The sequence below is a fragment of the Haliotis rufescens genome, unplaced genomic scaffold (genome assembly GCF_023055435.1).
Source record: "Haliotis rufescens isolate VD_foot unplaced genomic scaffold, xgHalRufe1.0.p SCAF_17, whole genome shotgun sequence".
NCBI lineage: Eukaryota > Metazoa > Mollusca > Gastropoda > Lepetellida > Haliotidae > Haliotis > Haliotis rufescens.
Genome location: NW_025963857.1, coordinates 7,059,084 through 7,113,990, shown reverse-complemented (window position 1 = coordinate 7,113,990; position 54,907 = coordinate 7,059,084). Strand labels below are relative to the sequence as shown.

The 54,907-nt window shown below is 41.3% G+C and overlaps 1 protein-coding gene and 1 long non-coding RNA gene across 2 annotated transcripts; both read left to right on the top strand.

The window, feature by feature from the left end:
* Positions 1-1,015: 1,015 nt before the first annotated feature.
* LOC124138868 (ankyrin repeat and SAM domain-containing protein 6-like) lies at positions 1,016-34,434 on the top strand. Its single transcript, XM_048397467.1, has 17 exons — positions 1,016-1,868; positions 6,847-6,900; positions 7,884-8,091; positions 10,073-10,170; positions 10,888-11,017; positions 19,822-19,852; positions 20,206-20,349; positions 21,700-21,828; positions 22,201-22,371; positions 23,207-23,456; positions 26,256-26,334; positions 27,981-28,161; positions 29,230-29,284; positions 29,481-29,548; positions 30,472-30,588; positions 32,386-32,461; positions 32,710-34,434. Exons 1-17 carry the CDS (start codon positions 1,175-1,177, stop codon positions 32,793-32,795), a joined length of 2,571 nt encoding a protein of 856 aa, XP_048253424.1. The 5' UTR covers positions 1,016-1,174; the 3' UTR covers positions 32,796-34,434.
* A 7,981-nt stretch (positions 34,435-42,415) lies between these two features.
* On the top strand, positions 42,416-43,998 carry LOC125381153. The gene is made up of 2 exons (XR_007221714.1): positions 42,416-43,535; positions 43,860-43,998. It is a non-coding gene; the product is annotated as an uncharacterized LOC125381153 (long non-coding RNA).
* The last annotated feature ends 10,909 nt before the right edge of the window (positions 43,999-54,907 follow it).

Genomic DNA, 54,907 nt, shown 5'->3' with positions numbered 1-54,907 from the left:
TTTGTTGTTTAAAGCCGCAATATTTAAGCCATATGACGGCTATTAAATATTCCACTCGGAATGATGGGTTTTCATCCATACAATTGGGACACGGCGACATTCTGTCAGACATGTATTGCTTGGGGCCCATACCCTTACCCCGAGGCCCCGCGAACGTGTTGTGTTCTCTCTCTCTCTCTCTCTCTCTCTCTCTCTCTCTCTCTCTCTCTCTCTCTCTCAATCCAGTGATTGATATCTTGAGCATCGATCCACACCTTAGGGATACGATTTCATGCATCAACCAAGTCAGTGAGCCTGACCACCCGATCGCGTTAGTCGCCTCTTACGACAAACATAGTCACCACTTACAGAAGAGAAATCTTACAGATGTGGAAGCAAATTTCAAAATGACGAATTGTTGAATCTAATCGAGGTCTCTGGCACCTATGGTTTAACGCCTGTTTTATAGTGCTAGCCCACTGTGATACCATACATAGTTTAACATGCATACCCCTCTCAGACACAGCGTACTGACTCCGAGCCGACCAGTCCAGTGTTATCCCATTAATGTGGAGCGCCAGGCAGGGTAACAACAAGAACCATCTTTTAACGTCTTTTGGTATGACGCAACCGGGGTTCGAACCGCTGATCTGCCTTTCCCGGGCAGCCGCTCTATCAACTACACCACGGAGACGCTCCCATGCGCACTAGACGTTATCATCTCGAAACCGGTACCTAATTAACAGAATACGAATTGTCAGGAAAAGTTCAGAATTACTTTAAATTAACCTGGTACGACTGTCAGTTTTGGTTAGGAGTGCCCTGTGTTTGAACAACATACATCACACTTGCTATGAATGCACAGTTTGCCGTTATTAAAGATTTATTAGGGTAGATACATTTTGAATTTAAAATGTACTTATTTGAAAGGTAACGTAACGAAATAGAGAACCGCCGTCTCATTCACCACGCATCGCCGGTTAGAAGCATGTTGCAGTTCCGTGTTTGGTCGTACACTGGTTTAGTTGGAATTCCATCCAAGATGGCGACGTAGAGACGGGTGATGCTGCTAAGTGTCCAAATAATGACAGTTCTCCGTCAGTAACAACAGTTGGATAATTAAAATGAAATCGAACGGTACATGTTTCGCTGTGTATTTAACCATCCGATGGTAAATATGATTTGACATTCTGAAATGGAGCGCACCCGTCAGCTGTTCATTGCTTGTGAACAGGGGGATGTTGTTTCTGTGCGAACGCTTCTTGACGATGTTGAGGTCGACAGTGTCGATGATGACGGTAACACACCGTTACAGGTTGCAGCAGCTAATGGCCACGAGAGCGTTGTCAGGGAGCTGATAATGAAGGGGGCAGCCTTGGACAAGCCTAACGTCTTTGGCTGGACGCCTTTAATGCAAGCCTGTCGGTATGGACACTCGAATGTAGTCGGGACGCTACTTCAGAATCAAGCGGATATTAACGCCAATAACAGATACGGTGCCTCAGCGTTGACTCTGGCAGGTAGAGGTGGACATGTGGCGACAGTCGGGATGTTGGTGGATTACGGAATCGATCTGAATGGTTCGGGGGGAGTATGTGAATTTACCCCCTTACTGGCGGCAGCTCAACATGGTCATGACACTGTGGTGAGGTTTGTCATAGACAGAGGGTGTGATGTGAATTACAGGACTCCGTCCACGGGGCTGACGCCTCTTATGCTTGCGGCTTTGAACGGTCACATGACTACCTCACAGATCTTGATAGAGCAAGGCGGGGACCCCAATCTTGTGAATGTAAACAATAAAACCGCGTTAGCTATTGCCACGATACGGAGGAAGAGAGAGGTTCGAGGATACCTGGACAGGAAAACCACAAATAAACCAGAAGTTGGTAAGTTAAAGAAGATTTTATTAATATAGAGATTAATTATTAAATGATGGAGTGTGGAAGCGAACTCGGGTCTGTGGTATGGAAAGCAAACAACGCTTTCACCCCTCTCTTTTATGAGGGAAAGGGTTCACTGGTGGCCCTGTTGTTTAAGGGGATGCAATTTGCTGTGAAGAGTTGTGTCCCCTTAGCTATGCCAGGATTTTGATTATCATGGGTTTTAATCCCCAAATTTCCCTGGTTATGATTCTTGGACTTTAAGCACCAGGCAAGAGTTTTCTCAAAGCAGTAAACATCTAAGACGTGTCAGTTTTTGCTTTTCTCCAACATTAAGCTGACACTAAGTGATATATATACATGTATGTTCAAATAAAAATGGAACGAAACCCAACTCACTGCCTCAGGAAATTTTATGATTTCAGTGTGTTTAATAATATTGTAAGAGGCGACTAACGGGATCGGGTGGTCAGGCTCGCCTACTTGATTGATTCATGTCATCGTATCCGAATTACCTGGATCAATGCTCATGATGGCAATCACTGGATTGTCTGGTCCAGACTTGATTATTTACAGACCGCCATCATATAGCTGGAATATTGCTGAGTGAGTTAAACAACAAATAAACAAACAAACAGTATAATAATAGATCTTAATGCCTACTTGCCCTCTTCAGCATGTTCAATTGAAATTAGGGGCGGTCGGGTAGCCTAGTGGTTAAAGCGTTCGCTCGTCAAGCTGAAGACCCGGGTTCGATTCCCAACATGGGTACAATGTGTGAAGCCAATTTCTGGTGTCCCCCGCCGTGATATTGCTGGAATATTGCTAAAAGCGGCGTTAAACCATACACACTCACTCACTCAATTGAAATTGTATGACATTGTTTATTTTAGGGCATATTAACATTGATTGATTAAATTGGAAAAAGAACCTGATAGATTTTTTATAAACAAAAAATCTGTTCTGTTTGTACAGTTACAATGCATTTGTAAACAATGTATTTATGTGTTGAAATAGATCCAGTGATGTAGGAATATGTAGGGAACAATGTTTCATCTTATGATACATTGACTATATAAATTTATTACATGGCATCACAAACAACAACAAATGTGCCACATTGTTGCCCATGCAGTGTTGTATAACATTTATATCATGAATGTACACAGTTTGTCTGGCCAGTTTCCAGATGCCATTGTGTGTTTGCTGTTTAATGTTTTTCTAATGTTACTCAGCAATATTCCAGCTATGTGGTCTGTTAATCAAGTCTGGCCAGATAATCCAGTAATTGACATCATTAGCATCAATCCACGTCATTGGGATACGATGACATGCAATCAACCATTTCATCGAGCCTGACCATACAATCCACCTATTCACCGTTTTTAACAAACATAGGGGCAGTTGGGTAGCCTAGTGGTTAAAGCGTTCACTCGTCTTTGATTCCTGACATGGGTACAATGTGTGAAGCCCATTTCTGGTGTCCACCGCCGTGATATTGTTGGAATATTGCTAAAAGCGTAAAACCACACTCACTCACTATAACAAACATAGGTTTTTCGGGACCTGTATTCCTCACGGGAATCCCCAGGGGGAGACAAGCTGGAGACCTATATTCTTACCCGGAATCCTCATGGATATAGGTCAAATTGGTGTTAAAATTCCCAAATAAATATAGTAAGATAACTTGTATTTCACGGATAAAAGATTTACAAAGAAACAGGCTTTGAAACTTCACTTTAGATACCATAATTCAATGTATTGCATTCTTAGATAATGAGTCCTTTAAACACAATTCCAATTTGAACAAAGTATTTTTGTCCAGTTTGACTGCAAAGGGTTGAACTATTGCAGTATGTAACAAACATATGCAAATGTACACCTTTTCACAAGAAAAATGTCCCAAGCTCAAATCTAAAGCAGGATTTTACCTTGACTTACAAAAGTGGGCGTCCAGGGGACCCCAATAATTAATTTGAAGGGTCCTTTCAGGCAATATGAGAGTCCTGTAAAGTAATGTAATAGTGCAGTGTACTATACATTTTGTTAGTTATTTTAGAGCCTGGAATGAATCAATGATCATGTGGACAGTGGTCATGATCGATGGATGAAATGACAGACACCCATGTGGGGAATTAAACCTGAGCCTTTGGCGTGATGGGCAAACACTTTAACCACTAGGCTACCTCACCGCCCCTTGGCTGGAATATTGCTAAAATGGGGTAAGACAATACTCACTCACGCACATGATTTCCACGAACTGTATACTGATGTCATACCAATCTTCAGGCCTAGGATCCACACGTAGAGTGCTATTTCTGCGGTGACAAGAGTTATTGCGTATTGGAAGTTTTCTTGTGTAGGCCCGTTGACTGAACTCATTGAAGGACTTGTTTCTGTGGATTTCTATGAAATGAATATTGCATTTCCCATCCCTAATCTCAGCATATTCAAGTGGAATGACAGGACCAAAATCTACTCAGCTACTTTGCTGAAGTTCATATAGATAGTGCATATTTCCAAAATTTGGTTTCAATCTCAACTTGATGTATTGTATCACTCATAATTGATGCTTTGTCAGTTGGGTAGTCTTGTGGTTAAAGTGTTCACTCATCACACTGAAGGCCAGGGTTCAATTCCCCACATGGGTACAATGTGGGAAGCCCATTTCTGGTGTCCCCACCGTCATGTTGCTGGAACGAGTATATTGCCAAAAGCGGCATAAAACCTCGCTCGCTCACTCACTCACTCACTCACTCATGGGAAGCCCATTTCTGGTGTCCCCACCGTCATGCTGCTGGTACGAGTATATTGCCAAAAGCGGCATAAAACCTCGCTCACTCACGAACGAACGAACGAACGAACGATAATGTAAATTCAAAAGCTAAAAAGGAGTTAAAAAAATTTAATTGTATGTTTTAGCATGTATTCGGTTTCCAAATATTTCCCGCATATTAGTAGATATGACTATCGGTAATATAGCCCCTACATGGTAAAAAAATAAATATATTATCTGGGCCTTTTTACATCAGGGATTTGTAAATGGCATATGCATTATTATTCAAAGAAGAAAATAAAAAGAAAAAAGACATAGAGCTGTATTTGTGATAGAATGAGGAAGGTTTTCCATGACCTATCAGCTTTCATCTACAGCCATGACCTCTATGATGTTGTCATGAAAATATCATTTCATTGTGTCCTAAACGTTTTCATACACTGATTAAATCTATGAAAGCAACGATTAATCTCAACATGACAAAAAGCCTCTTCCCTCATAACAATGGTGGCAATTTGGCCAGGGGTTTGGTGTTTAGACGACAGCTTCTCGACTCTCTGGAAGTTAAGCCCCCTTATTGTCGTCTTGGCTGTCTTACAGTGTGATAATTACAGTATCCATCTGTCATAGACCAATATAACAATAGGCTGGTGTTATTCAGCGTTATACACTGGTTGTTCTTCCCTCGGCTCGGAGATAATGGGAAGAGGTAATGATTTTACTTGGCAGGAAGGCTTGTATTGAACATATTTCAAGTCAACATTTATCATGTTCATGACATACTTTTATTAGTTTGTTTACTGAGGGATAAACGTGATGTTTGTTTCCTGTTTTGCTTCTGGCATTATGGTTGTGGTAAACATGGCTAAAGTTTATGACTGTTTGTTTATTGTTTAACGCCGCACTCAGCATTATTCCAGTTGTATGATGGGGGTCTGTAAATAATTGAGTCTGGACCAGACATTCCAGTGATTGACATCATGAGCAGCGATCTACACAGTTGGGATACGATGACATGTGTCAACCAAGTCAGTGAGCCTGACCACCCGATCCCAATCGTCACCTCTTATGACAAGCATTGGTTGCTGAAGAACTATTCCTTCCCGTTAAACAACAAACAAACAAATCATGGGTTTCACCAAAGGTGTTAATGTCTGAGTCCTGCATCACTTCGATCCTTCATCACACATAAAGCTGACACATCATGATATAACTGGAATACTGTTCAAACTGGCATTATATCTCACTCACTCACTCACTCACTCATTAACTGCCCAGAGACCGGAAGGTCGTGAGTTCGATCCTCATCCGTGTCATACCAAAAGATAGTAAAAGATGGTACTTGTTGTTACCCTGCCTGGCGCTCGGCATTAAGCAAGGACTGGTCAGTTCGGAGTCAGTATACTGTCCGAGTGGGATGTTCTTGTTAAACTGCAGCATGGAATCTCAGTGAGCTAGAACTATCAAATCTGCATATATTCCCACTTTTCATTTTTTGGGATCGGTGGATCTGCAAATCAATAAACGATATTGTCTCATAATAACCATGATTACTAGAAATGTATTAAGAATATGAAAATCTGGTTGACTTTCTGATAAACACAAACTCATCTTGTGTTGGCCTCCCCTTTGTTAAGTCCCTTTAGATCTGATCATCATTGTTGTATAGATGGTATATATTGTTGTCCTGGATGGTATAGAAGATAATGCTGGCATGACGAACGCATTGTCTTTGTATTCCTGATTGTGTGGAGACCTACAAGGGTCAGGGGGTTTGTTGCAAGGGGTTAATTCTCATGCTGACAATGTGCTGTGTCACACCGCATACAGCAATATTCCAGCTTTTTGATGGCGATCTGTAAATAATCGAGTCTGGAGCAGACAATCCAGTGACTGATATCAAGAGTATCCATCTACACAATTGGGATACAATGACATGCATCAACCAAGTCAGCAAACCTGACCACCCGATCATGTTAGTCGCCTCTTATGACAAGCATAGTTGCCTCTAACGGCAAGCTAGGTTGCTGAAGGCCTATTCTAACCCGGATCTTCACGGGTGTACTCTTAAACGATGCCAAAGGCGGAAAAGACTTAGGCTAACTGGCACACCCAGCTTATACATGTTAAGTGATTCATGTCATTCAAAACTCACTTGTTAGTTATTGTTTTATATAAAGACTCAATTTTATCAATTTATCAAAATAGAAGTTTGCGATTACCATGAGGTTAAGCCGGACATCATTGATGCATCCAAACATGGTACGTAGTAGTCATAAAGGTGCATGATCAGCAAGTTTTCCAAGCTTGAAGTTATTTCTTTTTGTGTTCTATTTAATGAGTTAACTCTTGGTAATGATTGATGGTTACCAAAATGTCCTAAACCTTTTCAAAGTTGATAATGATATTCTGTTTTAGAAAACTTTCCCATCTGATAGGGTCATATAAATGTTTTGAAATGTCCTAATGTCTTTTGTCTCGTGAAAGAGAATGGAAAGGGATATCAATAGCGTAAAAAATCAAAATGGACTCCCAAAAACATTTTAAAAAAAGTAAACCTCAATTTACCATCTATGCAGTAAATTATTTATAGACACTGTCAAATATGATATTTATTGTCTAACTTGAAAATCGGAATCTTTACACATTTTGGATTTTTGTTCTAGATGGTTTATCAAGTTGTGAGAGTTATGTCTCTATTTACAAGATACACGTTGTTAATGTAGACCGTCAATGAAGATTGAAAGGTTATTTTAGATCACCATGATATCCCCCTGCAGATTTGTGACAAACTAATAACCTGTTCGTAGTCGATTAGAGACTTTTGTCAGTTTAATATGATACAAAAAACGTTTGTTGTATTTTTAGTTCATCTTGCATTGAGATATCAGTAATGAAGTAACAAACTTTTTAGGAAATAATTTGAAGAAATACTAGTAAGTATAGACATATAACTATAGTTACTAGTATTTCACTAATGCTAGCAGACAGCCCTATAAAGTAAGTTTTTCACAATATAAATGTATTTGGTGACGTAAGCAAATCACGCTCTCACAATTATTTTAATTTTAATGATAGGTCCCTTACCACTGTAATAAATGACTGGTCCCTTATCACTGTAATAAGTGACTGGTCCTTTACCACTATAATAAATGACTGGTCACGTTCTGCTGTACTAAATGACTGGTCCCTTACTGCTGGAATCAATGACTGGTCCCTTACTTCTCAATGCTATTGCCATGCAGGTGATATGACCCGTATCCGAGAGATCCTGGACATTGACTTGAGCCAGAGAGATGCTTCAGCACCACAAGATGGCGCCACCCCTTTGATGTTTGCAGCAATGACAGGGCGGCTGGACATTGCAGAGTTGTTGGTGGTTCGGGGGTGTGACATCAACAAGCAGGACACCATCAGCGGTTGGACAGCTCTCATGCAGGCCACATACCATGGGTAGGTCATCCTTACACAAGGGCAGATCCAGCATTTTTTAAAGGGAGGGGTCCAAAATATCAAAATTATCTCTCAGATAATTTTACTGCCTACAACATACTACATTTGGTTTTCAAGGGGGGGGGGGGCACCCTGGACCCCCCCTCTGGACCCCCCCTCTGGACCCCCCTCTGGATCCACGTATGTTACACACACCTAGTCTTTAACCCACGACTTGGGGCAGTCGGGTAGCCTAGTGGTTAAAGCGTTAGCTTGTCACGCCGAAGACCCGGGTTCGATTCCCGACATGGGTACAATGCGTGAAACCCATTTCTTGTGTCCCTCGCTGTGATATTGCTTGAATATTGCAGGGTATGAAACTCCCAAACACCTGAAATACTTGCCAGCCCTGACCAAAACCTGCCTGCCCACTATAATCATATGTGTCTCAGGATAAGCTAACAGGGTTTCTTTTTGGTTACATTTTATCATTCATCTTTACATGTGAATTAATGCTTATCATCGGGAAATATTTAGAATATTTTCACATATGAAATATAACCCGACCGTCGGGCAGGGGGATTTGAAAATCTGGCAGCCCGAGTTGAAATTAACCCGTCTCGGACGGTCGGGCAGGCAGGTACTTCAAACACTGAATATTGCTAAAAGTGGCGTAAAACCATACTCACTCACTCACTCACTTTCACACACTGACTGTACAACCAGGGTCACTATTGGCTACATTATTCTGACAAGCAATGGTACAACCAAATTATAAATGGATAGTGTTGTTGATGCAATAGACCAATCCGATAAACTTGATCCAATAAATATGCAAATGAGGTAACCAAGCAGGAATTACTTTTAAGTCTATACATCGATTCAATGTCTGCTTGATCAATAAATTGTGGTCATTTATTTCTTACATAAATTTGGTCTTTCCCGCATATTCTCACAATTTCCACTTCGATTCCCTGTACCATTTCTCCCAATACCGATTTTCATATCTCTCTCACTTTTGGATGCGATTGTACGGCCACTGCGATTATCTACGTTGCCCAGCTACATCTATGGGGAGCAACTCACTAGACGTTTCCCTCTAAAAAATAACGTCATTCAATTTACGACGTCATCAAGGTGCAAGCGCATGTTCGAATCTCCAGATGTGACATCATGATAAAATATTGTTTTTTCGTGACATAAACCATGCTTCATTCTTCATTATTCTTTGCGATTTGTCGCGTAGCTATCTTAATTTATATGATAAGTAGTTCTGTTAACTCTCAGCCTGGTATTCATGCACAGTCATACTGAGTTGTACTAGGGGCATGGGTGGCCCAGTCGTCTAAGGTGCCGCAATTCTCTGTGCAAAGTTGCGTCACTTGGGCACGCCAGATACCTATGATTGTGGGTTCGAATCCCGGTTTGCCCCAATATCTAGGTTTGTCAGCACCCTACCCATGCTCGTGGGTTTCCCTGAAGGAGTTAACGTCTTAGACCTGTATCACTTCGGGCTTTCCTCCCACATCAAACTGACACGCCGTGATATCACTGGAAAACTGTTAAAAGTGGCGTTAAACCCAACACACTCACTCACTTAGTTGTACTCATCTCACTCACTCACTCACGCACTCACTCACTCACTCACTCACTCACTCACTTTGTCACTTTGAACCACTTACACAAATGACATCACTGTATGTGAAACCTGTGAAAATCCTGGGTAGAATAGATCTTCAGCAACCCATGCTTGCCGTAAAAGGCGACTATGCTTTTCGTAAGAGGCGACTAAGGGGATCGGGTGGTCAGGCTCGCTGACTTGGTTGATGCATGTCATCGATCCCAATTGCGTGGATCGATGCTCATGATGTAAATTGTCTGGTCCAGACTCGATTATTTACAGTCTGCCGTCATATAGCTGAAACAACAACAAACATACACTGTATGTGAACTAGGCAAGACATTATTATGATTATAAGTTTCATGTTTGTGTTGTTGACAGGAAGAAGAACGTGGCCATGTATCTGCTGAACTGTGGTGCTGATGTAACTATTCAAGCCAAGAATGGATGTACCGCCTTTGACATGGCCTCCCTCATAGGTAAAGTAGGGGTCAGCTGAGGCACTTTGGTCTGAGTCCTTTCGACTTTCAGGTTTCATGATGTACTTACAAGTCTGAATTTGTTCTCTTGTTCATTGCCACACTGTGCAATATTCCTGTTATATTATTATTAAGGCGGTCTGTAAATCTCGAATATCGAGCATCAATCTTCACAATTGGGATACGATGACAAGTACCAATGTAGTCAGCGAGCCTGACCAACCGAGCCCATTAGTCAACTCTTAGTAATGGTATGCATGGGTTGTTGGAGACCAATTCTAAACCTGTTCTTCATGGGGTGCATGTCTTCATTACATATAGAGATTGTATTGTAAGATTTGTAAAATGTCCATTAAGTATCAGCTACTAGTAAACAATGGTGACAGACAGCACAGGGATGGTCCACTTGTCTAAGGCGACACAATTCTCCGTGTAGAGTTGCCTCCCTTAAATGTGCCAGGATCACATGTTTATGGTTTGAATCCCAGTTTATGATTCTGTCTGTCAGCACCATACCTGTGCTTGAGGGTTGCATCATCGTGGTGAACATCTACAACCTGCATCCTTTCAAGCTTTGTTTTCATGTTGAGCTGTTATATAACTAAAATACCCCTGAAATGGGTGTCAACACAACAAAACACCATTTGCTGACTTTAACACCAACCCCATACACTCGCCCACTCACACAACATCATCCGTCGAACATCGATGTTGCAGATGACGTGGACACGGAGTTACTGCGGCAGCTGGCAGCGAAGGCCATGCAGGTGTGTAAGGCCGACAGGGGCAAGAAGAACTGGGCCAAGCACAACGGCAATGTTGCAGCGACACTTCCACCGGACTTCAGGTAACATACTGTGCAGACAGGCAGCAGACATTTCTCGTAGGATTTGTTAGTATTGATGATGTCAGTATGTGTAGTTGATGGTTAGTGAGATTAGATGGTGATTGAGTGAGTGGATGGATGGATGGATGGATGGATGATGGGATGGATGGATGATGTGATGGATGGATGAAGGGATGGATGGATGGATGTGATGGATGGATGATGGGATGGATGGATGAAGGGATGGATGGATGAAGGGATGGATGGATGGATGTGATGGATGGATGAAGGGATGGATGGATGGATGTGATGGATGGATGAAGGGATGGATGGATGGATGTGATGGATGGATGATGGGATGGATGGATGATGTGATGGATGGATGTGATGGATGGATGATGTGATGGATGGATGAAGGGATGGATGGATGGATGTGATGGATCGATGAAGGGATGGATGGATGGATGTGATGGATGGATGAAGGGATGGATGGATGGATGTGATGGATCGATGTGATGGATGGATGTGATGGATTGATGATGTGATGGATGGATGGATGGATGTGATGGATGATGTGATGGATGGATGGATGGATGTGATGGATGATGTGATGGATGGATGGATGTGATGGATGATGTGATGGATGGATGAAGGGATGGATGGATGGATGTGATGGATGATGTGATGGATGGATGTGATGGATTGATGATGTGATGGATGGATGGATGGATGTGATGGATGGATGTGATGGATGGATGGATGGATGTGATGGATGGATGTGATGGATGTGATGGATGGATGTGATGGATGGATGGATGGATGTGATGGATGGATGTGATGGATGGATGGATGGATGTGATGGATGGATGTGATGGATGTGATGGATGGATGATGTGATGGATCGATGAAGGGATGGATGGATGTGATGGATCGATGTGATGGATGGATGTGATGGATTGATGATGTGATGGATGGATGGATGGATGTGATGGATGATGTGATGGATGGATGTGATGGATTGATGATGTGATGGATGGATGGATGTGATGGATGATGTGATGGATGGATGGATGGATGTGATGGATCGATGTGATGGATGATGTGATGGATGGATGTGATGGATGATGTGATGGATGGATGGATGTGATGGATGATGTGATGGATGGATGGATGATGTGATGGATGGATGGATGGATGTGATGGATGATGTGATGGATGGATGGATGGATGGATGGATGTGATGGATCGATGTGATGGATGATGTGATGGATGTGATGGATCGATGTGATGGATGATGTGATGGATGGATGTGATGGATGGATGTGATGGATGGATGTGATGGATGGATGTGATGGATGATGTGATGGATGGATGGATGTGATGGATCGATGTGATGGATGGATGTGATGGATGGATGTGATGGATGTGATGGATGATGTGATGGATGGATGTGATGGATGGATGGATGTGATGGATGATGTGATGGGTGGATGGATGTGATGGATGATGTGATGGATGGATGTGATGGATGGATGATGTGATGGATGGGTGGATGGATGTGATGGATGGATGTGATGGATGGATGTGATGGATGGATGTGATGGATGATGTGATGGATGGATGGATGTGATGGATCGATGTGATGGATGGATGTGATGGATGGATGGATGTGATGGATCGATGTGATGGATGGATGTGATGGATGGATGATGTGATGGATGGATGGATGTGATGGATGGATGTGATGGATGGATGTGATGGATGTGATGGATGTGATGGATGGATGTGATGGATGGATGATGTGATGGATGGGTGGATGTGATGGATGTGATGGATGGATGGGTGTGATGGATGGATGATGTGATGGATGGATGGATGGATGTGATGGATGGATGTGATGGATGTGATGGATGGATGATGTGATGGATGGATGGATGTGATGGATGGATGGATGGATGTGATGGATGGATGATGTGATGGATGGATGATGTGATGGATCGATGTGATGGATGGATGGATGGATGATGTGATGGATGATGTGATGGATGGATGATGTGATGGATGGGTGGATGGATGTGATGGATGGATGTGATGGATGGATGTGATGGATGGATGTGATGGATGTGATGGATGTGATGGATGGATGTGATGGATGGATGTGATGGATGGATGTGATGGATGGATGTGATGGATGGATGTGATGGATGGATGATGTGATGGATGGATGGATGGATGTGATGGATGGATGTGATGGATGTGATGGATGTGATGGGTGGATGGATGGATGTGATGGATGTGATGGATGGATGATGTGATGGATGGATGGATGGATGATGTGATGGATGGATGTGATGGATCGATGTGATGGATGATGTGATGGATGGATGATGTGATGGATGGGTGGATGGATGTGATGGATGGATGTGATGGATGGATGTGATGGATGGATGTGATGGATGTGATGGATGTGATGGATGGATGTGATGGATGGATGTGATGGATGGATGTGATGGATGGATGTGATGGATGGATGTGATGGATGGATGATGTGATGGATGGATGGATGGATGTGATGGATGGATGTGATGGATGTGATGGATGTGATGGGTGGATGGATGGATGTGATGGATGTGATGGATGGATGATGTGATGGATGGATGGATGTGATGGATGGATGGATGGATGTGATGGATGGATGATGTGATGGATGGATGATGTGATGGATGGGTGGATGGATGTGATGGATGTGATGGATGTGATGGATGGATGTGATGGATGGATGTGATGGATGGATGTGATGGATGTGATGGATGTGATGGATGGATGTGATGGATGGATGATGTGATGGATGGATGGATGGATGTGATGGATGGATGTGATGGATGTGATGGATGTGATGGGTGGATGGATGGATGTGATGGATGGATGTGATGGATGTGATGGATGGATGATGTGATGGATGGATGGATGTGATGGATGGATGGATGGATGTGATGGATGGATGATGTGATGGATGGATGATGTGATGGATGGATGGATGATGTGATGGATGGATGGATGATGTGATGGATGTGATGGGTGGATGGATGGATGTGATGGGTGGATGGATGGATGTGATGGATGGATGTGATGGATGTGATGGATGGATGATGTGATGGATGGATGGATGTGATGGATGGATGGATGGATGTGATGGATGGATGATGTGATGGATGGATGATGTGATGGATGGATGGATGATGTGATGGATGGATGGATGATGTGATGGATGGATGATGTGATGGGTGGATGGATGTGATGGATGGATCGATGTGATGGATGGATGATGTGATGGATGGATGTGATGGATGGATGTGATGGATGGATGATGTGATGGATGGATGGATGGATGTGATGGATGGATGTGATGGATGTGATGGATGGATGATGTGATGGATGGATGGATGTGATGGATGGATGGATGGATGGATGATGTGATGGATGGGTGGATGGATGTGATGGATGGATGTGATGGATGGATGGATGTGATGGATGGATGGATGTGATGGATGTGATGGATGGATGGATGTGATGGATGTGATGGATGGATGGATGTGATGGGTGGATGGATGTGATGGATGGATGTGATGGATGGATGGATGTGATGGATGGATGGATGTGATGGATGGATGTGATGGATGGATGGATGGATGTGATGGATGGATGGATGGATGGATGTGATGGATGGATGGATGTGATGGATGGATGGATGTGATGGATGTGATGGATGTGATGGATGGATGGATGTGATGGATGTGATGGATGTGATGGATGTGATGGATGGATGGATGTGATGGATGTGATGGATGGATGTGATGGATGTGATGGATGTGATGGATGGATGGATGTGATGGATGGATGGATGTGATGGATGGATGGATGTGATGGATGTGATGGATGGATGTGATGGATGTGATGGATGTGATGGATGTGATGGATGGATGGATGTGATGGATGGATGGATGGATGGATGGATGTGATGGATGTGATGGATGGATGGGTGGATGGATGTGATGGATGGATGTGATGGATGGATGTGATGGATGGATGTGATGGATGATGTGATGGATGGATGGATGTGATGGATCGATGTGATGGATGGATGTGATGGATGGATGTGATGGATGTGATGGATGATGTGATGGATGGATGTGATGGATGGATGGATGTGATGGATGATGTGATGGGTGGATGGATGTGATGGATGATGTGATGGATGGATGGATGTGATGGATCGATGTGATGGATGGATGTGATGGATGGATGATGTGATGGATGGGTGGATGGATGTGATGGATGGATGTGATGGATGGATGTGATGGATGGATGTGATGGATGATGTGATGGATGGATGGATGTGATGGATCGATGTGATGGATGGATGTGATGGATGGATGGATGTGATGGATCGATGTGATGGATGGATGTGATGGATGGATGATGTGATGGATGGATGGATGTGATGGATGGATGTGATGGATGGATGTGATGGATGTGATGGATGTGATGGATGGATGTGATGGATGGATGATGTGATGGATGGGTGGATGTGATGGATGTGATGGATGGATGGGTGTGATGGATGGATGATGTGATGGATGGATGGATGGATGTGATGGATGGATGTGATGGATGGATGTGATGGATGGATGTGATGGATGGATGGATGTGATGGATGGATGGATGGATGGATGTGATGGATGTGATGGATGGATGGATGGATGGATGTGATGGATGATGTGATGGATGTGATGGATGGATGTGATGGATGGATGTGATGGATGGATGTGATGGATGTGATGGATGGATGTGATGGATGGATGTGATGGATGGATGTGATGGATGTGATGGATGTGATGGATGGATGTGATGGATGGATGTGATGGATGGATGTGATGGATGGATGGATGTGATGGATGGATGGATGGATGGATGTGATGGATGTGATGGATGGATGGATGGATGGATGTGATGGATGGATGTGATGGATGTGATGGATGGGTGGATGGATGTGATGGATGGATGTGATGGATGGATGTGATGGATGTGATGGATGGATGTGATGGATGTGATGGATGGATGTGATGGATGGATGTGATGGATGGATGTGATGGATGGATGTGATGGATGGATGGATGTGATGGATGGATGGATGGATGGATGTGATGGATGTGATGGATGGATGGATGGATGGATGTGATGGATGATGTGATGGATGTGATGGATGGATGTGATGGATGGATGTGATGGATGGATGTGATGGATGTGATGGATGGATGTGATGGATGGATGTGATGGATGGATGTGATGGATGTGATGGATGGATGGATGGATGGATGTGATGGATGATGTGATGGATGTGATGGATGGATGTGATGGATGGATGTGATGGATGATGTGATGGATGTGATGGATGGATGGATGGATGGATGTGATGGATGGATGTGATGGATGTGATGGATGGATGTGATGGATGGATGTGATGGATGGATGGATGTGATGGATGGATGGATGGATGGATGTGATGGATGTGATGGATGGATGGATGGATGTGATGGATGGATGGATGTGATGGATGGATGGATGGGTGGATGGATGTGATGGATGGATGGATGGATGGATGTGATGGATGGATGTGATGGATGGATGTGATGGATGGATGGATGGATGTGATGGATGGATGTGATGGATGGATGGATGTGATGGATGGATGTGATGGATGGATGTGATGGATGGATGTGATGGATGTGATGGATGTGATGGATGGATGGATGTGATGGATGTGATGGATGTGATGGATGGATGTGATGGATGGATGGATGGATGTGATGGATTGATGATGTGATGGATGGATGGATGTGATGGATCGATGTGATGGATGGATGGATGGATGGATGTGATGGATCGATGTGATGGATGGATGTGATGGATGGATGGATGTGATGGATCGATGTGATGGATGGATGTGATGGATTGATGATGTGATGGATGGATGGATGTGATGGATGATGTGATGGATGGATGGATGGATGGATGTGATGGATCGATGTGATGGATGGATGTGATGGATGGATGGATGTGATGGATCGATGTGATGGATGGATGTGATGGATTGATGATGTGATGGATGGATGGATGGATGTGATGGATGATGTGATGGATGGATGTGATGGATGGATGGATGTGATGGATCGATGTGATGGATGGATGTGATGGATGGATGATGTGATGGATGGGTGGATGGATGTGATGGATCGATGTGATGGATGGATGGATGTGATGGATCGATGTGATGGATGGGTGGATGGATGTGATGGATCGATGTGATGGATGGATGGATGTGATGGATGATGTGATGGATGGGTGGATGGATGTGATGGATCGATGTGATGGATGGATGGATGTGATGGATGGATGATGTGATGGATGGATGGATGTGATGGATCGATGTGATGGATGGATGGATGTGATGGATGGATGATGTGATGGATGGGTGGATGGATGTGATGGATCGATGTGATGGATGGATGGATGTGATGGATCGATGTGATGGATGGATGTGATGGATTGATGATGTGATGGATGGATGGATGTGATGGATCGATGTGATGGATGGATGGATGGATCGATGTGATGGATGGATGTGATGGATCGATGTGATGGATGGATGGATGGATGGATGTGATGGATCGATGTGATGGATGGATGTGATGGATGGATGGATGTGATGGATCGATGTGATGGATGGATGGATGTGATGGATCGATGTGATGGATGGATGTGATGGATCGATGTGATGGATGGATGTGATGGATGGATGTGATGGATGGATGATGTGATGGATGGGTGGATGGATGTGATGGATCGATGTGATGGATGGATGGATGTGATGGATGGATGTGATGGATGGATGTGATGGATTGATGATGTGATGGATGGATGGATGTGATGGATCGATGTGATGGATGGATGGATGGATGGATGTGATGGATCGATGTGATGGATGGATGTGATGGATGGATGGATGTGATGGATCGATGTGATGGATGGATGGATGGATGTGATGGATGGATGGATGGATGTGATGGATGGATGGATGTGATGGATGGATGTGATGGATGGATGGATGTGATGGATCGATGTGATGGATGGATGGATGGATGGATGTGATGGATCGATGTGATGGATGGATGTGATGGATGGATGGATGTGATGGATCGATGTGATGGATGGATGTGATGGATTGATGATGTGATGGATGGGTGGATGGATGTGATGGATGGATGGATGTGATGGATGGATGATGTGATGGATGGGTGGATGGATGTGATGGATCGATGTGATGGATGGATGGATGTGATGGATCGATGTGATGGATGGATGTGATGGATTGATGATGTGATGGATGGATGGATGTGATGGATCGATGTGATGGATGGATGGATGGATGGATGTGATGGATCGATGTGATGGATGGATGTGATGGATGGATGGATGTGATGGATCGATGTGATGGATGGATGTGATGGATTGATGATGTGATGGATGGATGGATGGATGTGATGGATGATGTGATGGATGGATGTGATGGATGGATGGATGTGATGGATCGATGTGATGGATGGGTGGATGTGATGGATGGATGATGTGATGGATGGGTGGATGGATGTGATGGATCGATGTGATGGATCGATGTGATGGATGGATGGATGGATGTGATGGATCGATGTGATGGATGGATGTGATGGATGGATGGATGTGATGGATCGATGTGATGGATGGATGGATGTGATGGATGGATGATGTGATGGATGGGTGGATGGATGTGATGGATCGATGTGATGGATCGATGTGATGGATGGATGGATCGATGTGATGGATCGATGTGATGGATGGATGATGTGATGGATGGGTGGATGGATGTGATGGATGATGTGATGGATGGATGGATGGATGTGATGGATCGATGTGATGGATCGATGTGATGGATGGATGGATGGATGTGATGGATCGATGTGATGGATGGATGTGATGGATGGATGATGTGATGGATGGGTGGATGGATGTGATGGATGGATGGATGGATGGATGGATGTGATGGATGGATGAATGGATGGATGAATTGATTAAGTAATTGATGATTTACTGGTCAGATGGATGGATCGCTGAATGGGGGTCCAGGGTTTCAGACTCCGACCCCTTTGAAAACCAAATGTAGCATGTTGTAGGTAGTAAAATTATCAGAGAGAGATGTTTTCGGTTTTTTTGGACCCCTCCCTTTTAAGAAAGCTGGATCTGCATTTGTGAATGGTCAATGGATGAATTACTAAATGGAGGATGAATTTCGTGATTGATGACTCAATGGATGGTGGAGCCAGTGATGATTGAATAGGATTATAGGTTCATTGTTTAGTGTTCGAAAATTCACTTGTTGTTTATTTGTTGTTTATTACTGCACACAGCAATATTCCAGCTATTTGATGGCGGTTTGTAATTAATGCCACCTGGATCAGACAATCCAGTGGTTGTCATCATGAGCATCAATATATGCAATTTTGATACGATGATGTGCATCAACCAAGTCAGCAAGCCTGACTACCTGATCCCATTAGTCGCCTCCTACGACAAGCATGGGTACCTGAAGACCTATTCTAAGCTGGATCTTCACAGGGGTGGTTTACTTTTCATGCTGGTACAAACATTGCAAGACACCAATAACTATTGTTTCATACATCAAGATTATTATTTGCATCAGTTCTACTATAAACTGTACCACTCTATTTCAGCCTTGAAGATCATCCTAAGAGTGGCCTCAAGGTAAGAGGAAGAACCGCTTGACACTTGTCAATGTGTCCATAGTGTGTTAATTGTATAAAATGTAGCATTAATATGTTAGAGTAAAGAGAACATTCACATCATGGAGGGACGAATCCAACTTATCATACCTCAAAGCCATTCCATCCGAGTATATAGTAAACTATGTTTATTACAAACACGCTTATAACGAGCTGACAGATATTATTTTTTTATCCCTGCCATTGGCTGTATATATGTTGTATATATGCTTATAACGAACTATGGTTATAACGAACTAAAATTAGTGGTCCCTTTGAGTTTGTTATAACCGTAGTTTCTGTATACGATTAAAACACTTATTTTATTATTTGCAGGCATGGTGGAATCGTTTATCCAACAGGTTTCGGAATCTCAAACTGGGGCGCACATTCAACATGTCCAACCGATTGGCTCCAATGCCACTTCAACACACCACGTCCATGCAGGATTTGTCAACGAAGACGCCAAGGTCACCAGAGGTAATATGTTCAATATGAGAGACGATACACCAAGACAGGGGATTCTGGGTATACCTATAACGGCTGCCTAGAAACAATGTATTCATAACTGCTTGATGAGGTCTGGTATCTGCTTAGTGAAGTATTTGGAGTCATCAAGCTTTAAAACCCATAATGGGTGGACAGAAGGATTCGAACCATGCCAAAACATTGAAAACATTTGCGCGAAAGCACCACTTGTTCCGGTGTGGTGGAGGGGCGGTCTGGTAGCCTAGTGGTTAAAGCGTTCGCTCGTCACGCCGAAGACCCGGGTGTGATTCCCGACATGGGTACAAAGTGTGAAGCCCATTTCTGGTGTCCCCCGCCGTGATATTGCTGGAATATTGCTAAAAGCGGCGTAAAACCATACTCACTCACTCACTCACTCACTCAGGTGTGGTGGTGTTCTGGACAGCGGCATGTGGCTCAGTGGGCGGCATGTGGCTCAGTGGGCGGCATGTGCAAAGCCCTGCGGCAGTGAACTAAGTCCCTGGGCTTGTCACTTTTTAGTCATGCTTGGATGGAGAGCAGCCTCGTTGTCGGTGGCTGCCTCTAACATTGTCAAATCAGGTACAATTGCATAAAAATTATAAAGTCAAATAAGGACTTTAATACAGCCATTCCCCACATGGGTACATGTTGTGAAGCTCATAATTCTAAATAAGGTTTTTTTGATAGTCAAATAACATGAATAAGGTGAATGAGTTGGGTTTAACACCGCTTTTAACAGTATTATAGTTATGTAGCGGCATGTCAGCTTGATGTGGGAGGAAAGAGCGAGGTGATGCATGTCTCAGACGTTTACCACTTTGGTGAAACCCATGAGTATGGGTATGGTGCTGACAAACCTAGAAACATAATCGGTGCGAACTGGGATTCCAACCCACAATCATAGGTTTCTGGTGCACCCAAGAGACACAACTCTGCACAGCGAATCGCAGCGCCCTAGAAGACTGGGCCACCCGTGCCCCCTGTCAAATAAGGACTAAAACATAGTAAATAAGGACTTGTTGTCAATAGTGATTATAGAAATTGTTTGAATGTGTGGGTTAATATTAATATGGTGTTAATTTGAGTTTCAGTTAGTAAACAGACATGAACTTTAATTTTTGTTGAATTAGACTTCCACTGCGTAACAAAGGTTCGGGTTAGCCTAATTGTTGAAGCATTCACTCCTCATGCCAGTGATCGTGGTTTGATTCCCAGTGTGTGTGAAACCAATTCTTGGTGTCACCTGTAGTGATACGTCTGGAATATTGGTAAACATGACATCAAATTACACTCATGGACACTTTAACTCTATTTGCAAAACGAATAAACAACTGTTTCCAGCACCAGCAGATCCAGACGGCGCGGGTGGAGACCCAGAAGCTCCTTGACCCCACCCAGACAGCGCTGTCCATGACCAGCTACAAGTCCATGCTCCTTGAAACTAAGAAGAGTGCCGCCTTGTACACACTGGTATGACTTACACACATCGTACTCACCGCTCAGGCCGCCCGCTATTTATTTTCTCATTGACCTTTAAATTGGTTTAGTTAATGCCTTCTGATACTTTGTTTTTCAATCCTTTTTTCTTTTGAAGCAGATGACATTTTTATTCATATGTTCTGTTGTTCAAGGACAGATCCAGCATTTTTAAAGGGGAGGGGTCCAAAATATCAAAATTCTCTCTAATAATTGCAGCCTACAACATACTACATTTGGTTTTCAAAAGGGGGGAGTCCGGACCCCCTGGACCCCCCTCCTGGATCTGCCTACGGTTGTCCGCGGTGATCAGAGCCTGACAGTCATGTTTGTCTTATCCTCATTATCAACTTTGTCTCCCATCAGGACATCAACCCACCTCGCTCCAACCTGACCAGCGAGTCACTCAAACCTGTGATTCCCCCCATCCTGCCGGCGCCGAGCTTCTGTCTGGACAACTCCCCGGACGATGCCCGCCATGCAGCTAGTCACTGGCACACAACCAAGTCCATTGAGGAGGACGGCAGTAGCACATTGGTAGGTGGTGTCATGGCTTAGCCGTCAAGTCAGTGTGAGTGGATGGACAATAGTAGGTGGGGACATGGCTTAGCCGTCAAGTCAGTGTGAGGGGAACATTGGTAGGTGGGGACCTGGCTTAGCTGTCAAGTCAGTGTGAGGGGAACATTGGTAGATGGGGTCCTGGCTTAGCCGTCAAGTCAGTGTGAGGGGAACATTGGTAGATGGGGTCCTGGCTTAGCCGTCAAGTCAGTGTGAGTGGATGGACAATAGTAGGTGGCGACCTGGCTTAGCCGTCAAGTCAGTGTGAGTGGATGGACAATGAAACCATTCCTAGTCATTGTTAGGCAATGTTTTATGTTCTCAAACTAATTGCTGAGCTGTTGCAGACAGTGTGAAGGGGACAAGTGGAACACAACCACATGAACATTATCCCCATGTTCCAGACGGGGATAATAATAAATACGCTGGCAACGCCTTGCTGATCATATACCATGTTATTTCATATAGTTTGATGAGGCTGTCCAATAATCACTTACTCATAATCAGGATTCCTGTTTATCTGAATTAAAGACCTTTGAAAACATTGCATGTATGCGCTGCTGTGGACAGTATTTCAGTTATACCACAGCATGTCAGCTTGCTGTGGGAAGAAATCACAAAGATACAGATCGTAGACGTTTGGTGAAACCCAAGAGCACGGTATTGTGCTGAAAAAACCAAGAATCATAGGATCCTGTCACACCTAGGGGATGCAACTCTGTGCAGCTGCTGTGGCACTGTAAATGACTGAGCCACCTGTAACCCCCCTTTTCTACAAATATATTCTTCATCATTCTGTATCTTCTTCTTGCAGAACTCCCGTAGAGCAGTGAGCAGCCCGATGAAATTTCTAGGCAACCGTTCCCCAGGTAACATCCGGCGCCATTACGCAGCTAACGCCCTCTCTCCTCACCTGCCTACTAAAACCATTAGTCATGCCTCCTTCAACGGGGCGACTAGTCCCACCATTAACATTAACCCTGCTGCTGATGCTGTAGCTACCGAGTGTGTGTTGGATGCTCAGAGTGAACCCCTGCCTGCCCCTACCAACCTCACGAAGCCAGGTTAGACCCATACAAGCTGACTGGGGCTCGGGACTGCCACTTGCCTTCCTCCTGCTGGACAGTCGTACTTACGCCAGTACTTCTGCACTACTGTAGTGACAACTTATAGTGTTAAAGAGTATTTTTATCGTCATCATTTTAATTTTGCTTTAGACAAAATGTCCCATTCATTCACTTGCGTAAACCCAGTTTAATTTCTGTTTTGTTTTGGCGTTTTTTCTTTCTCACCCAATGTGCCCTGAAAATGGAAATTTGTCAGGATTGATGAGGGATTAATTCTCTTCAGAAGAACCCACATTAAATATTATTGTAAACAGATATACAATCAAAAAGATGATAAAAAGCATGGTTCTTATATTATTTGTTTTTTTACTTTTGTTTTTGCAAAATGGATGGAAGGCCAAACAGGTCAAGTTTTTCAGTATCCTTTCAAGTCGTATATGCTACTATTACCATGGTGATAAAAAAGGGCCCCTCAACCCTTTTCTGGAATTCTATTACTAGTGTTACACAATGACTTGATAAGTGCCCTTATCCTAGATGGCATCGCAGTAGATGCCCCTTTCGAATGAGGCTTTGTTAGGCTGGCAGTTACAGTGTTTATACAGTTGTTTGTGATTGATGCATTAACTGCTTCATTGTAAATAAAACTACAAGTCTCCTCTTAGACTAACATTGTCCAAAGCAAGGAAGACAAGGAGGTATTGTTGCCATGGCAATCCTGGTTCCCAGTCTGTTGTTGTCTGGTGTTGAGTGTTGTCAAGGACACCTGTCTACACTACCCAGACACCTGCCTCCGCTATCCAGACACCTGTCTCCACTACCCAGACACCTGCCTCCGCTACCCAGACACCTGTCTACACTACCCAGACACCTGCCTCCGCTACCCAGACACCTGTCTCGACTGCACCCAGACACCTGTCTCCACTACCCAGACACCTGCCTCCACTACCCAGACACCTGTCGCCACTACCCAGACACCTGTCTACACTACCCAGACACCTGTCTACACTACCCAGACACCTGTCTACACTACCCAGACACCTGCCTCCACTACCCAGACACCAGTCGCCACTACCCAGACACCTGTCTACACCAGTCTACACTACCCAGACACCTGTCTCCACTGCACGAAGACACCAGTCTCAAATACCCAGACACCTGTCGCCACTACCCAGACACCTGTCTCCACTGCACCTAGACACCTGTCGCCACTACCCAGACACCTGTCTCCACTGCACCAAGACACCTGTCGCACACTACCCAGACACCTGTCGCCACTACCCAGACACCTGCCTCCACTACCAAAACACCTGTCCACACTGCACCAAGACACCTGTCTTCATCAGTCTACACTACCCAGACACCTGTCTTCACTGCAACAAGACACCTGTCTACACCAGTCTATACTACCCAGACACCTGTCCACACCAGTCTACACTACTCAGACACCTGTCTACACCAGTCTACACTACCCAGACACCTGTCTACACCAGTCTACACTGCACAAAGACACCTGTCTACATCAGTCTACACTACCCAGACACCTGTCTTCACTGCAACAAGACACCTGTCTACACCAGTCTACACTACCCAGACACCTGTCCACACCAGTCTACACTACCCAGACACCTGTCTACACATGTCTACACTGCACGGAGACACCTGTCTACACCAGTCTACACTGCACCAAGACACCTGTCTACACCAGTCTACACTACCCAGACACCTGTCTACACTGTCTTCACTGCACCAAGACACCTGTCTACACAAGTCTATACTACCCAAACACCTGTCCACACCAGTCTACACTACCCAGACACCTGTCGCCACCTGTCTTCACCACCCAGACACCTGTCTGCATTGTTTGGTTGCATGTCATGTTATTGACCATGCTTGTGTTCCTTTCTTTCAATCATTCTCCGGGTGGTTTAGTTTGCACGTCTCACTACCTGTCACTCTGTGCAGCACTGCATGTCAAACTAGCGCTGTGGTTTTCATTATTCAAGAATCACCTGGATTGAAAACCAGTACTCACTATTACTGTTCATGGAACTAAACCTTTATGTTTCATTGATTAAGATTAATGTCATTTATTTAAAGGGCAACAATACTCCAACTCTCAAGTTAAAAACTATTGCTTGTTGACTATACTATTATATGTTATATTTGGTCATTGTATATAATAAATATAGTCAACTCTCTCTTATTGTTTATATGTTATCCTACAGTGACTGGTCTGCTTTGTTTCTGATAGGTCAGCTTATTGCCCCTCTAATCACTGGTGCAACACTTTGTTTTGATAACACTGTAGACGAAACTGACAGATGAAAGTGGGCGCACCCAATTTAACCAGTTGAGATTATAGTCCATAATAAACAAATTTTGAATTTGCAAAGTAAGAGCCATCCATATTTTGATACTTTCAAAATTGGAGTGTTCTTGCCCTTTAAGTCACTGGTATTGTCACACCCATATTTGGATATTGATGTTTTGATTTATACATTAAAATTAAACATTAGTCAGCTTTTTTAAATAAATGTATAAATAATGAACAAAAAGAAAGTTATAACCATGATAAATTATACCTTTCTGAATGAGAAGGAAGATATTGTTTTACAGCCAAACTAAAATTTTGATAATGTTTGCTTTTACAAGAAATAGATTGTACTGTAAACAAATAAACATGTTAACTGATATTTGCAGAAGGTTGCTTGATTCTAGCTTGTGTGTCTTGATGTTGTGTCACATGATGAATTTGGTGGAGTCACATGACTAATGTTTGTACTGATTATTCAGGTGACTTGTTTACGCCCAGCCCTAACATTCCTCGGAGTCAGTACAGCAGTCAACACCAGACACGTCTCTTCATGCCCAGGTCAGTGATTCCAGCTGAGTGAGTGAGTGAGTGAATGAGTTAGTGAGTGAGAGATGTTTTATGTTGCTTTTAGCAATATTCCAGCAATATCACCGCAGGGGACCCAGAAATGGGCTTCACGCATTGTATCTAAGGGAGAATCAAATCCAGGTCTTCGGTGTGACAAGTGAACACTTTTCCAACCCCCCAGTAATTTTTTGAATATATTACAATATTTGGGCCATGTTTTTGCCTTGTTTCTTCTTGGTTTGAAATATTTCTAAATTCACACTTGGTCAAACAATTTAAAAAAGTTAAGTTCATGTATGGTTGCACTGCAAGGGCGGATCCAGCATTTTTAAAAGGGAGGGGTCCAAACTATCAAAATTTTACTGCCTGCAACATACTACATTTGGTTTTCAAAAGGTGGGATCTGGACCCCCTGTACCCCCGTCTGGATCCACCTATGCACTAATACATCCGAATAAAAGCGTTAGAACAAGTGTCCAATTTTGTCTTTTTGTGTCCTTGTCCTATTCACCCAGATTATGGACTTCTTCTTTCACTATGCTCAGGGGTTTTACCAAAGCTGTAAGTGTCACAGAGTATCTGTTCTTGTAGTAAAATATTTCTTTTGTGTTATATTTCTCCAGGGGAATTATTTCCATGGAACAGTTTTGACTATGAATCGTTTTCCACGATACATTTACACTGGTACTAATTGTTCCCGGTGGAACTATTTCCCTGTAGAACTGATCATCACTGACATAGACGTCAGTCTTTGCCCACATCACGGTTGTAAATACCTGCCACCTTGCTCTTTCTTCATTAAACTGACTTGCCAAAACTCACTCACTCACTAACCAAAGCATGGTATTTATAACGGCAATAGTTCTGATACATTATGAAAAAGGGCGCTGAACTTTTGGAATCCATGCAATCATGATCTTATTCTCTGGTAAAATAAGGTGAGTGGGTGGGGAATTCCAGGATTAGATCTTATCTTGGCCGAAAACGACAACTGTGATATAAAAATACAACACACAACAATAAATCTCGAAAACATAGAATTTATTGAAGCGATTGTAAAATCATGACCACCGATAATCCAACTGTGCTCATGTCGCCGCTGCCCCAGCCCCGCCACTGGTCTACCGGTCCACCGGTCGATCGACTCAACGGTCCACCGGCCCTGAATACATCACTCACGATCCACCGGTGACAATTAGACCACCGGCACACCCCTGCCAGTAGACTCCACCCGTACTGCATCTGGAACACAAAGTGTATATAAGGAGTCCCCACACCAACACAAAACAGTCTGATGAGAGCACACAGCTCAAAACTAGTCACCAAGATTGCTCTTGGGTTTTAGCCCAAAACTCTCTATTATTTATTCTCTGGTAGTCGTCCAAGGTGACTTAATTCACTGTTAAGACTTATGTCCCTTAAGTGGAGCCAGAAACCTCTAAATCTCAGATTGTCACTGATTAAGTTTCTATGTTTGCACCATATCTGTACTTGTGGGTTTAACGAAAGTGGTAATGTAAACGACCGGCATCACTTTGGGCTTTCTTCCCACAAGGTGTGACATAACTGATATATTGTTCAAAACAGCATTAAACCCAACTCACTCATTCACTAAATAGGATCCACTATGTTTTCAGACGCAAGTCTTCAACGGTGCCAACAGGATTCCGAACCATGTCCAACACCACCTCCCCCAACAGCTCAACTAGCGGCAGTTCCTCTATCACCCCACAGAGGTCCTCGCATGGGAAGAGTCCATCTTCCAAGGGGAGCACCACCTCCACACTAACCCCATCACCTTCACCCACCCCTGGAAAGGTAATGAACTGATCCCCAGGGAGAAAAGGGCATTCTCAACATTGGTATTAGCTGAACTTAATTTCTAAGAATAGATTTAGAAAAGTCACAGTGACATGATTGTATTGTGTTAAGTTTGTTATTTTGAGATATTGTTGTCTTAACTACTATGTCATTTCATTGGGCAATCTCATTAAAATCAGATCCTAGTTTTCGCTACCGCTAAACAAAGATCTGAAGACATCCCATTAGGGGTCACGTCAGAACGACCCTTCATCCGACCAATCAGTGCGTCTCTTACCAGATTATGAAAGTGACTGTTGCATGATGTGATTTCTAATCATGCAATCTCGAAAACTTTAACATGGGGTATTCCGAACGATAGTTACGGGTTTAACGACTAAATCCTTACATTCTAGACCATCTATTAGTCATTCCAGAATGTTTTTTTGTTCAGGTTTCAAATTTGTAATCGAGAATTTGTCAAAATATGTTTCGAAGCGTAGTCGCCAATTTGAAATTTGTGCCGTAAAGCAAGAGAAAGCTGGTTTCTGATTGGTCATTCCATTGGTCAGTCAAAGTTCGCGCAAGGTCGGTCTGACGTGACCCGTAATGGGATGTCCTCAGGTCTTTGTTTAGTGGTAGCAAGAACTAAGGTCTGATTTGAATGAGATTGTTTTATTTGGTCATGTAATTCATTTTAGACGCGAGACAATTTCAGGGTATATGAGTCTAGAACTTTGGATCTGCGACCCTGGAATGATGTTAAATATATATTTCCTCATGGAAGATATGTATCCCGGTTGCATAGATCCATGCTCATGACGTCAATCACTTGATTGCCTTGCCCAGAACTGATTATTTACAGACCACTGTCATTTGGCCGGAATATTTGTGAGTGTGGCGTTTAACAAATGATAAACATAGAAGTCCTAGACAAAGCCACAATGGGTGCTGTACTAGAACAATTAATTTTGCTGATTACTGGTTATTTATTTAATGCTAAAGGAGTATTTCCAGATCCTGGGAACTTCTTTATGACACACTGTTATAATCATGATGATGAAGACACCGTTACCATGGTTTCAGAACAGCGATGATGCAGGCCCCATGCTGGATTCACTCCAGGAATCTGCTCAAAATGGTGAGATTTTCTCGAACATCCTTTACGACTCTCGGGATTCCTGGGAAGAGAAGATCCAATGACATTTGAGCTTGTGGGAACAGATTACTAAACTAGGTTCAGAGTCATGATGGTAGCAAAGGGAATCAACTGTTGTCTGCACGAACAGACGTGTGTTTAGCTGTTTGCTGAAACGATTGTTTGAATTCTTCCTCAGATGAAGTGTCGGGGATCCTAAAGAAGCTGTCTCTGGAAAAGTACCACCCCATCTTTGAAGAGCAGGAGGTAGGAGATGACAGGAGGACTGGGAGGACGATAGGTTGGCCAGACATCAACATGTCACATGGGCTGCTCTCCCCCAAGGGTTAGACTGTGCTGGTCGTAAAAGGCACCATGGACTGGTGGTCAGGCTCAGTGATTTGTTATCACTGTAAATGGCAGCGATGACTGTTGCTCGTAATGTCGATCATTGGATTGTCTGGTCCAGACAGTATTATTTACAGGCCTCTGTCATGCAGCTGGAATATTGCTGAGTGCAGTGTTAAACAAACAAACAAAAACATGCTGTTCTTCTATCAGTTCTTTTGTGTAGAAACCCCCACTTCTGTGACAAGTAATCAGGTTACTATTTCATCACCATTCAGAATTTACTTGTTTGGAAAGGCCTGTTAACATGAAAACAACTTGTTTCAATAGAAAAGTTTGGACATCTCATGCAGATGTTCAGGATGAAAATGACTTATCCTGTTTAGGACTATGTGACACGATATGAGTGAGATATACGGTATTCGACGTCATAAGCGCCCAGGGCTCTCTCAAAATTAGAAATAGGGGGCTCTTATTTAAATACTATTTTGGTGAAAAAAACAGAGTTGAAAAATAAATTTTGTGCTTTATGCTGACAGCCTAAAATGTTTATATACGACAGATGTATTTTTCCAGAATTTAATTGCCCATAATTAAGGGTGCATAAATAAGTCTTCAATCGGAAGGGGTGCTGATTGGGATTGTTCACTAGCCAATATATTAGCAAATATCCCTGTGGGTGCTTATTAGAGCGGGGCGCTTACTACGTCGAATACGGTAATAGATTTCTTCGATTTTTATTGATATTGATTGTCTTATTTTTAATGATCCAATGTCAGACATATGTACTCTCGAGTCGTCAGAGTTACCTCCCTTCTTTCAATGTGTTTTACAATATGCAGGTTGACATGGAGGCCTTCCTGACGCTGACGGATGACGATCTGAAGGAACTGGGAATCTCCAACAACGAATCTCGACGTCAGATTCTGACTGCCATCACTGAGCTGAATACAGGGAAGGTATGTATTATCTCTCCACGAGAATGTTGACCACTGAAGATGATGAACCTTTCAACAAAGAAACAAACAATGTCTGGAATATTTGTTGGATACAAAAGACAGCCGTACGCAGTAAACTCTGAATGTAAATAAACAGAAGGTGCCAAGTACACCTTCCAAAGACATTTTGTGCATGGACTGAAAATGAGTTGAAGGTCCACAATAATTGTACACAAACACTTTCTGAAGCAAGCAGTTTGTGTGAAACACCACCGGCAATATGGAAGTAACACACACTATGCCAGTAACTTCGAGTTCGCGTTATACATATTCATATGCGTTAATCATACAGGTCACGTCAGAACAACCTTTCGCGTACTATGACCTACCAATGAAATGACAAACAGGAAGTCGACATTAGCCACTTAGAAAGCAGCTTTCTTAAGCTTTAGGTACCAGTGTCGTAGTTGCCACTTCCATTCATACAGTCATACAGTCCGTAAAGTTTGTTTTGTGTTTAACTTTAGTGGTTGCTTGATTAGAAAACATAATCCGCCAACAATGTAACATAACAATATGAATATTTATTTTATATTTTTTATTACATGTTTGAAACTTATCTATCGTGTAGTTGTCCGATTTTCGATCACGAACGTTGATACTACTAAATTTCGTTTATCCGACATACTCGTTTATCTGACATAATCATATGCAACCATCGATGTCGGATTAACGGGACTTGACTGTATGTTCTGGTCATTTGTTTCTGATATATTGTTTACTTGCGATGCTCCCAGAAGCTGGATCCACACTTGCTTTGCACATAAATTCACAAAATGAAGCTGGTCCACATGGATCGTTGTCTTAGTTGATGCCTGTCATTGTATCCCGACAGCATGGATCGTGGCTCACAAAATCATTGTACCCGTGAAGATTCCGTGGTAGAATAGGTCCTCAGCAACCCATGCTTGCCGTAAAAGGCGACTATGCTTGTTGTGAAAGGCGACTAACGGGATCGGGTGGTCAGGCTCGCTGACTTGGTTGATGCATTTCATTGATCCCAATTGCCTGGATCGATGCTCATGATATCAATCATTGGATTGTCTGGTCCAGACTCGATTATTTACAGACCGCCGTCATATAGCTGGAAAATTGCTGAGTGCGGCGTTAAACAACAAACCAACCAACCAACCACAAAATCATTGTTTAGTCCAGAGTCAAATATTTAGGCCGCATTATGTAGCTAGAATATGGCTGAAGGTGGCATTAAACACGAAACGATACATAGGGACACCGGTGCATCATGAGTTTTCATGCTATGCTACGATACTGAATACGTTTGGTTTCTGTATCGATATTAGACAATACATTTACTTACTGCCTGTTTAATGCTCTCTCTCCCCCCCGAGCCTAGTGGTTAAAGTGACCCGGGTTCGAATCCCGTCATGGGTACAATGTGTGAAGCCCATTTCTGGTGTCCCCTGACGTGATATTGCTGGAATATTGCTAAAAGCAGCGTAAAACCAAACTCACTCACTCACTCTCCCCCCCCATGTTTTTATCATTCAAATATTGCAAAATGTATTGTAATTAGTGTTTCAAGTTCACTAATACAAATAGCCACTACGAACCTGTGTCAATAGCTATTTTTTACTTTTGAACCTGTTATGAAATATTAAAAGTCAAGAGGTTTCCACGCTATTTAATGTAAATATTGGTGTCATCATGACCTATGTATCATGATACGTATCGTATCGTGACCTTGCAGTATCCTTTCACCCCTGCAAAGAAGTCACTGAGTCTTGTTGATTTTACCAGGGCAGAGAACGGCAGCAGTTCGTGGACACCATGGCCAGTTTCCAGTCTACGCTGAGGGAGCGAAACATATCGGATGGTAGGACAACATGACATTCGTATCTGTTTCGTTTTACTGGTAGTCCATGTTACTTCTTCAAACATCTCTTCTCAACAAATGGGAATTTTTCATTTCAAGGCATGGTCATAACAATTTATGTGAGCAAAATCATGAAAAACCTGATCAGTGTAAGCCTTATTGGAGGTCACTTGATTAAGATGGTTGACAGTAAGTAAGAGGAGTTTGTCATTTGAGAGAAACTGGTGATACAGTGTTCTTCTTTGCAGGAGCTGAGATCAGAAACCTGATGGGATGGGCCATGTCTGAAGACAGAGATCCGCATATACCATCTGCAAAATCACGGTCGTCATAGCAACTGCTTTACATTATCAGTCATGGTCGTCATAGCAACTGCCATTTCTGAAGACAGATCCACATATACCATCTGTAAAATCATGGTCGTCATAGCAACTGCTTTACATCAACAAAGACAGAGATCCGCATATACCATCTAAAAAATTCACGGTCGTCATAGCAACTGCTTTACATCGGCAAAGTCATTGTTGTCATAGCAACTGCCATGTCTGAGAACAAAAATCCACATGTGCCATCTGCAAAATCACGGTCGTCATAGCAACTGCTTTACCCTGATGTCTAAAGACAGTGCTCCACATATACAATCAGCAAACTCATGGTCGTCATAGCAACTGCCATGTCTAAAGACAGAGATCCACATGTACTAGCTGCAAAATCACAATCGTCATAGCAACTGCTTTGAAATGATGGAATGGGCCATGTCTGAAGACAGGGATCCACACATAACATCAGCAAAGTCACAGTCGTCATAGCAACTGCTTTAAGCTGATATGAATGGCCATGTCTCAAGGCAGGGATCCACATATGCCAATGGCAAATTCATGGTCGTCATAGCAACATTGTCACATTGTTATCATTTCATCACAGGAGGAGTGAATGTGTTCCGATGGATGCCAGCCATGTTATGGTGCAAATTCTTTATATCTGTTTGTGTACATATTGTGAATATTGTACATATTGCATATGGAAATGTGTTTTGTTGAATTGTCCAGATTTTATTGGTGTTTACAGAGGGTTTGTTTTAAATTGATTAGGTGCTTTTCCGTCCTTAACGCTGATTTATTCAGATGAGTTTGTTTCTCATTATCATCGGTTTTATTTCCTATGTATGGAAGGTTCTGTATCTGGTGCCATTTGGACTTCTCAGTCTCAGAGGGAATCAGGGAGGGTCATCAAAGTAATACCCATATTTGGGGAGGGTCTTGAAAAGTAGGAAAATATCAAGTGCTTTTGCATTTTGCCTTATCAGGGAGGGCCATCCAAAAATTTGACAAGCTTGAATATATTTTGCCAAATTATTTTCACTGAGACATATTGCAATCATGGGTTAATAAACCACAGGCACCTGTGTCAAAATAACCCTATTCAGTGTGATGTTATACACTGGGTAATCAAGCATCTGCCAAGGAGTTACTTGTGTGAATATGTCGACACTCCACATGACCCAGTGGCAATCTCTCATAGGACACAATGTCTCTCTGTGCTTTAATGAAAGTTCATCTTCCCGAGGCAACAGGGTTAACTGAAGAGTCCAGTTACCTCCCTTGCCAAATTAGGCTTTAGTTTCATGGCTTGATCGTAGTCACTTGTGGCTATTATGAGTTATCTCCCTTCTATGTCCCTCTTACAAGCTCCTCACAGCGATAGCCCGTTCACGGAGCTCTCTATACTATCGCTGCCACCAGTCAAAACTACCCACTGTGAGCAGCTGGCCACAACCATCCTTGGGAGTTGAACTCGCAACCGAATTACCGTTATGTTTACAAACAAATGATGACTGTTGTGACGCCAAATACACTTACCCCTGCTAAATTACTTTCTTTGTTTGTCAATTTGGATTTCTTTAAAACTATCATGTTATTGATATAGTAAGAATGTAAGGGAGAAGTTGGTTGATTTTCCGTTAGTCCGCAATCTCGAACCAATCTGATTATACAAACAACAAAGTAAATTCATCTGGAAAACATGGTCAGTCGCAAACCTTTTCAAAATTCACTATAATGACATTCCCAAAGACATAAACAAAAGTATGAACGTTACTACATTTGGGGTTAGAGGCCAAATTTCAAGATTCTTTTAATGGCCGCGCCTACACTGGTGGCAGCGATGTTACCGAGAGTGTAACGAAGGTGTCACGCGCTGGGAAGGAGCTTGTCCCTCATATTGAACAATCAGATTCCACCTCTCAAATCACTTACATTTGCTTCAAACAAAATGGCACCCCCCCGACTCAACACAATCTGATTGATAATCAAGATCTTTATTGTGATACAATGGTGATACCTTGCGAGGTGCATCACATCACTTGAGCACCTTGACTAAAGACATGAAATTTTTTTTAAAACATATGTCAATGAGCATTGGAGGGTACACATCCTTGCAAATCCAGCAATTGAAAGAAATCTGCACGGCAGTCATCGTGTTGTTTATGAACCGGATGGCAGTTTCTATGCCACGATTTTTATTGGATTATGCTTAGGCTCATTAGTCCCGCCAAAATATGACTCCCGAAATTCCAGCCAAGTTCAACAAGGGTGGAAACTGAACTTTCATAGTCCGTTAATTGCCTTGCCTCAGGAAGATGTGAAATATACACCAAGTGCCAGTAGATACAATCATGGTGTTTACATGGCAAAATTGGTAGAACCGCATTGTTTATTTCCACTTACTGTATTCAACGTAATAAGCGCTCAGGGCACTCTCAAAATTAGATATAGGGGGCTTTTATTAGAATAATATTTTGGTGAAAAAAACAGAGTTGAAAGATAAATTTTGTGTTTATGCTGACAGCCTGAAATGTTTATATACAAGAGATATGTTTTTCCAGAATTTAATTGCCCATAATTAAGAGTGCATATAAGTGTTTATATACAAGAGATATGTTTTTCCAGAATTTAATTGCCCATAATTAAGAGTGCATATAAGTGCGTATTATACACGTATAAATAAGTCTTGTGTACATTGATCAATCGGAAGGGGTGCTAATTGGGATTGTTCACTAGCCAATACATCAGCAAATATCGAGCTTATTAGAGTGGGGGGCTTATTACCTCGAATACAGTAATATTAATAAGTGTACAGAATATAAGTATTTGCATGTGTTGTATACCGTTCCCACCTTATTTGTGTCCATTACCTGCCAGGAATAGACCGATCCAGCCTGTCAACCAAAATTGGCGCATGCGTCAGTTTGAGCCAATCAGAAGGCAGAGCGCTCGTTGCTGATTTGTCAGACTTATTTCCGGGGTCGGGACTGGATCGGTCTATTGTAGCAGGTCTGATCAGTACAGTGTACATAAAGTGGACATGTATTTATTCATATCAATTGTTTTACAAATATACTACTCAAAATAAGTTAAAGTTATTCCTAGTTGTCTCCCATGCCATGACAGATAGTAAATAATAAAGCTGGGTGTTTAACTTCTTTTGAGTAGTATATATTACATACTTGTATGTATAACTGTCTCATAAAAAATACATTGATATTTGCTGGAACAAAACACCAAGTTTAAATATGACATGATTTTGGATGGATTTTTTTTACATAAGATACATATCACAACATAAGATTGGCTAATTTTTTTTAAGTATAAATAGCAGAAGCGTTTTGTTTGGATAATATTGTGTAGTATCAGTGAATCGTTTCCGCCTCAGTACATATGTTTACATATACTATGAAGAGAATTTCAACTTACCAGTCTGTTTTGTTTCATAATAGATCAAAAGCGGCGTTAAACCAAACTCACTCACTCACTCATAATAGATCATCTACAGACATGCACATATAAAAATAGTCCATAGTCCAACTATTCATAGCCCAGTAAGCCAGGAAGATAAGGTGTTGTTAAAAATAGTGTGCTGCAGAAATATTGCCATGATATTTTGCTGTTTGTGGCATTGAACAATCACTCAGTCCCATGTAGAAATATTTATATGTATCATCATAGTACAATCAAAACCCAATCAGCCAAGTCTGAGAGCCTGACCATCTGATTCCTAATTAATAGCTGGGGATCTTTTCTGAACTGGAAATGGGGGGGGGGGGGGGGGGGGGGCACGAGTGGCCCAGTCGTCTAAGGCAGCACAAAGCTTTGATTGTTGGTTCGAATCCCAGTTCGTCCCGATTGTTTCTAAGTTTGTCAGCATCATACCCATGCTTGTGGGTTTCACCGTTTCTCAAATCTCAGACCTGTGTCACTTCGGGCTTTCCTCCCACATTAAGTTGACACGCTGTGATGTTACTGGAATACTGTTAAAAGCGGCGTTAAACCCAACTCACTCACTCACTCACTGAACTGGAACCCCCACCGGGTAATACAACTACTGACTGGAAGGAGGACTCTATGTTTTGTTAATGAAGATCACTGGAAATGTGGGTTTCAAGGGATCAGGGTTAGGCTTGTGTGATCAATGTGCTTTAAATGTTGAATATGATATTGTGATAATAACATGAACCACTGATTCAGAGCAATATTCTGTAACGTTACAACTATGAAAGTCATTCACTTTGCGTCTACTTGTTTTAACCATTCTTGTCCAAAGTATCCGTCCATTGTTGAACTATGCTGGAAATGTCTGTGATTTTGATGTATCCATACCAGTTTTATTAGCTTCTGTGTTAAACCTGAATATTTTACCATGTTATGAAAAACGTTTTTCAACCACATTTTTGTAATTGTTTATGTTGAAAAGTACTTTCAGCTAAGAAGAAGCACTTTTCAATCAAGGGCACCCATATTTATTTTGGGGAGGGATTATTTTCAAAGGTTTTACCATGATGGTACCTTCCTACTGTTACACACCTGAAGCAACATAGGGCATGGATGAATGCACCACTAATCCACCATCCTCTCACCCTGCAGTTAGCACTTCTTGTATCTCATTCACACTGATCGTGTTCATTTCTATCTGTTAATAAGAATTATTATATGTATATATATATATATATATTTGACATAAGACAAGACAGATTATATTGCATTACTTCATTAAAACAAAGCAGGGTAAAAATAAACTTTATGTTGTCAGTTGATTTGAGGTTATTTTCCAAACATAAAAAGTTTTTTGTGCAAAGAAAAATCATGTACAAAATATTATCATTTTGATTTTGTGAATGAAGAATGGCCTGACATAGCTTTATACAGTTCATGATCACAGCACAGTATCAAAACTAGAAAGATCCAAAAAGAGGAAAAGAAAATGATTACCGTATTCGACGTAATAAGCGCCCGGGACGCTCTCAAAATTAGAAAAAGGGGGCTCTTATTAGAATATAATATTGGTGAGACAAAAACAGAGTTAAAAAATTGTAAATTTTGTAGTTTATGCTGACAGTCTGAAATGATACAAAGGAAAAGTATGTGCATATCATACATGACCGATATATTTTTCCCGAATTTAATTGCCCATAATTAAGGGTGCATATAACACACGAGTGCGTATTATACACGAATAAATAAGTCTTGTGTACATTGATCAATTGGAAGGGGTGCTAATTGGGATTGTTCACCAGCCAATATATTAGCAAATATCGCCGTGGGCGCTTATTACGTCGAATACGGTATGCATTATCAAATCCCTCAATAAGAGGAAACTGTCACTTCAACCTAAGTACATGAATATGATGGTATTCAGGTAATCTCCACAAAACCAAAATAAGATTGTTTTCATCTACCCATGACACAACTTTGAACACAGTGTCTCGGGGCGCCAGCTTCTGTCAAGGTAAGTTTAATCTACCAATAGTGACAGCATTCATTTTAAATAGCCAATAAACTGTTATGTAAGTTTAACATGTTTATATGTAGTAGACCAAAAAAACATTTCTGGATTTTGAGAAACGTGCATAAATTCACGTAGCGACAGATTGAATATTATCCAATGATCAAAGATTTTTACCTAAGGATAACATTGTTTGAACATGTTAAAACACCTCTTATGTGCCATGCATTATAGTGCTTTATTTCATCCGTCCATGGTTTTCACCATCCAGCTGTCTACAGCCAGACTATTGTTGCAGGAGGTATAGATTTTATTGCTTATATGCATTTACATTGTTGTTAGTTGTTGTTCTAGTCTCAATATTTGAATACAGACATACATGTCAATTGCTGCTCTGTACATAAAAGTTTTGAATAAATCTTTAAGGAATCAACATGGAACTTCACTTTTTTCTTAGAGTGAGAATGGTTTTAATCTGCTTTTAGCAATATTCCAGCAATATCACAGCAGGGGATACCAGAAATGGGCTTCAAACCTGGTTCTTTGTTGTGACACGAACACTTTTACCACTAGGCTACCCCACTACCCCTTTAAAAGTTTACTAGATTTTGATTGGTGCCATATCAACTGTAATCTTGTTCAAAGGGAACGGACAGGATACTCCCTCAAATGGTGACAACAAATGGCAAGTTGTTTTTTTGTTATTTACATGTACCGCCCCACTTGATCAATAATATTACAACTACATGATGACAACCTACAAATAATAAAGTCTGGGCCAGACAAACCATTATTATCAGCAATGATCCACGCCATCAGCTTATGATCAACTAAATCACTGAGTCTGACCATCCATTCTATGGAGTTGTCTTGGACGACAAGCATATCGGTAGGTAGTTGGGAATCAATTCAAACCTGGAATCAGCATGATCAGCAAGGTAGTCATGGTTAAACAAGATGGGTCATAAACAAACTAATGCATGCTAACAAAATTGTTTATTCATAATCATGATAATGAAAATAAACAAAAAGTTGTTGTTGAGACTATTCAGTAAAGTATTGTTGTACATTGAGAGAGTAAGACAACAATGAGGTGGCAGCAGCCCATAAACCTAACCATGAACTTATGACATTCTGACAAGAAACGCTTCACTGGTTTATGTGATGAAACAAATAGAATGAATATACATAAATGTACAAACAGAAATATGTCATTCAGAGATGAACAAATACATTATATGATCATAAATCTATTACCATGGTTACCAACTGCCGTGTTTTCAGCATTTTACCAAACAAAAACACCTAACTGTTCCAAAATTTTCGATTCCTGCTTCTCTCCACAATGAAAATCAAGGACTGTGGACAGACATGATTTTTTTTCACAAACATGATTATGACAGCGTTGATCAACAACAGTCCCTTGCTGCCTTGTCGACACTTCCTGAAGGGGAATGTCATCAAGCAAGTCTTTCAACATGTTTAGTCTTTATACTGGGGTGTTTTCACAAATCACATGACTGGCTTTGGCTGTTGTGTTGGGAGGATGCCGAACCTCTTCTTGATTGTGACTCGGTGCCTGGAATATTTGTCATCAGGAGAGAACTTGGCAGGATGAGCTGACACTGTTGGTTTTCCTGTGGGGTCATTTTTCTGCAATGATGACAAAGTTGCTTATAAACTATTCTATACACATCAACATGATGAAATTGGTACATCATAAATTATTTTAATAATTATAGTAATATTTACAGTCCCCTCTATGTGATAGGATGTAATTAAGTCACTAAGTACTGTTCAGTATGATACGCTTTATATGTGGTCAGTAGCTTCTAAACAATGCTAAAGCAGTCTGCTGAGTCGAACTGTCTGCACTTTAGCCACAAGTGCAAAGCCTGACTCAAATAAAATTCTGTGGTCTGGTAAAAGCCCAGCAATATACTACTTTTACTAGTCCAGAATTAATCCCGCTAATATTCGTGTGCGTGTTATTTGGATGTCAACTTAAATTAACGATGTTTTACAAATCGTGTTTGTGATTTATGGGGTGGCACTTTGCACCACTGAAGTTACATCCCAGCTAACACACTACGTTTTCACAACGTTGTGGTAAAGTTGTGAATTGGTAACGTAGTGATACAACGTTGTCACAACGTTATTATTACGTCACTGTGCAACGTCGTTTCACAACGTAATAACAACGTTGCATTTTTACGTTGTGAAAACGTTGTTCATCGAATATTTCCCAACGTCTTGTTACATCGTTCCTGAAACGTTGGTGCGACGTCAACTGTCGCCTTAACAAAAATTGTATGAACAAAAGTTTTACATACAAATCGACACAATTTCTGCCAAAAACAAGGCAGTAATTCATTATTTACCTATATCTTCGGAATCAGGATTTCCATCTCGTGAATAAACTAAAGTCTGTGTAAACACCTTATTATCACGTCACTCCAACGTTATGTGACAACGTAATCACAACGTAGCAAAATTACGTTGTGGAAACGTTGTGCATCGGGCGCCATGCAACGTTATGATGACAACGTTTCTCATACGTTGGTGCGACGTCAAATAGTCTTCATCGCGAAAAGCGTAAAAACAAAGGTGTTTACTCGAAATAAACTACATTTTGGCAGAAAATTACAATAATGTTAGATTTGGTTTTCACTTTTCAGCAACCCGTGCTTGTCGTAAGAGGCGATTAAACAACAAACAATGACAATAACATTTTCGCCATACATGCATGATTCGCACTTCCATCGTTGTTGAAAGGTTGTGGATTGGTAACGTCGTGATATAACGTTGTAACAACGTTATTTTAACGTCGACCTGCAACGTTATTTCACAACGTAATAACAACGTTGCACATTCACGTTGTGAAAACGTTGTGCATTGGACATCACACAACGTTTTGTAACTACGTTTCTGAAACGTCGGTGAAACGTTATTGAGTTTGCTTCTCGACAGAATAGAATAGAAGGAATAGAACTGCTTTATCAAAATCAACATGAAACCAAGTTAGTAATGCATTACCTTTCTATATATTCGGCATTTGAATTTTCATCTCTTAATATTAATATTTCGAGAACGTAATTGCGTATATCTGTGACAACGTTACAACAACGTTGCAAATTAACGTTGTGATAACGTTGTGCTTTGGACATTACAGTACTTTTTGTAAATGATGTTTAGGAAACCACTTGTAGATCTACCATCTCTTAGTGTTATTTTTTTTAAAACATATATATCTATTAACGAACTAAATGTTGTCACAAGCAATATTACAGTTAAAAACAATTGGCGCGTATTTTTTGCGGCGTGAGAGCGACTGCAGAAAAGTTTAGCCTGTTGCCTCGTGAAGTGACGTCAGAATGACGTCACATTGTCGCGGAAGATTTGTTGTCACCAGCCATCTTAGCTCAAACTCACTCTGGACATAATATATTACAAGCAAGTGATTGTGCAGCAACTGGAACTGGACAGATGATCTGTGGATTCGATTGAGGTAAGTTAATTTTTCAAAAATAGTCTCCTCTTGTTGATATGTTTCTGTGCATGCAGTGCGTCAAATGATCTAAATGTATCGTATTATTCAGAAGTGGCAGGGTTAAGAATGCAGTTTGCCGGTCATTTTCACTGAGCGTCAGTGTTGATATTAATATGATACACAGAACTTGATGACAGAGGTGAAGGGGGCCCAAGACTTTTTTCCATATTATTATTTTATGGATACCAAGGGTAATTGCCAAGGGCAAGCGGTATATTTTTGACCAGAATTCAATCTGGTGGCGTTTTGTGGCCGTCATATTATGTTCGGGTTTCGTTCGTAAGCGTGTAGATTTGTAAATAGGCCTAACTTATGCATCGCCTACTGACCGCACTGACAGTTATCGCCATTTCTTCTGTGTTATTTCTGAAATCATTACTATTTAAAGTTTACATGTACTAATCTTCTGACTTTGATTTTTGTGCAACAATGTGGCTCATCCAGGCCATGGGAAAGGTAAAGTAGATTTCTCTTATACAGCGAAAAGAGGGAATCAAAACAATGGAAGTATTCAGATCGACTCTCTGTAGGCTGCTAGTTATAGCCCTAGTCTAAAGTGATCAATGATGTTATGAAAAAAATCGTATTTTCGGGAAGAGACAGACACATACTTGTTGTTCCCGAAAAGGCCTAATTAGCACTGACTGAAGTAGCCTAAATGTGGATCATCAGGTTGTTGCTGCTGTCTATAAAGTTTATCATAGCAAGGTGCTTATCATGTGTATTTTTATTATTTCCGAAAAAAGAATCAATTCATCATTTTCCGATAACTAGATCTATGTCCGACTCCTTTCTAATGAAAACGAGCCAAAGTAAAACGAGTCTCTCGTCGCGCGCTATAACGGGGTGTTTGCGGTATTGTCCTCTCTGGTGATGATAAGCTAGTCGATAGTCAAAAGTTAAATATCACCATATATTGTCAGTGAGTTGGTCATCGTTTGTTGATTATTAAAGTGAGATAGGTGTAGCCAATGTGCACCAATGAAAAATACAATGGAATTGATAGCAACCATATTCTTTCGGTTTTCGATCTGCATATGTTGCCACGTAGGCTACCATACTACAGAATTATATTTAACGATATTTAACTGTATTAGATCTGTTAATAAACGTAGTGACAAATAAATTTCAAAAAATATTTAGAGCTGTTTCAACTCCGTCTGGTATTGTATAAGCTATTGCATTTTGTTTATTTCCCCATGTTTCTAATCTTTGTAAATGTTAGAACATATATAACTATCCTGGCATATTAATATGGAAAATATTAAGGTAGATCTAAGTATTAAAAAAAATCACAGTTTTAATTAGGATAAATACCCCAAAGTGTTAACACTTTTATCACTTATTGGTGGGCCAATTCATAATTCATATTCAACATTCTTGCTTCAAATATGGGAACTATTTATTTTATTTGGCAATATATATTTTTCATTTATGTACATATTTTTCAAATAAGGTTTTAGAAACTTGGCCATGATATTCACTTGAATCACTAGTTTGAGTGTACAGCAGAAAGGTAAAGTTACTGCTTTTGAAAAACTACAGTTGATCTGTTGACTGATAAAACTATTTGCCAATATTACTATCAGTTACATCATACTCTATTAGTCTAAGTAAATGGGATTTATCTATACAGTACTGGTTTATTTAAGAATGTGATACTTTGTGGTTTCTGTTTTTCTTTCAGGTGGAGAAAACAGTATTGTGGGAGCGTATTTGTTTAAAGTACATATCACTGACAGAAAGGTATGTCTGATTCAATAATATATACAAACATCTTCAAGAATTAAAATTTAGATGATTCTTATTTAATTATACCCACAATCTAAAAGGGCGGGGGTATAAAGTTACACCAATGATTCAGTGCTAAAAGCTTTTCTGCTTATGTATGATCCAAGAGCATCATGGTATTAGTGTCAGCGCCTTTGCACTTTCAGCAGTTTTTAACAGTTTAAAGACTGACATCAGACATCAAAACATTATTTTGGGGAATGCAACCGTTATTTTGTTATGTCAGAAATATGTCCCTTGCCTTGCCATTTTATAACATTTGTGTCATTTTTTATTCAGTTACCAAGGCATAAGGAGAGACTGAGGATACAGTTGAAGATCATCCCTGTGACTTTTCATTTGAGGACTGAAAAGGCTCCCTAGCAACTCAGCCCATGTTCTGACTTGTCATTTAACAAATAAATAAAGGTCACCTCAACCAGAATTCTATTGTCATTTCGTTTACCTAATGGATCTTAGGACATCAGATGCATAGACTATTCTGTTTGTCACAGTGTTGCTCTCAATGCTGAATGTATGAGGTAAGAAAATTTAAATGTTTCAATTTGTGCAGGGCTTATTGTTTGATGGTTTTTAATTTGCAAATTCGTGGGAAAATCCAATATCTTTTAATTGTGTTGAAACATTTGTGAACAATTTGCACATAGCCTTGAAAATTGTTTTGGAAAATGAATATTATATTACCAAATTGTACATGTAATTTAAAACATTTAGATTTATATCTTGGCCGTATTTCAAACTCTGCCAAAAGAGAGTGCATTTCATTGACTTGCTGTTTCATGGATAGGGTTAAAGTGAATTCAGTTTGCAGAATGTATTTCTTGGTACCTGACGTCTTAACTAGATTGGTACAAACTTTTCAGGCTGCCTGGGAGGTATTGAGGAATAAAACAGGCGTTAATCTACATGGACATTGCAACAACGTGCTGCAATGCCTGTAGTGTCGCCATATGTAAACAGTATGCGATACCTACGTTGTCGCGACGTAAAAAATGGACGTTGTGACAACGTCTTGATTTGGTTGTATTTTGGTTTACGCACAACGTTGTAGCAACCAATCTGGGAGTCTACAGAATTACGTTGTGACAACGTAACATCACAACGTTGTAGCAACGAAAAGTCAACGTTGTCACAACGTTGTCACAACGTAGAATTGTTTGCTGGGATATGGCCCTAGTGGGACACAAACACACACACAGCCAGATTACACGACGTAACTCTCAGTAGCTCTCTTCTAACTACTCTATCGGCCTTTGTAAAAAGGTGCGCCTTGAAATGCACATCATCATTCTTAGAAAATACAAAACATTTTGAATACGGGACCACCTAAGTGATTGTGTGGATCACATCTTACACTGTTGTAGTGTACATGTGTACGCGCAAAGACTCGGACCAAAAACTTGCATGTCTTATAACATGACGTCGGGTTGATTTGTAATCTCTCTGTGCCATTAGTCAGTATGATCACTTTACCTGGAGGGTGTACACCCTTTCGCCTTCCTCGTTCAGAAAATACATAAGGAACATTGTCGACGAATGTAACAACACAACGTTTTCCAAAACACGTGTAGCTAAACAGGAAATGTAGATTACTACTCTAGCATTGTGGGATAAAGTGAAACTCGTTTATCCAGACAAGAATCCAGATGGAAATCTAGACTTGCGCTGCGCTTTTCTCTACAATACCGACGCATCATAATGTTAGGAAGAAATTGATTCTGAAAGATCTGTTTACCGGTGTAAGGGGACATCTGATTTTAAGATATCAAATAAATCAAAGAAAGTCTGTGAATTATATTACGATTTTTATGCTGTGTTGAAAACACACGGCTACAGCATAGTATAATCATATTCGCCTGGGTGTATTTTACTTTTGTATATCTAGTTTGTTGTATAATTGTATCTGTGACATTTAACTAGATGTTTCCCCGAGAAAATCACTGTTATCGACGAAGTTGAGATTTTATTTGTCAAAATTCGCATCGATTCCAATATATTATATATCAATTTTATCATAAAATATTACACAAGATAATCGAGAATACTGACCCATCTTTATATCCTCGCCCTGTGTGGGTCAGGGCAGGTCCCCAGGGTATCCTCCCATTTGTCCCACGCCAGATTGTTTTGAGTATTTTTATTTGTGTTCTAATTCATCACTATATTATATTACATAAACTTAAATATTCATATACAGTGACGTACAGCATTATTGTACAATTTTAAGATGTGTATTATTTCATCACTATTCAGTCGACCCAGTTCGGGATTACGTAGTCGCTGAAGGCCTACGTTCAAGCTTCTGTTGTATATGTGTCTTTAGAAGGCTGAACAACCTGCGACGATTTCCATCTGACGATCAGGGAAGTGTATGTACACTTGTGCATAATAGCCAGACCCACCCCTGCTGGATTATTCCATTACAACAGTAGGTATTGTCGTAATTGATCACCATGTCCTCCATGTGACAACTGGCAAAATCGGAGTGTGGCAAATGGCGTGTTTAACTAATGGGAGGGAATGATCGTTGCTCGTGCTGGAAATTTCTGGTCTACCGACCCCCGTGGTATATAACTTTAAAACACTGACTGCGGCGTAAAACAGCTTTCACCCCGCTCTTCCGCTCATGATTGAAGGAACGAATTTGACATCGAGGAATTCGAATTGAATGCATTTTTTTAAAACTTATCCAAACGTATCCCAGTCAAAGTTGAATATCACGAAATGTTTTACTTGTTTTATTCTTATTTTGTAATTTCATCAAGCAACATAAATAATATTATATATATATCATACATGTTTATATATTTCGATGTTGTCGATATCATTCTAGATTCGTGTATCCAATCTTCAAAATCAATATTTCCAATCCAAGCGCTATCCCCAGGGAGTTTGTCACCTGGTAATTATGATGCGGAAGCATTTCTCTACTGTCACATGGCATTTGATTATTTTCTTGTTTACGGCAGTTTAAATCAGAGCGGGACGTAAAAATAGACGTTTTTAATCTATTTACCGATTGCTCTGCATAACTACTAAACTGGGTTGTTTGTTTGTTTATTGTTTAACGCCCCACTCAGCAATATTCCAGCTATATGACGGCGGTCTGTAAATAATCGAGTCTGGACCAGACAATCCAGTGATTGATATCGTGAGCATCGATCCACGCAGTTGGGATACGATGACATGCTTCAACCAAGTCAGCGAGCCTGACCACCCGATCCCGTTAGTCGCCTCTTACGGCAAGAATAGGTTGCTTAAGACAGGTATACTAAACTGGGAGAAGTAAGGCGCAATGTTTACACCTCTGTAGGATCACACCATATGCTCCCTGTAACAGATTTTGTCTGCACGTGGAACTGTACTAACAATAAAAAACTGTGTAAATGCGCGAATGGAAATAGTTTCATAACATTCTATCAATTGTAATTAATCTATTTTTAACAAATAGTCTTATACTGTTTAGAATACATGCAGCTAAAATGAGCAGTATATATCGATTTGATTGACATCACATGAACGATCTGATTGGCGGTGGAAGATGTGTCACGTCAACTGCAAGGAACTCCAGCTAGGAGTGTACATGACTCGTGATCAACTTTATGTAAACGACGATATATTATATATAAATAACTTACTATGTATCAGGTATTAGTTTATGGCTTTATGCGTTTATCACAGTCAGTTGAATATTTTAACCGTCTCATAAATCGCTGAGCGATTGGTCAAGATCAGTCTTTTATTTTCGTACTGAGGAGGCCACAGGCCTATAGTACATAATACAAAACATTCTGATTGATAGTAGAGTTTTGGTTTGAATAAGATTTTTCAGTACATTATTGCATAATAGATAAACATAGACAACTGGAGCAATAGTAAAATCATAGAGCTATTTAACAAACCTTTAAACATAATGACGTTGGGGTGAACATATACGTAGTACGTTTTTCTTAGCACAGAATAAACTGGACATACAAGAAGACAGTGATATTCGTCTTCAGTGGTATTTAAGTAACGTAGCTGGCAGCGTCTGTTTTCTTTTGTTATACAGGAGTATCGTCCAGTTTCTTATGGAACTTTTACATACTGTTCACGCCAAACATATCCAAAGCCATTGGTTTACAATAATTGCCCATCAGTTACCGAATTTGTTTTCCAGTGTTATAAAAAAGTATAATCATATTATAACACTTCAATAATTCAACTAATAACTGATAAATTTAGTGTATGAGCATATATACATTGGGAATCTACCACATCCATGTATCCATGAGTTGGACGTAAATAAACTTATATGTCTGTCTGTCTGTCTGTACAAGTCCATTCAATTCGTAACATCCCGTCCAACCCGCTAGTGGCACATGTTTGTTTGTTAAACGCCGCACTCAGCAATATTCCAGCCATACGACGGCGGTCTGTAAATAATCGAGTCTGGACCAGACAATCCAGTGATTAATATCATGAGCATCGATCCGCACAATTGGGAAACGCTGACATGCATCAACCAAGTCACCGAGCCTGACCACCCGATCCCGTTAGTCGCCTTTTACGGCAAGCATGGGTTGCTGAAGATCTATTCTACCCCGAATCTTCACCGGCATATGTAATAAAGTTAACAATGGCTCCTTGGGATTGGGTGGTCAGTATCTGTGACGTAAATGATTGTAGGAATGGCTTTATTGATCGTGATATCAACCACTGGTTTGCCTTCCGAGACTCGACACTCTACAGGTCGTTGTGCTATAAATAGGATATTGCTGAGTACGGCGTGAAACAACATTACAAACAAACAAATCACATATCAGACAGGGATGAGTGGAGCTGTTACACAGGAATACCAGTTCTTATTATAATAGTTATTATAATTATGTGTCTGTATAACTATCAGACAGCCTCTCTGTATAACCAAGTATGTTTCAATGTAAAAAGGACATACAGAATGGGTTGTCCAGTCGTCTCAGGCGCCGCAATTCGCTGTGCAGAGTTGCGTCCCTTGGTTACGCCAGTACCCTGTGAACCCCGATTCGCCCCGATAGTTTCTGGGTTTGTCAGCACCATACCCGTGCTATATGGGTTTCACCAAAGTGGTAAACGTCTAAGACCTGCATCACTTCAGACCTTTCACCCACATTAAGCCGACACGCCGTGATAGAGGCGGAATACTCATAAAAGCAACCCAACTCACTCACTCACTCATTCACTAAATCAGAATGAGGGATTCCTTTTGGCTGACATTGCTACGCCAGCAGATGTTAGTTTCTGGACAACTGTTCACGTGCATGCGGTGAAGGTGGAACTGTACTGACAACACTTGAACAGTTCTGGCTATTTTATTTCCTTTGTAACTTTAGGGGCGGTCGGGTAGCCTGGTGGTTAAGGCGTTCGCTCGCCGAAGACCCTGGTTCGATTCCCGACATGGGTACAATGCGTGAAGCCCATTTCTGGTGTCCCCCGGTGTGATATTGCTGGAATATTGCTAAAAGCGGCGTAACTCACTCACTAACTTTACTCTCTCTCTCTCTCTCTGTGTGTGTGTGTGTGTGTGTGTGTGTGTGTGTGTGTGTGTGTGTGTGTGTGCAGTGCTAAGATCAATCTTAAACCCCACCCATCACCCCTAAAGGTGTCAATGTCACCTTGTTTCTTTTCATATTCTCGCAGGTCACTCCGAAATGGGAAATACACAATGAAAATTTCACGTCGAACACCTCGAGAGATGGATTTTACAATATTTAACTTGTGATACATTATACTATAAGTCTATTATTGTGTCCAGTTGAAATATCATATTGTTACAATATTTAACTTGTGGTACATAAATACTATGTCTGTCATCGTGTCCGGTTGATCTATGATATTTTTATTTAACTTGTGGTACATATATACTATCAGTCTAGTATTGTGTCCGGTTGAAATATCGAATCTTTCTAATATATAACCTACAAAAATCTCATATATAACACTAACATATTGATATTTTCTAAACAAATGTTCCCCTTGAATACAAAAAAAGATGATATGTGCTGAATATGTTGAAACTAATGTGGTGATGCGTTTCTTATGGTGTCTTTAAACGAGTCTATCACTTTTCCTCTTCTCCGAAGTACGACACAAAACCCTGCGATGGACATTAGCACTAGATACACAAGACAACACACTGTGACGACTATCGGTATCCATAGAGGAATTTTGTCTTGACAGATATCACCCTCGTCTAGAGTCACAACAGCCCTGTTCCGTATATCGTCCGGACTGAAACACGTCACACTGTCAATATTTTCAATCTTCTTCACCGAACCTGCCTTCACCTCGATTATCCAGTCATAAAGATGAGATATCTCGCACCGGCAGTTCCAGCGGTTGTTATGGATACGGACTAGTTTCAGTCGCTTCAAAAGAGAAACCTCTTGGCTTGAGACACGGGCCAACTCGTTGTTTTCAAGAAATAAGTACTCGAGTTTTCTTGCTGAATTCCGTGACAAGAACTGTTTGTTGATAGACGTGATGGCGTTGAAGCTGGCGTCGAGGTGACTCACACTGGTCATGTACTGTTTATATTCCAGCGTGGTCAGTTTGTTTCGTGAAATATTTAGATGGATTAAACTGCAGTTGGGAAGACGGTCCGGGAAGACACGGAGACCTCTGGAGGAACAGTCAACATGCATGGCGTCTGTCACCACTGAGCAGGTACATGCAGAGGGACACCCACTTACGTTGACGGGACAAACGTTTCCTCCAGCAACACCTGCAGCTATTATCGCCAGGACCATCACGTTACAACGACTGCACAGTGTTATATTTAGATGATATACGAAACGCCCAGAACCCCCCTTCCTCATTATACTGGTATGCTGGCTGAGTGAGGTTTGAAAGCTGTTTTAGCAATACCCAAGTACTATAACGGCGGTGGACACGAAGAATGATCTTCACCAATTTGGGGAAATCGAACCTCGGTCTTTGGTGTGCCGAGCGATCTTAGGTTACCACACCGCCAATATTTGAAGGACTACTCCGGTATCTGAAGGTTCACATCAGCTATCTGGAGAGTTTCGGGTCCTTGTTGTCGCCAGTTCGTGTTAGCGCCTGGAAGACAATACTTATAATTATCATATAAATGAAGCAAGTTCATTAAATTCGAATCTGGTGTTAAGATTCGCCCCCCTCTCTCCAAAAATGGGCAAAAGGTCTGATATCGATGAGATTGTGAAATGAAGTACATGTTATTTACAAGATTATTGCACTTATATAGCGACGTGCATGCACGTGTGTGTGTGTGTGGCTGTTTGTAGTCCGGACTGATGCCGATTTATAGTGCTAGCTCACTGAGATACCATGCCGCAGTTTAACATGAATACCCAACTCAGACACAGTATACTGTCTCCGAGCCGACCAGTCCTTATTTTAGCCCCTTTATGCCGAGCGACAGACAGGGTAACAACAAGTACAATCTTTTAACGTCTTTTGGTTTGACGCGGCCGGGGATCGAACCCCGGACCTTCCGCTCTCCGGGAGGACGCTCTACCACAAGACTACGGAGGCGGTCACATGTTTATCAGAATCAGTTGGGCGGTAGGGTAGCCTAGGTGGTAAAGCATTCGCTCGGAGGCCCGGGTTCGATTCCCCACATGGGTACTATGTGTGAAGCCCTTTTCTGGTGTCCCCCGCGTGATATTGCTGGAATATTGCTAAAGGCGGTGTAAAAATATACTTACTCACGCATCAGTAATTTTGTGATCATCATAGATATAAACAATTCATTAGTACAATCATAACGAAATTATCTCCACAATAATTAAACTGAACTTTTTATGTCATCCATTGAGTGCAGCTATTTATCAACACACTTAAAATTATATATTCATTTCTGCTTGAAGGTAAACTATCATTATCATCGTGGAAAGACGTTTAAAACAAACATTAATAAGCAACAAATACCTCTTAGAAAAATATTTAACAGCTGCCTCGAATTAAAGTCGGGTCTAAGAACCATGGTGAATTAAATAAACAACCGCCGTTTTCAAGGATTTACGGTACTTGTAATAGCAGCATCGTGAATTATTCATGTCTCAAGACTCTTGAGATCACATCACTCAGTGAATGTGTTTGTGGTAGGTTTATGTCACATGACCAAAGGTAGGATACTATACATTTTACACACACATAGCTTCAGTATGGATACGCCTGCATGTGTAGTATTTCTACATATGCTTAAGCTTGTCGTATACGATGCAGCTAAAAGAATAGGGTGGTCAGGGTCTGAGGCTTGGTTGAATGCATGTCATCGAAACCCGACGGTATGGGGCGTTATTCATAATATGACCCGGTGGTGTGTCTGGCCTGGACGCCTTTACTTACAGGCCGCCGTCATATTACTGGAATATTGCTGCGACGTTAAAAACATACAAAACAATTAAACACATAGTATAAATTATAATACGTGTAAAAAGACGTGTGTCGGACACGACAAAACGCATTACTCGTTCTCGAATAAAGCGATCTGATTGGTTAAAAAACATGCAAGTCGGCTGGCCGCATGTACGACATCATGACGTCATAGTGTTTGATGTGACGTCACCTGCTTGGCACGTCACAATTGACCCAGATCGCACTTAGAGTTACCCGTACTGTGAGTCAGAGGTAAGGTGGGGTGAAATATAGTTTAACGTCGCGTTCAGGATTATTGCACTTATAGAGATACATGCAGGTGTATTTGAATTTATCCACCAGACCACGGCGGCGGTCCACTGAAAGTCCGACGGTGGGCACAAGAAAAATCAAAATGTTACACAAATGACACGAAATGTTTCACTCCACATAGTATTGGTCACGTGTGAACACGTATAGTAGTTGCAGGTACGGTATTTTACGAGCTCGTGGTGTACAAAGCCACCCTCCACCTACTATATATATACCATGTTCATTATTCAGCCTTGCTTGACAACCGTATAAGGATTTATACCGAAACGTCACATTTACAGCAAATAAAGAAGTTGTTATCCATAAATTGTGTCTACTTTGAAAGCCATTCATCTCGTGATTGTTTGTTTTGTTGTTTAAGGCCACACTCAGTAATATTCCAGCTTTATGACGGCGGTCTGTAAATAATCGAGTCTGGACCAGACAATCCAGTGATTGATATCATGAGCATTAATCCACGCAATTGGGATCGATGACATGTATCAACCAAGTCAGCGAGCCTGACCACCCGATCCCGTTAGTCGCCTTTTACGACAAGCATAGTCACCTTTTATGGCAAGCATTGGTTGCTGAAGACCTATTCTACCCCGGAATCTTCACGGGTCTGAACTGACGTCCACCCCGCTGCTGACGCATGTAACTCACACCGTGGAACTGTACTGTACTGTACTTCCGGTACACACGTACAGATGGACATGGTTTGAAAACAATGGCACATCTCATCTCACTCACCTTCGACGGCAACTGACTGTTACTCCGAATACATGACCACAACAAGAAAAATACACACGCTCCTTGATCATAGCAATCAATGCTACATTGGCTCCTTAAGTGACCACGGTCAATGCTGGTTGTATCGTACTCTCTGGGAATCATCAAAACCGTGAATGGATAGCCTCTTGTGTTGTGTGGAAGAAACGTCGATTCACAGCATTGTCACTTTCAATGCTATACCACAATGTTTTCTACAAATATTGTCCAGCCGTTTGGATCTGTCTCAAACAAGCAGTGCTATCCGACACGCCCCAATTCTCGCGAACATCAGCCTGAAATATTCTCCTCGGAATATGCGTGCTATAGACGTCAATAAAGTATTGATTGTGCTCAATAAAACATTCTCTTTTCTTTCGGGAGTTTTCATTGGATTATCTCCCTTTGCTGACACATTTTTACCTTTATGACTCAATGGTGCCCGTATTGATTGTAAAACTAACATACACGGCTTTATCGTGAGACGAAACACGAGTACAGATAGAAGTCAATGTATATATTCAGTCAATTTGTAAAATTGTATTGATAATAAATTTGGTTAGCACAAATACCATTGTTGACGTAGTGCAGAGACCATTGTTGACGTAACGCAGAGACCATTGTTCACGTAACGCAGAGACCATTGTTCACGTAATAATGACCGCCAGGTTGTTATGTTTTATGATGTCACAATAATGATGACGCCAGGTATCATTGTTATCCTCATATGGCCACTGTGTGCTTCAAGACCAGGTTGTCAATAACAAGGACAATACGCATACACTACAGCTACATTTTGAAGTATTACACCCGTGTTAGTATTCTATTGATTTTACGAAACTCGAGTCAGAATTCATGAATACAAATCTTCTGACACTAGATTCGCAAGAAAAGTACCACACACACGCACGCACGCACGCACGCACGCTCACACGTACGTTTATGTAATGCTCCCTACAGTATATGTAGCTACTAAGTAGATGAGCTTCTTTTTAAGACAAAACCCAAGTACATACAAATACGAAAAACAAATGAAAAACATTTTTACAAATCATGTATCGACTGCTAGTGTAGATGAAGGGATCGAAAACATAATTGGAGCGTCAGTTACTTTTGTTTGTTTATCTGCTTCCATAGCAACAGCATTTATGTCCAGGATCCAGATCATTCTGTCTTTGACGACTTTGCCCTGAGAGATCACTGTAATAGAGTAAATGCGTGTTAATACAAGTTTCAGAGTACGTGAGCGTGATAATGCCGCTTTAAAAAGTATTTCAGATATACAAGTTGTGTCATCTTAAAGTGACGAAATCAACACAGGATTTTCATTTGGAAATGTAACTGCCTGTACAGAAAAGGCACTTGCATGATTTATTCAATGTCAATTTCGTTTCCGTTTACCAATGCAACATTTTAATGTTCGGGCTACGATATCCGCCATTATCGGCTGTCGGCTTGTTTAAATCAGAGACTCGCAGATCGCGTATTTTAGTCGCTGTTTATCATTATATATAATAAAATAATATTTATGAAAACGAAAGATTTTTTTAATATTGATTAGAAAAATTGGTCCGGCTGGTCAAATTGGTCCTCTACAGACGTTTATTAGTTTTAACACACGGGCACTCTGGCATGGTGCAGGCGAGCCATGGGTCATTATCGGGAGAAGCCGGTATTCGAAACAGTTTGATCATCTATACGGAACAAAGAAAAGTTAGGGATCATGAATATCTTTGAGAATAAATTTTTGAAGTGACGACTGAGCACACATACAAATATCCCCACAAACATTGATGATCCCAAACTTCTTTTTTCAGTAAAGGTCAATACAGTAAAAAGCGATTACCCAAACTGTCAAAGTTTTTTTTTACCAAGTTTTTATC

Coding starts and splice junctions, on each gene's coding strand:
- LOC124138868 (XM_048397467.1), top strand. CDS start 1,175: ATGGAGCGCACCCGTCAGCTGTTCATTGCTTGTGAACAGGGGGATGTT. Junction 1,869..6,846: donor CACAAATAAACCAGAAGTTG/GTAAGTTAAAGA, acceptor TTATCAAAATAG/AAGTTTGCGATTACCATGAG. Junction 26,335..27,980: donor ACACGTCTCTTCATGCCCAG/GTCAGTGATTCC, acceptor CTATGTTTTCAG/ACGCAAGTCTTCAACGGTGC.